A 72,089-nucleotide genomic window follows, 5' to 3' on the forward strand; every position below is an offset into this window, starting at 1 on the left:
TGTCAGTTCCATGCAAAGCAGATACACACCCCAGCTCAGGTGCTGCAGATGATTCCTCCCTCTTGGCCTTTTGCTGTATGGGGGTTGGATATCTTGGGACCTTTCCCTAGAGCCGTCGGCGGGTACCGGTACCTCTATGTCGCCATCGACAAATTCACCAAGTGGCCGGAGGCAACCCCAGTGGTCAACATCACCAAGGCATCGGCAACCGCTTTCCTCAGGTCAATTGTGTGCCGGTTCAGGGTCCCGAACCGGGTCATCACCGACAATGGGACTCAGTTCACGAGCCAATACTTCCAGGAGTACTGCGAGGACATTGGCATTCAGCTCTGTTTTGCCTCAGTGGCGCACCCCAGGAGCAATGGCCAAGTCGAGCAGGCTAATGCTGAGATCCTCAGAGGACGCAAGATCCGGACCTACTGCGATCTTGAGAAACATGGCGCAAGGTGGATTGATGAGCTTCTGAGTGTGCTGTGGGGAAACCTGACCACACCCAGCCGGGCAACAGGGGAAACCCCTTTCTTCTTGGTCTACGGGGCCGAAGCGTGCCTACCCCCGGAGATCACCATGGGCTCTCTACGAGTCCGGTCTTTTGATGAAGATTTGCAGGAACAGCAGCGTCGCCAAGACGTGGACCTTGTCGACGAGCGAAGATGGCGAGCTGCAGTCCGAAACGCACGGTACAACCAAGCGCTCCGGTGCTACCACCAGCGGTTCGTGCATAGTAGGGAGCTCCGGGTCGAGGACCTAGTCTTAAGGAGAATCCTAAACCGAGAGGGCCTGCACAAGCTCTCCCCCAGCTGGGAGGGGCCCTTCAAGGTGACAAAGGTGTGCCGATCCGGATCTGTTCGTTTGGCTATGGAGGAAGGCATGCAGCTACCCAATCCATGGAACATTGAGCACCTCCGTAAGTTCTATCCCTAGGACCTAGTTGAGAGGAAATTTTTCCTTTGTAATTGGTAGCTCCAACGTGCGGACCAGGGCGGTGGAGGTCCGCCCTCGTAAACCCGGCCCCTGGCGTACATCGCACAACTCTTCTGTACCAATTCGTCAAGGAAAAATTTGTTTCTCAAATGTGTCCTTGAAGTCTATGAAATTCTATTTTTCCTTGCTTCTCGGTTACGCTAACCCCCACGTGGTTTCTCACGTCTGTGTCATGTCAAAGGTCCTACTTAAGTTGCTACACTACGTCTCTGCCCGAGACCCCTGTCTCGCGGAAGAAAAGGAACCGGACACCTGGGGACTGGCTTCAGGGAGACGTGCTCGTTCTTTGCCAGGGCCCAGGGCCGCGTAGCCACTTAGTCTGGTTCCGTACCCTAAGCCTACATGCCCTGCCCCCCTAGGATGAGTACCGTTGTACCTCAAACCATGGACCCGAGGGCCGGGACCCCTTAGATTCCCAAACTGTGGCCTCGGTGCTCTGACTCGTTACGCAACTCAGTAGGCCTTCGCTGGCCGGTCCGGGACCTCGTGGGGACGTCTACTAAGCGTCGATCTAAGTCACGTGCAGGACCTCGGTTTTATGGCAGCTAGTCCCGACCTATCGCGACTACCTCCCAGGGGGCCACGGGACCTCGGTGTACTCAAGAACACTTTGCAGATCGACAACCAGGAAAACAGCTAAGTTTTTTGCAAAAAAGTAGACGCACGAAATACTTAATGCATTACTGATAATATGCACAACATTACAAAGTTATTTTACAATAACAAAGGTTATATTACATAAGAAACAACAAAAAGATTCTAGAACTATTGTCCTGGCGTCCCGGAGGCACCCCTGCTCTGTGCAGGTTCCGGGCGACGTCGGGCGCGTGCCGCGACCATGTCCGCTGCCTCCTGGACTCCTTCCCGCGCAGTGGCTGCCGTTGCCCGGAGAGGTCCGACCAGGACTAGAGTCAGCTGGATGGCGGGGTCGTGGCTTCGGAAGCTGGTGAGGATGTACTCCGTCATCCCCCGGGCAACTACACGCCCTTCGGTCTCCAGGAGGTCCTGGATGCTGGCCTCCACGTCCCGCAGCCGCTCGACGGTGGAGTCCGGGAACTGGAGGGCGGCGCCAAGTGGTGAAGGGGCCCCCGACACCCGGATGGGGTTGGCTCCGAGTGCTTCTAGCAGAGGGTTCGCCGCGCCGACCCATCTTGTGATCCGGTCGATGCTGGCGCTCCGCTCCGCCAGGAGCTCCTCCACCTTGGCCTCCCTCTCCCGGAGGGCTGCTTCCCGCTCCTGGAGCCTCCGTGTCCCGGCTGCCAGCTCCTCCTCCATGGCCTCTTCCCGCTTCTGGAGTTCTTGGAGCCGGGCCACCACCTCCGCTTCGCGGGTTGCCACCAGCTCCGCGAGGGAGGCCTCTTGCGCCTCGACCGTTGCCGCCGCCTTCTTGTCCTGGTTGGCCAGCTCCAGGGCGGCCTGCTCCTTCTCGGTCGCCGCCAGCATCTTCTCCTCCGCCACGATCTGCCGCTCAAGGGCTACCGCCTCCCGCCGCGTCGCCGCCTTCTCCCGTTGGAACGCTGCCGCCTCCCGGTCGTGAGCCTCCTGCAGCTGCTCTTGCAGGAGCTCGCGCTCCAGCATGAGCTTGGCGCGCTCTTCAGCGTGGCGGGCGGTGGCGGACTTGATGCGGTCCCCCAAGCGGCGCTCCCAGTCGGAGAGCCGGAAGTGCTCTGCATCCAGCTTCTCCCACTCTCGGCAAATGCTAGCCTCCAGCTCCTCCTGAGCCTGCTGGCATTTGGCAAGGAGCCGGGGGAGGGGGACCTCCGCTGTGCTCGTGAGGAGGGGCCTTCCCAGCACCACCTCCGGTTCCTCCTCCTCCGCTGGAGGGACGGTGGCGCTGGTAACCTCAACGGCCTCCGGTGCCACTGTCTCCACCGCCTCCGCTGCCTCCGGCGCTGCAGCCTCTACCGTGGCAGTGGCCCCCTCTGCTGCTGGCTCAGTTGGAGAGGGCCCGGCCTCGGCGCCCGGCGCGGCTGCAGGCGCCTCGGTTGCCGTTGCGGGCCTGGCGTCCTCCTCCTGGGGGGCGGCTTCGGGTCGTGGCGGTGTGGTGGCCTCTGGCTTCGGACCCCTAGGTCCGGTGGCTTCTGGTCTATCTCGGACGGGAGCCCTGCTGGAGCCGACGCTGAAGATTCCGGTGCTGGCTGGGGGTCGGATCCCCCGAGTGGTGCCTCTGCAGATTGGGGCCTGCCGTATCACCGATGTGGTTAAGGCCCAGAAGTTAAGAGGGATAACGAAGAACTCCAAGAAGACTACTTACGTGAAGTTGTACCACTCCCATCTGCCCCGGGCGGCTGGGGGGACCTTCCTCCCTGCCGAGGACCCCCTAGACCTTTGGCGGGTGTCCCCGGCCGCCGGTGCTTCTGGCGGCGGCGGTGGGGTCTGCGGCCTGGGCTCGGTTGGTGGTGGTGGCATCACCGGACACCATGTCGGCGGTGGTGGTGGAGGAGCCTGCTGCCTCGGAGGAGGCTGTCGCGCCTTCTCCAGTCTCCTCTCCGGCTGTTGGCGTTGTGGCGGAGGTGGTGGAGCTCCGCTTCGCTCCTCCGCCCCCACTGTCTTCTGTCGCTTGGGCGCTGGCTCCCCGACCAAGGAGCCATCGCCACGCTGGAGCCTCCGGGACTTGCTCCCTTCGGCTCGACTGCTCTGTGCGGGCGCCGCCCCCTGGGCCTCGTCGCCCCTTTAGGCCGGGGTAGCACCAGCATTGCCCTCGTGCCGGTGCTCCGGCACCGGCGCCTTCTCTTTTCCTTTCCCGGCGGGAGCTGGACCTCCGGGTCCGGGCTCCCCGGGACCTCCGCTGGCATGCTGCTGGCGGTCCGATGTGGCACCAGGGATATGGAGCCCGCGGTTGGGGTCGCCTCCCAGCTGCCGGACTGCCAGGCCGCCCTCGTCCAGGGTCGGCATCGCCGCCAGGATTGATGACCGGAGTGCCTGGTCCTCGCACAGGGCCTTGACCCTGCTCGGGAGGACCAGGGACTCTGGGCTAAATGTCTCGCCGGTCATCGCCCGGACCGCTGATTCCAGCTCCGCCCTGGTGAAGTCGGCGCCGGGCCCGCACGCGATCCTGCAGCAGTCATTTAGCCTGTGTACATGTAGGCCATCCGGGACCGCTGCTGCAGGGGGGCGATGAGCCGCTTCAAGAAGTCGCCCAGCACCATCATGGATATTAGGCCGCTCCGTTGGAGATTCTTGACCCGATCAAGCACCGGGCCAAGCTCCTTCGGGATCGTTGGCTTGGCCTTCCAGGTGCTCCGGTCGCTCTCGGGGGCGTCCGTTGGCAGCTCCAGGCAGTCGTGGGGGTCAGCAGTCGCAATGACCCAGCCTTCGCGCCAGTCCTCCCACTTGGAGCTGGAGAAGGCGGCGATGTAGGAGTTCGCCATCCCGTGCAGGAGTTGGAAGTAGTAAGCGCCGATCTCGCGCTTTCTCTTCCCTGTCCCAACCAAGGCATAAAAATGCCAGAAGATGGTGGTGCAAGGGCGCACCCCCATAAACATCTCCATAAAGTGGGCGAAGACCGCCACAAGGAGGACGGAGTGGGGGGTGAGATGTTAAAGTTGGAGGCCGAACTCCTCCAGGAGCAGGAGAAAGAAGGAGGAGATCGGAGGGACCAACCCGCACATAATGTATGAGTTGAAGAGAACAAACTCCCCCGCGGCAAGGTCGCGGAGGGGGATCTTGCCGGCCCTGATCTTCCCGGCTAGCGCCGGCGCGGTCCATCCAAGAAGGCGGCGCACAGAGTTCAACTGTGCCTCACTCTGGAAGCGGCGCGGGAGAGGAAGCGAAGACATCGCAATGGTTGTTGAGGTCGCTAAGGATGGATCGCAAGGGAGCAGGAAGGATAAGGAAGCCGAGCGCAAGCAAGCTGTTCGCAAGGTAGCCGCTCTCTTCGGCGCTTGCTTTTTATGCAAAAGGCTGTTGCCCTCTTGCGCTCTGCGGCGCCCAAGGAGAAGTCGAACGGTTGCCTGCACCAGGCCCCCTCATCTCGCACCGAATGACCGGTGGGCCCGGGCCCACTGGACAGAGGCGTGACCGCGGGATGGAAGGGGGAAAGGTGGAATCTGAACCGCCCGAGCCGCGGAACGGGCTCGAATAAGACAAGAATCTGAACCGCCTGACGCGCACGGCGCGGGCGGGGGACGAGCCCCTCGGGGATCCCGCTTTGGGGAAAGGTCCTCCATGCCCTCCCCCAGCGGAACGAGCTGTCCACCCGGCACAATGCTGGGGAAATGGCCCCACCTGCGGGTTCATTCTATACCCGAGGTGGGCCCAGGGGCCTCTGTTGGTACATACAGACAGGGGTACCTCCTGCTAGGGTGTCCAGGCCCTTAGCGTATCACCATACGTGATCTCCCCTCGCCTCCTGGGTGACGTGGCATACGGCCCAGGCCTGACAGCTGGGACCATGGTCTCCGGACCCTCCCCGAGCTCTCTAAGGTCCAGGACCTCCGCATGCCACGGAAGGCAAGGGAGCTCTCAAGCAGCCCCCGCGGACCCGGACTCCCCAGGGAGGTCCGGGGCCGCCACGTGTGATGGCCGGACCATCACGGGCCTGACCGCTCCAACCGGCCTCGGGGGCCCGGACCCCCCTCCCCCCGGGGAGGGGTCCGGTGCCGCCACGTGCCGCCCCTGCGGGGGGAGCGCGGCTGGCCCTACCACGTGCGTGTGGCAGTTGGCCCCTCGCGGGTCTCCAGCCCACCTACCAGCATTTAATGCGGTAGCTGGGCCGGGCGCGCCCAAGTCAAAAAGTGTGGCCTGCCTCTGACACGCGAGGCAGGTAGGCTGACACCATGGTAAGCCCACCTGTTTCCAAGGCGGCGCGTCATGTCATCATGAACAGTGCACCAATGGCGTGCAGTCCCGTCACGGCGCCGCGCGCGGCGTAATGATGGGCTGTGACAAGAGAGCCGAGGCGTGCGCTGCTACAGTGCGCTCGGAGGCAACGGCGGAGCGGGTCAGCGCTGCCCCCTCGCCTGTCAGAATCTCACCCAACAGTGGCAGCGCAGCACCACTGTTGGGTAACACTGACAGCAGTCACTGTGCCTGCAGGACGGCACATGACCGTATCCGGGTAGTGGATACGTTATCTTCCCGACCGAGAAGGCTGCGACAAGGGACTGGAGAAGGAGATCTCCATATCACATAAGAGTAGGTCTCTGTTGGCCGGGCCCACCTGTCGGGGTTTCGCACAGTGTAAGCACCTCCCTTGAACTATAAAAGGGAGAGTGTACTCGTTAGAAGACAAGGTTCACAAAGTTCCAGGTTGCTCACACACAAGCTTAGGCTGCTTTCCATTCAGGCTTACACAGCCAATACAACACCAAAGTGGACGTAGGGTATTACGCTCCGGCGGCCCGAACCACTCTAAATACTTGAGTCCTTCCTGCGTTCATCGGCTCATCGATCGAGCACTCCTAAGTCTCCTCCAAACCCATCCTTAACTAGGATTAGGCGGGTGCTTTCCGCCACCCGGCTGGAGATTTCCTCCGACAGTACCCCTGGCGCACAAACAACGGTATATCGTGCGCGTACAAATTCTCCACACTAGATTTACGTGAATCTAGTGTGTTAAAAATGTGGAGAATTTGCTGCATAATATCGTGCTATACATCTCCAATATCTGTTCTCCATGAGATCTCAATATCTGTTGTTTGTGCGCCAGGGGTACTATTGTCTTTTCACAGTCACTTAACTGGGAGTTAACTGCAGATGTAACGGCAGGGCCATGGAAGGGAAGGAAAATGAAATCAGGATCAAATAAGGAAGTTGCAATTTTGCAGGGCCATAGAAGGAAGCGTGATTTGTTTGAGGGACTTGCAGGGAATTTCCCCATGAGGCTAGGGGCATAAGTGTCCTTTCATGTGGCCCGGTGAATAAAAAGAAAAGGAAAAAGAGGGAAATCTCAATTATATATCTCTACTGCTAAAAAGGGGCTAAGGGTGACAAAATTTCCTGTCGTCTTACCTCCCTTGAGACTCCCGTGCGATACGTCGCCCGTCCCTTTGTCTCATGCGTCATCTACGGTGGAATCCATCGTCAATTTCAAATATTTTTGTATCTACGGCAGCAACAGATGGATCCGTCGCCACGCCCAGAACGCCCGCTGCTGCTAAATTGTTTTCAAGTTGCGATAATTGCGGCTCCCTTCCATCCAGAGTTGCATCGTCGCCTTCCATAGGGTGAGCTAAACCCTACCGTCGTGTCGTCGCCACGCCGTCGCCCGCCGGGAACACTCCATCGTCGCGCCGCGCTTTCGCCACACCGCGTCTTGTCATTCCGTCCCCGTGGCATCGCCACGCCACGCCGCGACATCCCATCAGCTCACATCACGCTGCAGCTCAGGTGCCCATCTCCAGCCTCTTCGTCCTCTGTTGCCTCCATTATGCCCGTCACTGGCGTTCTATGGCAAAACTCCGATAATTGTGGCTCCCTTCCTTTCAGTGTTCGCAATAATAGGGTGAGCTAAACCCTACCGTCGCGCATGGGACAAGCCGCGCCACGAACACGCTGTCGCCACACCGGAACACGCCATCACCGCGCCGCGCCTTCGCCACGCCACTCCGCGGCATCCCATCGGCTCACAGTGCACTGCAGCTTAGGTGCATGTCTCCAGCCTCTTCGTCCTCTGTTGCCCCTGTCGTTGCCGTCGCTGGTGTTCTAGGGCATCCGTAGCACATGGCGCACAACTGTATTGCGTTTGCAAGAACATGTGCAAACAGATGGATCCTCCCCATCAAAATACTGGTAAGATCTATTCTTTTGATTCAATTGCGAATGCTCATGATTTGCTTCATGGTATTATCTTCTCACCACAAGAACTTGAAATAGATTCATGTATTGCTCATGATGCGCGTCATCTTAGACGAGAACGGGATAGATTTCGTGCTGCCTCAATGACAGATGAGCAAAGGGAGGAGAAGAACAGGAAGCGGCGTGAGGAGTATAAGAGGAAAAAGTGTCATCCAAACAACAAGAAAAATGATCCACGTATAGTCTTATCATGTGCACACTTTTCTTTGTTATCATTTGCCATCTGATTCCCTTTTAATATGTAGCGCAATTAAATTCAAGTAATCCTAATACTAATGCATCCGACGCCTGCATTATTTCTCTCATGGATGAGCATACTGCGGATAACCTTTGAAACTATAATTTTTCAAGTTCATCTGCAATTTGCCATGGCACACAACTTTTGAAGCTATATTTTGGTTCCGCTGTGCTCATAGGAGGAAGTGATAGAATTATGAGCACATTGAAATCTGATGAGAAAAGGATTGAAAGAAACAAAAAGCGGCGTGAAGCTTATCGGATGAAGAAAGATGAATCACAAAGCAAAGCAGTTCCTGCAGGTCAGTGTTTAAATGGGACCATTATTTCTACTATCATTTTGAAAACTACACTTTACTCAGTTGTTGCCGTAGATGAACACCATGATGTTGGCACCCCTACAATCACTGAGCGTACCCTCAGTATGTGCAGCTACCGTGGCTCAAAACATGTTAGGTTATTAATTAAGCTTATTTTTATACTCTTCAATCTTTACGTATGTCCAGAAGTCGAACACCATGATGCACCCAGTACTTGCACTCCTATAGTTGAGGGGGCACCCATCACCATCACGTGTACTCTTACAAGCATTGAGCATCCTACAGGTGTGTCTTGTCCCACCCAGATAATTATTTTTATTACTGTTTCAAAGTTGATGTACGCAATGGATCCAGACATCACGATGCACCCACCATCTTCCCTGTAACTTTTAACGAGCGTAGGTATGAGCGACCTCTATGTAAAAATCACCCGTGCCTTAGGTATTGATACTTGTCCGTTCGCTCTTTAATGCTAACTTAGATCTATTAGTATGTATCATAATTGCCATAGTTTGATTATGTAATCGTAAAATTTTAATTACAGTTCTTATTTTTAGTAGAGATATGTTATGATGCAGTACACGAATGGCCTGTTTTTCACAGCGGAATAATATTGAGCTTCATCGCACTTTAATGCTAATTTAGATATATTAGTATGTATCATAATTGTCGTCATTGGTTACAGTTTTGTACTAATGACCATACTTGTTCAGATGCAACCCCGGTCAGCACGGTGAAGCTTAAGAGCTCCGACGCTTGCACAGATTTCCCACCAGGTATGGGTTTCTTTATTTTTGTACCAAAATTTGTTGATGTATGATGTGCAGATAATTTGCTTGGCTCCTTATTATTGTACCAATTACATTGTATGTATGATGTGCAGTCTCATTTTTTCAAAAGTTGTCATGATGCTGTAATCAAATGGCCTGTTTTCCACAGTGAGTTAATATTGATATTTGTCGCTCTTTAATGCTAACTTAGATCTATTAGTATGTATCATGATTGCCACAGATTGATTATGTGATCATAAAATTTTAATTATAGTACTCATTCTTTGCATTATATGTTATGATGTTGTAATCAAATGGTCTGTTTTTCACAGCGAAATAATATTGATATTTGTCGCTCTTTAATGCTAACTTAGATCTATTAGTATGTGTCTATGTTGCCATTGTTTGATGATGTGATCTTAAATCTTTATCTACAGTACTTGGCTATGAAAACTTGACTGCATGTGCGGATACCTTGAGTGTGAGTGTTAAATCATGTAAGACAAAATCATTGATGGACGAATAACGGTAACGTATAAATAAACGTCGTCATGAATTATATCACGAGAAAAAACAGTCATCGCAACCATGTGACGTTGATCGAAGGGAAAGCAGGAATCAACGGAGCCGAGAAGCATATCATGCGAATAAGGAGGCCGGCCAAATGTCAAGTGGAAAGTCTAAGCCTAAGAGCACTTTTGCGGCTCATAATCGAGACTATAAGAGAAGAGTTAGAGAGTTTCGGGAGAATAATCTACACTCCGAGTCCATCGCGATGGAAAATCCACAATTTATCCCTAAGATCATATTCCCCCCTAAAGGTGAATCCACCGTAATAGCTGAAGACTGGGAAATGCCTTTCATAAATGGAACTCCGATCTACGTTTAGACCTCATCAGATCAAGGTTTAGAAAACCCAACGATTGATGAAAATATTGAGTTGCCTTCCACAAACCATATTCGGCGACAACGTGTTTGTCCAGGGAAGAGACAAAACCATTTAGCCCGGCGCAATCTTCTATTTGAAGTAACAATAGGTGGAAGCACCATGGGTTCTTCAAATAAAATTCCAGATGTGGAAGATGCTCCAACCCAATCTACCGTCATTAATACCGGTGAATGCGTATCTGGTCTTAGCCTACTGAATTTAACATCCCTAATATTTATTAATAAAGTAATATTAGTTGTACAGGATTATCGATCCCAAAACAAGCATACCACATGACCCCACAGTCACAAGAATCTGTTGTTAAATCAGGTAAATTCATAAAGTTCCTTAAGCCTTTCTTAACACAATAATTGTTGGTGTTTAACTCTACAATGCATTCATCAACTAACCATGAATTTATATGTGGAAATTTCATCATCTAGGTGATCTGTATTCGATAAACTATGCACAAGACATCAACGCACATACGCATGCATCAATCATTGAGGATGGTAATGTATTTTTTGGTATAATTAACTCAAACTCAAGAATCTATTCACGTAAACTATTACTAATTACACACATGTTTCGTAAATCTCTCAAATACCCGGATGGCGATGAGGATGTTGTATTTGAGGAGGATGAAGAAGAGGAGGAGGGTTACCTTTTTGCCGAACAAGGTATTGGTCCTAGATATCTAATAAGATTAATGAGAAATTTTGATCATTTAATAATATATATTTAAATTTATTAATATTCAATGTAGATGAAGAAGATGAAGTTGATGTGGAAATCAACCTTGATAATGAAGTTAACAGTATTCCGGATGTGTTGGATCCTTATGATAAGGTCTATGCTAATATGCCATCCAAAGAAGTTTGAGTTCGAAACACCGGGTTTTTGTTGTCGCAGTGGGAAGATACATTTATCCACACCTGAAACACCGCCTGAACTTATGAGGCTATGGACGGTTTCAGATGCTGATGCAAGGCACTTTCGTTCCAACATCAGATTCTTCAATGGCCATTTTTCATTTACTTCATTGTGTTGTCACCTTGATCGCATGACCATGAACATGCGTAGAGGAGGTATGTATACGTTCCGTGCCCATGGTCAAATTTACCACAACAAACGTTCATTTGGTAAAGAGGAGAGTATTGAACCAAGACATCTTGAGTTGTATTTCTATGATGATGACCCTTCGCTCAAGCTTCGTTATCGAAGATGTCGAGAGGAATGCCTAAAGAAAGACAAGGAAGTCATCGATAGGTTGGTTGCGATCATGCAGGGCAACCCATACTCTGAGCATCTTAGGACTATGGGTGCAATTGATGATCTGGAGGATTACCACATGACATTGAATCTTGACCAAAGGTTGGACCAGCGAAACTAAAATGTACCTACCACATCAAAGGTTGCTGCTGTCTGGATAGAGGGTAGCGAGTGTCAGGGGCAGTACGAGCATAGTGTTGTACTCCAAGGAAAGGATAGATCTATTCACGACATTCGATCATACCATGGTTGTTATGATGCTCTATCATACCCTCTATTCTTCCCCAAGGGTGAGCTTGGGTGGCACAATTGCATCCCAAATGTGGGAGTCACCGCGGCGCAAGTAAATGCTGCTCGTGAAGTCCAAAAGGCACGTGCAGGCGGAGAGGATCTAGGTAATTGTCAAGCGCATATATTTACATATTTAATTTTAATATTTTTTTGTGTGGTTTAGTAATGACAAAGACATTCTCTATTCATGTAGGGAGTGCTCGAAATTTATGTGTATCATTGCATGACTACTACTGCTATAAATTTCAAATGTGTCCTGGCATTTTCAACCCAATATTCTTCGGCAAGCGACTTTTCCAGCAGTTTGCCGTTGATACTTATATTAAGATTGAAACTTCTCGATTAGATTACATCCGAAACAATTAGGATTGTCTTAGGGCCGACCTGTATCAGTTTGTCGTTGATATTTATATTAAGATTGAAAGCTCTCGATTAGATTACATCCGAAACAATTAGGATTGTCTCGGGGCCGACCTGTATCAGGGTCTTGTCGATAGCTTGCATGCTGGTGAGTGCCGAGCCGATGCTATTGGAAGATGTACTGTTCTTTCTACATCATTCATCGGAGGCCCTCGTCACATGAGACGTCGGTACATGGATGCAATGGCCCTAGTACGCAAGTATGGTAAACCAGATATCTTCTTAACAATGACCTGCAATCCTAACTGGGATGAGATCAAGAATGAATTGTTCCCAGGCCAGTCAGCACAAGATCGACTAGATCTTGTAACCTATGTGTTCAGGACGAAACTTGAGGTGATGAAAAAGATGTTGTTGAAGAAAGATATACTTGGAAAGGTTCGGGCATACGTGTATGTTGTGGAGTTTCAGAAGAGGAGTTTACCACACGCTCACTTCTTGCTAATAACAAAAAGGAAGTGGAAGCTCACATGTCCTGAGCAGTATGACCAACTTATATGTGCTGAGCTGCCAAACAAGAAGAAATATCGAGAGCTGTACAAATGGTGACTAAGCATATGATGCATGGGCTGTGCGGTGTGCTAAACCTAAATTGCCCGTGTACTAAGGGACGTTCTTCATGCAAGAATCATTATCCGCATCCCTTCGCCAAGTCCACCTCACAGGGCAAAGATTCTTACCCTATATATCACCGCCGTGACAGCGGGTGTAAAGAGAAGGTTTGAGGTTATGAGTTTGACAATCGGTGGGTTGTCCCTTATAACCCATGCCTACTGCGAGCGTTAAATTATCGCATAAATATCGAGGCATGTACCAGCATTAAATCAATACAATATTTATTCAAGTACGTATACAAAGGTTTGATTGGGCTTCAGTAGCCGTTAGGGAGTCTGGCCAGACGGATGATAAAGGGAATGTAGATGAGATCAAGGCATATAGAGATGCTCGATGGGTGACCCCTCCGGAGGCAATGTGGAGGATATATGGTTTTGACCTTAGTAAGAATTATCCCTCCGTACAACAACTTCAGCTCCATCTTCCCGACATGCACATGGTGTCATTTCACAATCGTCAAAAGATTCAACACATTGTTAATAAATCAGGCGCCGATGAATCAATGTTGACAACATATTTTAAAGCAAACAGGCTGCACGAGTTTGCTCGCAGCATATTATATCGTGATTTCCTAGAATTTTTCACATGGCAATCTGATGGTAAATTTTGGCGTCCAAGGGAACAAGCTAACGCTGGGCAAGTTGGGAGAATCGTATCAGCTCATCCAGCTGAAGGTGAACCTACTATCTTCGGATTCTCCTAAATCACATGGCTGGTGCAACTTCATATGAAGATTTGAAAACTGTTGATGGCGTCATACAACCTTCTTTCCGTAAAGCTGCCGAGAAAAGAGGGCTGATTGAGGAGGACAGCTCACTTGATGAGTGTCTTTCTGAAGCTGCCATGTATCAGATGGCATTGTCGCTATGAAGGCTTTTTGCAACAATATTGGTATTTTGTGAACCGAGCAATGTATTCGCACTCTGGCAAAAACAATTGGACGCAATGTCTGAGGATTATTGTTGCAACAATCCATCAGATGCTATCATTGAGCAAATGGCCCTGGTTGATATTAGAAACATGCTGCAATCATTGGGGAAGGATATAAAATCATTCCCTCTACCTAAGATTGATAACACTTATGATGACGCTTGTGGTGTTCCACGGGAGATATTCGAGGAGTCAAATATAGAGAGCACCGAGGATGATGTGGCTTTGTCGGAGTCCCTTAATGATGAGCAGAAGGCTGTTTATGATGAGATCTTGTCAGCTATTGATACCAATGATGGTGGGTTGTTTTTTGTGGATGGCCCCGGTGGCACTGGGAAAACATTCTTGTATAGGTCTTTGCTTGCCAAAATCCGCAGTCAGAACAAGATTGATGTTGCGACAGCTACATCTAGGGTTGTTGCATCCATAATGCCCGGTGGGAGAATAGCACATTCATGTTTCAAGCTTCCACTTACCATTGACAGTGGTGGATGTTGTAGTTTCACTAAACAAAGTGGTACAGTGACTCTACTACGTACAACTTCTTTGATTATTTGGGATGAGGCTTCTATGATCAAGAAACAAGCAGTGGAGGCGTTGGACAATAGCACGCGTGATATAATGGATAGGCCGGATTTGCCTTTTGGTGGGAAGACTGTTGTGTTTGGCGGAGATTTTACGTAGGTCCTACCAGTTGTCAGGAGGGGTTCAAGAGCTCAGATAGTAGATGCTTCGCTATGCAGGTCATACCTTTGGGATTACATGCGTCACCTAAAGCTTGTGCGCAACATGACAGCGCAAAGTGACCCATGGTTTGCTGAATATCTGTTGCGCATTGGCAATGGAATAGAGGAGGCCAATGCTGATGGTGAGGTTCGTCTCCCAGATGAAATTTGCGTGCCATATACTGGAGATGGCAATGATCTTGATAGATTAATCCAATGCATCTTTCCTAACCTTAATGAGAACATGGCAGACAAGGACTACATCACTTCTAGAGCTATTTTGTCTGCACGCAATGATTGGGTTGATAGGATTAGTATGGACATGATCGGTTCTTTCCAAGGTGGGGAGGTGGAGTATCATAGTTTTGATTCTACTGTAGATGATCCACACAACTACTATTCATCGAAGTTTTTTAACACCCTTACACCCAATGGATTGCCTCCTCATGTGTTAAAGCTAAAGGTAGGCTGTCCAATTATATTGCTTCGGAATATTGATCCTACGAATGGTTTATGTAATGGTACGAGGCTGGTTGTCCGTAGTTTCCAAAGAAATACTATCAATGCTGAGATCGTGTTGGGCCAACATGCAGGAAAACGGGTTTTCCTCTCTCGGATACCCCTATGCCCATCCGATGACGAGATGTTCCACTTTTAATTCAAAAGAAAACAGTTTCCCATCCGGCTCACTTTTGCCATGATGGTCAACAAGTCACAAGGTCAGACTATTCCTAATGTCGGTGTTTACCTCCCTGACCCTATGTTCTCGCATGGGCAATTGTATGTTGCAATGTCGAGGGCTACTGCTAGAACAAACATCAGGATTCTAGCACTTCCACCTAATGCCACTGAGTTGGAGGAAGAGGCTAAAAAGGAGAAGAAAAATGCCAAAAAAAAGGTAAGTAGACAGTTAATAATGAGAAAGAAAAGAAAAAGATCCCAATGTATAATGGTACATTTACGAAGAATATTGTATACAAGAAGGTCCTAATGGCATAGTACAAAGGTAATATATAGTACTAATTTATTGCATAGTACATTTGTGTTGCATGCTTCATGTTTATTTACATTGCTAATATTATCAGTACATCTAATATTTTTCTCTCTGAACTGACAGACTCAATGCGTGTTTTTAAGGTGAAGGGATCTGGCCATGTGCACGCGTGCACACTCATCCTCAAAATACATGGTTTCTGCGTATATATTTGTTGTAAAGTGTACCTGGCTATTGATGATGGCTTCAAGCCTATAATATTTGCTATGATTCAGTTTAGTTGAATGCCACTACAATGCATCAGCGTGGTTACCATATGAGCTTTTCAAACGTTCCTGGAACATGTAGCATGTTTGACTTGAGTAGAGATGAAGAAATATGACTACATTTGTATCGGAGGTTACCCGATATATCTTGGAAAGCAGAGGTGTGCATATTTTGGTTGGCTGGCGATAGATACTCTCAGCATGGTGATGAGAGATTGAAGTTGTTTATTTGTAAGATGATTTGAGTGAGTCTAGGTGAATTGGGTCTTCTTAGTGGTTCTTACTGTTAATGAGTATTGTGTAAAGCTCTTCTGTATTGAATTTGGACTGTAGGTTCTATCAGTTTTCGAGCATGGCATATTGAATTAGTTTTCGAGGATGGCATTTTAATCTATTGTATTGAATTGGATCTTCGTGAAACTAAAGGAGCACGATCACTCATATGCTCCAACAGCTTTTAACGACATGTTAAAAAAAGCTTGGTTTCTTCAAAAAAAAAAAAGCTTTTAACGACATGTTACATGGCTGCTGAACTCTTCATACGTGTACTCAGTTAATGTGCGGACAATCATCCGCCATAAATAATTCAAAGAAACTTAGGCTATGATCAGTATGATTAATTAATTGAAAAAATATCCTAAATAAGCACTGCTGACTACTAATAATTCACGAGATGTATTCAGATGGTAAATCATAAAGCAGGAGGATGCACTACTAATTAAACTCATTTATCAAGAGAAGGGGTGCATCGATGGGCCTTGATGTAGAGCGATGGGCCTTGATGGCTTGTCGGCCCAGTTCTGACCTCCGGTGAACGAGGCGCACTCCAACATCGTTTCAGGGGTCAACTCGAGCAGCCAAGGAGCGCATAGCCAACTTAAAATCCTCATTCCCCCCCCCCCCCCCCCCCCCCCATTAGCACTAAGTTTCCTTGAACACAGATATCTAGTAGCTTACCGAGAATACATACGTATACGCATGTTGATGCGTTGGGCTGGAATGGTCAAGTCGATGCGCTCGGGCCCGGGTACCCCCGGGTTGTTGACTTCGTTATTTTTTTAGGTAGGTGGAATCGGACAGGGCGCTCCTTGGGCCTTTCCGGACCCAATTTTTTTTTTGTCTTGAGTTTTTTTACCATAATTTTACTCTGCGCATATATGTACCAAAAAAATTCTCTTGTGTGGGAGAAACATGTAATCTATAAATACGACCCAATATATTATCTAAACATTGTAAATAAATTCCAAATAATTGGTTTAACACATAAGGCCTATTTATTACAAATTGGGAATAAACGTCGTTTGTTTGCACAATTGGTAATGCAAATAAAAGTCGCTTGACCAAAACTATGCTGGGCAGTGAGAATGAGGCTTATTAACACACGTTTATTTATTACATATCAGTTTGAAATGAGAACGAGCAACAATAAATAAACCAGAAAAAGAATAATAGATAAATCTTTAAGCTTTAACTCTCTGATGGGGAATAAAAGGTTATTACAAAATGATTGTTTGTGACGTGCTTTCATCTAAGAGCCTATCAATATATGAACTTAACCTTTTATTCCATCGTTGATGCCAATAATGTAGGTTTTACAAAAAGTTATTCGCATGATTTATAGGGAATTTCAGACGACGGATCAGATCGTCCCAAAGTTATTTTCTTGCTATGTTTTCCGTATCTCCTATGGGACCCGACGTACAGCCTGGCATGCTGGCCCGAAATCTACATCAACTGAACATGCCTGAGAACAGCTGATTTTGTTGCGCCGGCCGCCATAATAATTGTGAGAGAATCGCATGCGCTGTAATCGGCCTGAGCGCCGTCTCTGCCCCATGCAGCTCACGGATCTAAAAAAAAACATATTTTTGGAAACAATATATTCCATATATAATTAGCTGTAAATGAAAACAACATATTCCATATATAATCATGTCTCTTAAGCCCTGGTTTGTTAGCTTTTTTCTCGAGCCGTATATATGGTTACTGGGAGGCTTCACCGCGTTGGAATAATAATGGAGCCAAATCCTTAAAATTAGCAGCGTAGAAATTGGCGCGATAGTGTCATTTATTTCATTATTTGCGCAATTTTTTATTTGCCGTCAAGTTTTCACTAATTGCCGGTCAGTTCTTTTCGCTTGACTCCTATATAACCACTGTTCAACAGCATGGCACTCGAGGCCGTATACCCCCACCGTGGAAGAAGGTTGTGGCAAGCACATCGTTGGATGCAGATCCGTTGTCGCCAACCTCACGAGCCTTCTTCCTTCCCTTATCACCGTGAAAACAATCTCTGCAACCACCATACGATTTCGCCGGCCGGTCTCCCGCGATCTCCGTTCACGAGATCAGTTTATTCCCGTTTGACAGTGTCGCTGCGTGCTATGGTGTTTGTTTGATTTAATACATGCCTTTTCAATTTCCAGTGGTCGATATGGACAGCAAGTCAATTATTTCGATCGGAAGAAAGAGGGTCTACGCAGAAAAACCCCGCAACCGTGCATCGAGCCAACAGATTATAGGTCAGTGATTAATGGATCAGATGATCTATATGAGTACGTACAAATGTTTCTTCTTTATCACGACGCTTTGATGAACACCAAATTATAGATGCACTACCGGAAACCAGGGCTTTGCCGAGTGTCAAAAACACTCGGCAAAGACCCAAAAACACTCCGGCAAAGCCTTTGCCGAGTGTTGCACTCGGCAAAGGACACACGGAAAAGAAACTATTGGCAAAGGGGAGTTTGCCGAGTGCATTTCGTCGGACGCTTTGCCGAGTGTTTACACTCGGCAAAGAAATTATCTTTGCCGAGTGTTACACTTCTTCGCATTTTACCTGCCAGGTCTTGATCCGGACGCCGGTCATCGTCTGCTTGAGCGTGACGTCCTGCACGGTGATGTCGGAGACGGCCGCCGATGCGCCGCCCTTCCCGAGCCCGCCAATGCTGATGCCGTGGCCCGGCCCGCAGTGCACGCTGCGGATGAACACGTCGGAGCAGCCGTCCTGTATGGAGATGCAGTCGTCACCTGCAAATCCCAAGATTGAAGCTCCTTTGTTTCACCTGCAAATCGTCATGGGAGGTGTTCGCAGAACCAGACTTACTGCAGGCGATGGTGGAGTGGTGGATGGAGACGCCGATGGAGCCGGCGAGGTGGATGCCGTCGGTGTTGGGGCTGTCGCCGGGCGACGACACGGTGACGTCGTGCACCTCGACGGCACGGCAGGTGTCGAAGGTGAGGTGGAACCTGGGGCTGTTCCTGATCGTTATCCCCGCCACGGTGACGCTGGCGCCCTGGAACACCCTCACAGCCTACCAGCAGCACGCCATTAGTCTCCAACGCGTCACAATTACCTTTTTTTGAAAGGAACACGTCACAGTTACTAACAAGAAATCATCTTAACCAACTGATTTTAACTAACAAGAAATTATTTTAACCAACTTACCATGACGGCGCTGCAGGGGCGCGGCGGGGGGCGTGGCGGGGGCATGGCGGGGGGCGCGCGCGGGGCGGGGGCGCGCGGGGCTGGGGGCGCGCGGGGGCGCGGGGCGGGGCCGGCGGCGGAGGCGGGGCGGGGGCGCGGCCGGCGGCGGGGCCGGGGGCAGCGACGGGGGTGGGGCCGGGGCTGGGGGCGGCGGCGGGGCGGGGGAGCGGAGCAGGCGGGAGCAAAATTTGTGCAAGTGTGTAGGCGGATAAGGTGGGAGTAGAGGGCGCGCGCGGTGTATATTCAATAACTTTGCCGAGTGCCGGATCATCGGCACTCGGCAAAGTCCCCTCTTTGCCGAGTGCTAGATCAGAGGCACTCGGCAAAAAGGTCACCTTTTTCAGAACCATTTTTTGAATTCCTTGTATTTATTGAAATTTGAGCGACAAGTCACTCGAAAAATAGAAAATAATGAATGAAAAAATGATATTCACGTTATTGAAGGATGCGTTGAGACCTTATCGACAAAAAAATTAAAAAAATCAGAAATTTCAAACTTGTTGTCCACGAAATATGATGGCGAAGTTATTATCCAGTTGTTTTTAAAATTTATAAAAAGCAAATATGGTCCGAAAATTATGAAACTTGTCGAGATGTAATGATATCACATGGGGACGCTGTGATAAAAATCTGACGAGGTTTCGTCAAAATTTAAACATACGATGCATATAAATTGAAAGTTCTCCAACGAGATGTATAATTTTATACGAAACCCGATTAGATGTTAAGCATCGTAGATGTCAAATTTTTATGAAATCTTATACAAATTTTATCACAGTGTCCTCACATGATAACATGACATTTCGACAAGTTTCATAATTTTCCGACCAAATTTGCCTTTTATGCAATTTAAACACGACTTGAACACAATTTAGTCGCTATGTTTCGTGAATAGTAGGTTTGAAATTTCTGGTCCTTTCTTCGATAAGACCTCAAAGCATGCTCAATAACATGAATAACAACTTTTCATTCGTTTTTTCCACTATTCGAATGACCACGCAGTTCAAATTTGAATTATTCAAGAAATTCAATAAAATGAAATAAATTATTAAAATATAGCAAACACTTCGATAAATGAACCTAAACTACATATCTTCTTAAGGAGAATGTAGGATGGTAGTAGAAAAAATTTTAGACAAAATAAAGAAAAAAATTATGTTTATTTTGCCGAGTGTCTTTCCTTGGCGCTCGGCAAAATTAATCTTTGCCGAGTGTCCTGGAGTAGACACTCCAAAGACTGACGCCGTTAACAACCGTTAGATCCTGTCGCGCGTTTGCCAAGTGTCATTCTTTGCCGAGTGTTCGAGACTCGGCAAAACTGTCTTTGCCGAGTGTTTTATTTTGCCGAGTGCCAGACACTCGGCAAAGTGTGCATTTACCGTGTGTTTTACTTTGCTGAGTGCTGCACTCGGCAAAGTTGCTCTTTGCCGAGTGCCCGATTTTTTGCACTCGGCAAAGAGTTTGACACTCGGCAAAGCCCTGGTTTCCGGTAGTGATGGGTTGAGTTTCATAATGAGGAGATGGAACATATTTCGAGGACATGGGACGTGAGTGCCATGGTCTTCTGGAAGGGAGATGTACGAGAGCGTAGAGGATATGTATACATGCGGCTTAATTATATTGATGGATGAAGAGGTGCGCTAATTTTGTTTAAATTGACTAAAGATCATGTCGATTCCTCTTGTAAACATTTTGTGAGATTTGTTTTAATTTATTACATGTTGAGTCGTTGTGCGTTAACAGGGAACCAAAATGGAGGCATTAGTGTGCGGCCAGCATACCATGATGTTAAATAGTTCGGTTGTAGAAGGAGAATCATATGACTTTCTGAGAGTTGGTTTCGCGCCGACTTACAATCACCCATTGCGTCATATTTTTCATCTATGCCTGAACTATTACGTCTTCATTTCTCCTTATACTCTAATAAGTAATCCACAAAGAACTATTTGGATCCCAAGCTTTCCTCGAACCTTACATGATTTTGAGGAAGTATATCGACAGGCAATGGACATATTTGCAGGTATTTAATTTATATTATATATAATACAATATTTAAAAGTACGGCCAGAGTTAGGCGACTCACATATTGCATCTATATTATTGTAAACCAATGTTACAAATAGCGGGCTATAAAATTTAGCAGCAAATTTCTCTAAAAACTATAGAAAGCTATAGCGGGCTATAGTGAAAGCTAAATTATTTAGCAGAATAATAAAATAATCAATAATCATATATAAAATTATAAGCATTATTGGTCTAACACCAAAAAATAAACTCTAAAATAATCAAACGGTGCCCATGCTGCGTCTTTGAGCGAACGACACCACTAAAATCTACTAGAAACTTGACATTTAGCGCTGCTAAATCTTGCAAAAGCCACTTTAGAGAATATTTAGCACTGCTAAATCTCGTAAAACCCCTTTAGCGGACGTAGCGGATAAATGTTGCATAGCGTAGCGGTAGATCTCTAAAAAACTAATAGCGGGCTATAGTGGACTATTTCCAACATTGTTGTAAACTAAGATGTCACATGTCTCATCGTTTATGTGAGTAAAATTCAAGATAGGGAGGACATCAGGAGGCGGCCATCTAGGCATGTGGTGTTAATGAATGAAAGGTACATGCATTATTGTACAACTTTTAGTTCCTCATATTGTCGGTCAAAAATACGTTTTCAGTTCATAGGAAAAAGTTCATCTTCATCCACATTTTGGACCGTCATCTCCTTCAAAACATCTGGGAATGGCGTCTAGCGGCATCTCATACTGTAGCTGCTCTCCATGTTAAAGTCAATTGGATAACAGGTACAAACATTATCATTCCACATTTTAATTTTCAAACATCATGGAATATACCTGCTTTAAATTATATTACTCTCCTTACATTGTAGATGGAGTTACTACCACTGACTATAGCCAGATAGTATTCTCTCCATATTACTCTGAAATGTATGAGTTCAAAGGTAAACAAATATTTTTTGTTAAATCAATATAGTTGGGCTACTTTATTCAGAACTCACATCCATTTTGTTAACTGTAGGTTTACGGAACCAGTTGCATAATCAACGTCATGAAATACGGAAACTTGCGCGCGAGGGGTTGAAGGAGAGAATGGACACATCATAATCACGCACACGATTTATCTGGCTCGATCTTATCACCCATTTGTTTGGATTGTTAGGTCTATTTGGTTTGTAATAATAAGTTGATGCATAAACATTTTCTTTATCACTACCTTACATCTTTAATGAAAATTGCTTATACGTTAGCTTACTCGCGCTACTCCCGCTGCCGCACAAGCTACTAATTCCCAAACGTGGGCCTCCCGATCTAATACGGCCCAATGTCATGCTGTACCTCGCCCGCTTTGCCTTGCGCCTGCACGCCCCAGCAGGTGCGTTTAGTCCCACCTCGCATACTCAAGGGCGCAAGAGTTTTCTTAAATAGCAGGGCGCTGTACCAGTTTGGAATTACGAAAAACCCCAGTGCCCGGCCTCTGTTACTCCTAGATGCGGGTTCGGGCCTGTTGGGCTCGCTCTCGGTCGAGTCCGGTCACCCTACGGGTTGTGCCCGACTGGCCCTTATACCCCTGCCATAAGCTAAATTTTATTTTCCTTATATAGCTAAACTATTTCAATCAGAAAATATTATATATTATGATAGTTGATTTCACGATAAATTTGCAAACATAATTTTTCATTAGTCTCTATAATTATTTTTCTATATATAGTTAAGGTTAAAAACGTTTAATTTTAAAAGGCTAAACGTAGCTATATTTTTTTCCTTGTTAATTTTAAAAAGGCTAAACGTAGCTATGGAGGAAGTGCTAATATAAATCTTCGGCAGTTTAACTGATATATACGAATTCCTTGGTGCATAAAAAGTTGTCGCATGGAATATTAAGATGACCTTCCTTTCTTTATAGCGCACCTTTCCACACTCACCACTATTAATTTCTATTATTTATTTTTATTAATATATAATATTGTTAATATATTATCATTTGTGTGTACATCATTCCGTTGTGATCATTGCATTTCGTTGCTTCCTTCCATTCGCCCGCATACGTGGCCCAATTTCGCTCGGCCAATTCTGAAACGAGCCCAAGACGGCAGCGCTGCTAGGCTGCCTTGCTAAATAGGAAACCAACTTGAAGCAATCAGGTGAGGAAAATTAGCCTACTAATTAAAGAGGTAAAAAACTGACCATGCACATCGCGTATGGATTTATCCCTCCAATCATCATATCCCGTCCTCCTCGGCAGCGTTGTTTTAGCACGGGCTCACGCCATCGTCTCTCCCCTTCCGCAGTTCGCATGAGCCCTCTCCGATGCTGTTGCCTCTTACGCGGTATACGGCTCTCCCACTCCGGCAGCCGCTGCTCTCCCGTCGTCAAGGCCTCCGCTCCAAAATTTTACAGGCGTCCTCTTATATCGTCGGCACGCTCGCCCATGAATCCATCACAGGTACGTTAGTTCCGATCCAGCGTTCATCTCCGTTCTTATACAGACGTAGTTTCTCTTCCAGCCTTCATCTCGCACCGCTGCCGTAGCCGTGGCCTGCGTTCGATCTGGCCTGACGTCGCCAGTGTTCGCCACCGGATGCGATCCCCCTGTCGCCTCTTCATGGAGTAGGGTCCTAAGCATATCGCTATTGCTCGCGCGCCTACTGTATCCTACGTGCGACATCGGCTTCTCGCCCCCATTGTCGCGTGCGCGCCTGTCATGTCGCCTGCGTCCGCCGTCAGCTACGCGCGCCACTATTAGTCCTTGCATAATAAACATGCGCCGGTTATTAGCCATGTAACACGCACTACCGGATTCAGGATCTTTGCCGAGTGTTGTACGTAAAGCCCTGAAAGCACTCGGTAAAGGCTTTGCCGCGTGTAACACCCGGCAAAGGGCACTCGGCAGTGAATATTCCGGCAAAGACGTCTTTGCCGAGTGCCTGCCTTTTATCGGGTACTCGGCAAAGGCTTTGCCGAGTGTCAGGTTAGTCACTCGGCAAAGAAAAGTAGCCGTGACGGCGTTTGGGACCGTGACGATTCTTCGCCGAGCGCCCTCGGTTTGGCGCTCGGCAAAGGGCCTAGTCTTTGCCGAGCGCCCTCAGTCTGGCGCTCGGCAAAGGCTGGCTCTTTGCCGAGTGCCTGTGACGTGGCACTCGGCAAAGGGCAGACTTTGCCGAGCGCCAAACAGAGAGCGCTCGGCAAAGTTTAGGTCACTTTGCCGAGTGCCTGTTACGTGGCACTCGGCAAAGTTCAGATCACATTGCCGAGTGCTTTTTTTTTTACACTCGGCAAAGAGTTTTTTTTAAGATTTTAATTTGTTTTTTTCGTGGCATTTTACACAAGCACATATTTACACAGGCATATTATATATTCACACAGGCATATTATTTGAAATTTCACATACACAACCAAATTCACGCAAGTCTTATCGTCACAACCAAATTTAATAAAGTCTCGTCAACACACAAGTAATATCACATACACAAGTTCACCACATAAGTGTTAACAACGATAAAGGTTCATTTAAAGTTCACCACACAAGTTCACCACACATATTCACCACACAAGCTCACCACACAAGCTCCAATATCACAAATGAAGATTTCGAGATGGCTGATTTGGAGTTGCCTGATTTGGAGATGGCGGTGCATGCGGATCATTTGACGCCGCCGATTGTCTCTACACAGAGAAGAAGAGATTGCATGTGAGACAAGATAAATAACGATCGTACATAAATATAGCCAGACTATTAGAAACCTAATAAAGAAATAAATCAGTACAAGTGAATTCCTCTAATCATCATCTAATGTACAAAAGCATCTAATACTGAATTAAGCTAACAAACAGCATACAAAACAAAAAAATCTCTACTATCAACAGCAACGAAGAACTAACACTTGGGCATACAAATGCAAGAAAGACTGAATGGCATTCAACAAGACCTATGTAACTCTTCCATGGAATCCTCCCACTCTGCATATATACCTATTATTAGCTTGTTGCATAAGTCAACATACAACCCCGCTGCACAGAGGTACATATCACTCTGGATAAAGTGCAGCTAAACCTTTCATGGATTGAGTACTAACATATATGAACATGCATTGACCAAGTGATGAATATATTTCATTTCTGTATCACAAAAGTTATCATTTAATAGAGTGATCGTTCCTGAAAGGCTTGTCCTAACTAAATGAAATAAGCCTTGTAATTTCAAATGTTGGGAGTATTGAGGAGATGTGTGATTCTGGATTAATTTCATGAGGGGAGTATCATCTATTATCACATCAACTGCAGTTTACTTTTTACTTAAAGATCAGAGGCATAAATTCCTAGGTCAAAAAATAATGTTGTTATGTTGCCATGTTGGATGCACTTCGGAACTGCTAGCCTACTAGCACAGTTCCATCTTTTGCTCTATCATTGTAATTCAACTTCATTCCACCTTACTCGTCATGTTCACCTAGTATTTTCTACTATGTTCTTTTTATTAACGCGCGCATAAAAAATAAACTTTAAAATGCTAGCTCGCTGAATTAAAACATAAATGGACAAAAAGGTGCCCTCTAATCTTTTAAAAAGGAGCCCTACCATTACATAAAAGGACAATCACAAGCCTTTTAAAAGAAAAGAAGCTAAAGTTTGTCTGCAACTGACTAAGGAAAAGCTATTTTTATATACTAACAATGTTTATCTAGATGTATAGCAAAGACTATATATTTAAATTTGCTAAAACAATCTATATTTTATATTTTATATACTTACAGGAGTAGAGTACGGATCAGGTGGTGGAGGTTGCGCGAACAGAGAAGCTGGCGGAGGTACACCCGTTGCAGCGCTAAGACTCTGCATGTAAGTAAGTACATCACTCATCCTTTGCTCCAACTCCTGTCATTTCCTCGTCTCTTCTTCCAGCCGGCCCTGCACAGTTTTCACGCCAATGTTACAATAATGCAAACAAAACGTATGTAATAATCAACGAGCAACGGACAAAGAAGGAATAACCTGGAGTGCCTGTTCTGATGGCGTGAAGTGTCCTACCGAGGTCGTATGGCTGGGCTCGCACTCGTGCTCCTTGCTCGGATCTGAGAAAGTGTAGGAGTAGAGGACGAGTCGATTGCGCCATCGGCAATCCAGTACCGTCCTTTCTTCTTACCTCCTCCGACCCTCATGACGATCTCTGTGTCAAGATCCTCTGTGGTGGGATCATATTCTGGGCCATGGACCTCTCTTGCCATTGATGTGTAGTCACTGAGGCGGGAGTGGATGCTCGCATTGCTGTATGCCTCGGGCCCGTCCTCCGGGTTGTAGCTAACGTCGGAGGTCGCCTTTCCCTTGTGGGACAGAGCAAATGCCGTGAAGAGATTGCAAGGCTGGCCACCATGTGACGATGACTGCGAGAAAAGCAACAAGATGATTAGAAAGCATGCATAATTGAGTGTTAGATGAAATAAATGTATTCGTGTACCCATGCTTCAGCGTATCCGCTGAGGTTGCGGCTGCCTTGATGGTGTGCTACACCTGGCATCATCAAACGTCGCTCCCGGCAAGCAACGTGATTCTCCTCCCACTCCTCGGAGCACCACTTCTGCACTATGTGTCGCCAGCAATCGGGATACGAGATGCACCAATTAGGAGTCACCTAGAAGACACCAAGTACATGCATGATGTATTAGAAGATGAAATTAAGCCGTCCTTACGTAGAAAAAGAATCAAGCCACAGTGTTTTGTTCTTTACCTATATATACTGCTCCGGAGTCAAATAAATTGTTCTTGCTTCTTCTTTGGTGACCCTCTGTCCAAGGACGGTGGCGTGGTAATTTCTAACGGCTTGGATACGCGCCTCGTAGTGCATCTCCTAGACCAGTTTCTTGCAGCAATTGGTGATCACCACATCTGCCTCGCCCTCTTTACCAGCCTCGCATCAGAAGAAATCCTACATATACAAACACAATGGATCTCATTCATTTATGGTATAAAATTGTGCAATTAATATGCGATTTATCGAGCACTTACCCACAGCTCCCCCTTCACCCGCTCCGCCTTGTTGCTGAATACCCGGCCCTCCTGATCTTCAGCATCCGGGGCCGCGGCGTAGTGCTCAAACGTATAGGCCGGCTCCCACACTCCGCCGTACAAAACCATGCCAGGAAAGTGTTGCCTGCATAGAATACCGATGATGCCATTGACAGTGCGCTTGTGAGAAGCTCCAGGCTGCACAATCTTCCAACCCCTGCACAAGTGATTAAGAAAAATCATTACTTTCTATTCCAGATTTGAACATATTACATGTACAAGCGGTGAAAACATTTAAAGTTACCTATTCTTATCGGGAGTAATCAGCGGGCGCCTGTCACGAGGTATCAGTCGGTGAGGGAGACTCGAGGGACCTCGCAAGTAGACTCTCGACGCACCAGAGGCTGCGGAACCAGAGCCCGTGGAACCAGAGGCGGTGTGCTGCAAATCCTCGTCCTCCTCCTGCGAGTCCTCGTCCCTCTCCTGCACCTCCTCGTCCCTCTCCTGCACCTCCTCATCCCTCTCCAACCCCTCATCCTGCGTAGGCAACTGTGCCACCTCCTCCGTGTCGTCCTGCGAGGGCCCCTGTGAGCTCCCCCTCCCCCTCCGTGACGACCCCTCTGCTACATCGGACGGTGCAAGGGCACTCCTCGCCCTGGAGTAAAGGGACCGTACGTTCCTCAAGTAACCACCGCCCACCATCTTTGTTCAATCACCTAAAATTAAGAAGAGTAAATCAATAAGTACAGATAAACTTGCCATACTTAGAAAGAGTGCAAAATAAATAAAATATAATTATGTAATAATATAGTATTACATTGATTAAAAGTAATCTTCATCATCAGGATTAGCTGGATCATAAGTCTCGTCATCACTATCAACCATGTCATAGTCCGCATTATCCGAAGCGTAACTATCGTCATTGACATTGCCTAAATGTAATGCTTCTAGCATTTGTAAGTCTTTTGCATTTTGCACCTCATCCTCCTCCTCATCATCATCAATAACCATTTCAACTTCCGTTCCGATCGCTTCGGTTAAGTCTATCTCAAATCACGCTTTTAGCCCCTCTTCTTGAAAGAACTCTCCGTCATATGTGTTTGGGTCTATGTTGTAATCCTCATCGATTGGGATAGGTACTTTGCCATGCGGTGATACCTTGTGCACAACATACCAACCCTTAAGATGCTCCTTGGTTTGGCATGCATATGGGAGATAATAAACTTGTATGGCTTGTTGGGCCACAATATAGACATCGTCTCCTGGTAAGATGGAATCCTGTCGGACCTCCACTAGCCCAAGATTAGAATATGTCCGTCTCGTTACCTCTGGATCAAACCAATGGCATTTGAATATGAGGGGATTGAGAGGTTTGGAACCACGAAAACTGAGTTCGTATATTTCTTCAATTCTTCCATAATACTCGACATTATCAAGGCCGAGAGTAAAAACTCCAGAATTTGTGGTCTTTCGATTGGGTCGACTTGCCTCATGGCTACTCATCCAAAAACGATATCCATTAACGTCATAACCAGAATATGACCTGACCCTATAGTCAAAGCCATCTGCAACCTGTCTCAACTCAGCACTCATCCTATGACCCTGCAAGTTCAAGCACGATAGATCGTTATATTATTTGCATGTAACAACTACGATTGACAAACTAAGTACGAGCTACATTGGATGGTACCTGCTGTTTTGAAGCGTCCCCTCATCAGAGGTGACTAAATGTGATACAAATATCAGTCCCAGGAGACTGATAACACATTTATTACATCAGATGGTTCATTACCGTACAAACCATCGAGGTAGCGGGCACTGAAGTGCCACTATCAAGAGGGACAACATAATGACTACAAACCAAACCAAAGTGCCAACAAAATCTAAGATAACATCAGAGTCTTGCGCCATGGTAGCTTCCTGTGGAGATCCTGAACCACAGGCAAGGTTGGGTGCAGGACGGCGACCTACTCGATGTCTTCAGGAACGAAGTTCGGATCCTCCTCTGTAGAAACTAGGCAAAAGTGAGTACATACGTACTCAACAAGTCCAACCACACCCACGGAGGGGAATAATAAAGATCATGCATGGATATATCAAGGATGAGGCTAGGGTTCATTTGCGATAAAGCGAGGTTTTACACATGCAAGGGTTCATTTAATAAAAGAGTTTTCTTAAGATATTTCTATAGTAATCGAATAATAAGTGGGGTTGATCCTACACAAAGGATCCCAGTTTTAATACTACCGGACTCCTCATGCACAGTAGCTCACTGCACAACTACCGGACACTTTCAAAACAACTCACGCCCCAAAACCAATCATCCCAAAATGTCTATTGAAGTGACCATGCCGTAACTCGTCCAATACCGTGGACACGGCTATTCGAATAGATTTTACACTCTGCAGAGGTTGTACACTTTACCCACAAGTAGGATACCGCACTACGAACACCTTAATGTCGCGGCGGATCCTAACAAAGCCATTACCCACCTTAGCTGAATCTAACTAGCTAACACGGAAGCAACCATGGGGTTAATGACCTATCAACAAAGTCATAACCGGGACATAACTCACACAGATCGTATTCCTTCTCCATGATCTCCCGTTGCTCACCCGCTCTCCTTTTGGCTAGCAGGACAACTAGTGGGGTTTATGCTAAGCCGTTGCCCACACAACGGTCGAGTGGTTGTACGATAAGTGGGTTAGGCAAGATGACACCTCAGTTCATCCTTACATTGACAAGACGGATATCTCCCAACCATGCTCAACCACAAAGGTACAAGCACACCAGTGGCATTTCACACAGAAAACACCGTCCATCTCATCAGGTTATATCTTTCTTTGATTTTCCCAAAATCCCGTGTTTATCTTTTAAAACACTCACACCCTTATTTTCAGTAAAGCGCTTTGTGGTCATGATTAAAATATAATAAAGGGAATAAAAGGTAATAAGCATCTCTAGCAGTAGTTAACGTCCAACAGAGCAAATCCTATATAGACATTAACCTAGGTCATCAAGGAATAGTCATAGCAATCAAGGGGTGGCTATCCAACCATGTCTTGCAATAAAACAATGCATTTTATAAAACAGGCCAATAGGTTGCGTTTACAAAACTGGGATAAATATGCATCAAAGGATGGGATTGGACTTGCCATCCTCAAAGCCTTCCGGAAGCTCCTCCTCGAGGTATGGGTCTTCGGGCTCCGGCTCGCGGTCCTGCTCCTTCTCGGTCACACCGTCGGCTACAACACACAAACAATCACACAATAAAACATAGTTCACCGACGAGCTAAAAAGGGAAATAGAGGGCTTCGACTAAAAATAGAGGAGGCTATTATATTTGTTGGATGTGGATCTTGGGGCTTGGAGAGAGTATTTGATGCGTGGTGGAGTTTGGAATCGATTCAGAACATAATGTCGCATGAAATGGGGGCTGCGGATGCATAAGGAGGAAAAGTGGAGGGGGTTATGCACAAGTCTGCCTTTCTTCTTCCTCGAGACAGAACAGGAGGGGGAGGGGAATAGTAGGAGGGGGGGGGGCGGCCAGGCCATGGGAGCCGGTCCCCTGGCGCATGGCAATACCCGGGAAGGGGAAAAAATAGAGAGGAGGCCGAGGGGGTCTGATTCCGGCCCTCACCTCATGCGGTGACGGTCTACGGAGGGCTGTCCATGGTGATGGGTGGTGGGCGGCAATGGTGAGCAGCGGCGGCGAGCTGCAGCGTGAGGTAGAGGGGGAGAGGTGTTGGGGGCGGTGTGGGCGGAGTGAGGGGCGGCTTGGGGTCTGATTTATAGGCCGAGAGGAAGAGGGGGGGGGGGTCACGGGCAGTATAGGAGCCTCGCCATTAATGGCGGCCGGGATGCTCGGGGACAAAGCGCGAGCTGCGAGGGTGAGGGGACGGGACGGGACAGGCCGGCGCAGCAGCGGGCCGCACGCTGGCTTGGCGTGTACGGGCAGCAGCGGGTCGTGCGCTGGCCCGCGCGTGCGCGCAATGAGTGGGCTACAGTTCGAGCAGGCAGCAGGCAGCACAGGGGAGAAAAGAAAGAGGAAGCCAGCGCAAAAAAAAAGAGTCTGGGAAAAAAATTAGAAGAGAGAAATAAAATGGATTTAAACAAAATATTAGAAAAGAAAAGATAGAACACGCGCGCGACGCTAATGGTCGCGGCCGGGCAGGCGCACGTGGCCGACCGCGACACGACGGTGATGTAACAGGACGACAGGGTTGGTGGAAAAGGAAAAGGGTCGGGCGGCTCCGCGGAAAAAGAGGAAGAGACTGCGCGATGTCGGAACGGTGGAAAATTGGGAGGTGGGCTTCAGGAGCTCAAGCGGCGGAAAAGGTTTAGAAGATTTTTAAGCGAGTGATTGGTAATGTAATTTAAATAAGATAAAAATATGGGCGTTACAAACCTACCCCACTTAAAATGAATCTCGTCCTCAAGATTCGGCTGGCTCCTAAATAGATGGGGAAACTCTTTCTTCAGGGCATCTTCACGTTCCCATGTAGCTTCTTCCACTCCATGTCTGCTCCACTGAACTCTGCACATCCGTACTTCAGAGTTTCTTATCCTTTTTGTGACACTGTCCAAAATCTTGACAGGTACTTCCTGGTACCGAAGATCTGTCTGTAAAGCTATTTCTTCTTCCGGCACACGCTCTCTCTCGGGTACCCTCAGACATCTTCTTAGTTGGGATACATGGAATACTGGGTGTATGTCAGCCATTCCTTTTGGTAGCTCTAGACGGTATGCCATAGCTCCAATTTTCTTCAGTACTTGGTACGGTCCAATGTACCGAGGGGCTACTGTCCCATGTACCTGAAATCTTCGAGTCCCTCGAATAGGTGAAACCTTGAGATAGACGAAGTCTCTTGGATTGAAGCTTACTTCTCATCTCTTCTTGTCTGAGTAACTCTTCTATCGAGATTGGGCGGCCTTCAGTTTTTCTCTAATTTCGGCCACTCTTTCTTCCGCTTCCTTTATGAGTGCGGGTCCAACTAGGGCACGCTCTCCAACTTCTGACCACATCAGGGGGGTTCTGCACTTTCTCCCATAGAGAGCTTCAAATGGTGACATGCCCAAGCTTGCTTGATAACCGTTGTTGTACGAAAACTCAGCATACGGTAAACTTTGTTCCCAATCCTTGCCATAAGTAAGGGCACATGCTCTTAGCATATCTTCCATAATCTGGTTCACCCTTTCTGTTTGACCATCGGTCTGCGGATGATAAGCCGAACTGAAATCCAACTTGGTGCCCATGGCCTTATGCAAACTTTTCCAAAACCTAGAGGTGAATTGGGTTCCTCTATCTGAAACAATTCTGCTAGGCACACCATGCAGCTTCACTATGTTGTCCACATAGAGCCGGGCTAGCTTTTCTCCACCATAATTGGTCCGTACAGGTAGAAAGTGAGCGACTTTTGTGAGCCGGTCCACTATCACCCATATGGAGTCATGTCCTTTCTGTGTCTTGGGTAAACCCACTACAAAATCCATTCCTATCTCATCCTATTTCCAAACCGGGATGGGTAAGGGTTGCAGCAATCCTGCTGGCTTCTGATATTCGGCCTTGATTCTTTGACAAGTATCACAATGGGCGACGAACCTTGCAATGTCCGCCTTCATTCCACTCCACCAATAGTTTTGTCTTATATCCACATACATCTTGGTGGATCCTGGGTGGATGGAATATGCTGAGTTGTGGGCCTCATCCATAATAGTTTGTCGGAAGTCTCCTTCCTTAGGTACGCAAATTCTACCTTTGTACCATAAGGTTCCTTTGTCATCCACTCTAAAATCCGGTGCCTTATTTTCTCCAGTATGCATGCGGATTTTCATCAAGTCCTTATCTGAACCTTGGGCCTTTCTGATCTTATCCTCCAAAGTGGGTTGAACACTCAACTTGCGACTGGAACCATGGGGGGCGATGTGCACATTTAATCGTGCCATTTCTTCTTGTAGGTGGGCATCCTTAGGTCCATAAGATTTCCAGCTTAAGGCATCTGCTACCACGTTTGCTTTACCAGGATGGTAATGAATTACCACATTATAATCCTTAACTAGTTCTAACCACCTTCTTTGCCTTAAGTTCAAATCTGGCTGGGTGAAGATGTACTTCAAGATCTTATGGTCTGTGTAGATCTCACACCTATTCCCAATCAGATAGTGTCTCCAAATCTTGAGGGCATGTACTACGGCTGCAAACTCCAAATCATGGGTTGGGTAATTCTGCTCATGAGGCTTGAGTTGTCGGGAAGCATATGCCACTACTTTCCCATCTTGCATAAGGACACATCCTAATCCTTAACGGGATGCATCACAATAAATGACAAAGTCCCGTTGAATATCCGGCAAGGTTAGTACCGGGGCGGTTGACAGTCTTCTCTTTAACTCCTGGAAGCTTCTCTCACATGACTCGGTCCAGGTGAACTTCTTCTCTTTCTTGAGTAGCTCTGTCATGGGTCGGGCTATCTTGGAGAATCCTTCAATAAATCTCCGGTAATATCCGGCTAAACCGAGAAAGCTCCTGATTTCACTAACATTGGTTGGTTGCTGCCAATTGGAGACTGCTTTGACTTTTTCGGGGTCCACTGCTACTCCTTCCGCGGTCAAGATATGACCAAGAAATGCTACTTTCTCAAGCCAAAATTCACACTTGCTGAACTTGGCGTAGAGCTTGTGCATTCTCAACTTTTCCAAAACCACTCGTAGGTGCTGCTCATGTTCTTCGACACTCTTAGAGTAAATAAGTATGTCGTCAATGAAAACTACGACAAACTTATCTAACTCTTCCATAAACACCTTATTCATGAGGTTCATGAAATAAGCAGGTGCATTGGTGAGTCCAAAGGACATCACCGTAAACTCATATTGCCCATAGTGGGTGACGAAGGCCGTCTTCGGAATATCACTTTCCTTAATCTTGAGCTGATGATATCCTGACCTTAAGTCTATCTTGGAGAAATACTTGGCTCCCTTCAGCTGATCAAAGAGGTCATCAATTCTGGGAAGGGGGTATTTGTTCTTGATGGTGACTTCATTTAGTGCACGGTAATCCACGCACATCCTCATGCTTCCGTCCTTTTTCTTGACGAACAAGACCGGAGCTCCCCATGGTGATGAGCTTGGTCTAATGAAACCACTTTGTTGTAACTCTTCCAGTTGTCTATTTAGTTCTGCCAATTCAGAGGCTGCCATCGTATACGGTCTCTTAGCTATAGGGGAGGTTCCAGGGACAAGGTCAATGACAAACTCTATATCCCTATCTGGCGGCATTCCCGGGAGTTCTTCCGGGAAAACATCTAGGTATTCATTTACTACTGGAACTTCTTCCAAGAATTTAGCTTCCATACTAAAAACCATTGGGTCCGGTCCACTTCCCCGAGTATGGCAGGTTACTTGTACTCCTTCTGGGTTGGTTAGGTGTACCACCTTGTCAGCACAACTTATAAGGCCATTGTGCAGGCTTAGCCAATCCATTCCAAGGATCACATCTATACCTTTAGAGTTAAGTACTACTAGGTCTGCTAGGAACTCTACCCCACTTAAAATGATCCTTACCCGAGAACAACCCAGTTGGCACTTAATGTCACCTCCAGGCGTTCGGGTTAATAGGGGTGTTTTTAGTAGTACTGTAGGTATATTGTGCTTTTCCACAAAACTTGAGGATATGAATGAATGTGATGCTCCAGAATCAAATAATATTGTTGCCAAAACTGAGCTAACTAGAAACTCACCGAGCACTACGCCCTGAGCGTCCTGAGCCTCTTGCGCGTTGATGTGGTTGATGCGGGCTCGTCCGAAGGACTGCTGGGGCAGCCCCATCTGCTGGTTGTTGTTGCCGGTATTGTTACTGCGGATAGGTACACGATTGGCTCCTGATAGAGCTGGCCTTGGTCCATTCACCGAGTTAGAGAGAGCTGATGCTGCCGGCTTGTTATTGGCATATGGGCAATTGGCAATGAAGTGCCCTATCTCACGACAGTTGAAGCATGCTCGGGCATTGTTGCTGGCAGTAACTTGGCTTGCATTGCTCTGTGGGGCCTTCATGGTGTTCTGGCTCTTGAACTGTCTAAACTGGGTGCTGGGGGCTTGAGAGCCAGTAGCTTGTGACTGGGTCCTATACTGCATAGGGGCTTGGGACCTAGTCACTGGAGGACCAAAGTGCCACGGCTTCTGGAAATGGTCCTGCTGGCGAGCCTTGGTTTTTAGGAACTTACGCTTATTGTCTCTCTTTTCCTCTGCCATGGTTCTCTCGGTGATGATAGCCATGTTCATCAGTGTGTTGAAGTCTGGTTAGATACATGGGGAAAGCAGCTTCTTAAGTTTTGCATTTAAACCCTTTCTGAACATATCCTGCTTCTTTTCATCCTTGTCTACTTCCTCCGGTGCATAGCGAGCTAGTTCTATGAACTGGTATGTGTACTCCTCAATGGACTTGTTGCCTTGTTGCAGCTCACGGAACTCATCTGCCTTGCACTTCATGGTGGCTGCTGGGATGTGATAGCGACGGAACTCATCCACAAATTCCTTCCAAGTGATAGTGGAGGCATCCTGAGCAGCTGCACAGTAGTTCTCCCACCAAGCCAAAGCAGTTCTAGTGAGCTGGTGAGTAGCCAAACGGACCTTGTCACGGTCTCCATGCTCAAATGGTTCGAGTTTTCTCTTGATAACATGCAGCCAGTCATCTGCATCCAAGAGGTTGTAGGATCCTGCAAAGGTGGGTGGCTTGGTCCTCAGAAAAGCTATCAATTTGTCATTGGTACTTTGCTCACGGGGCCTTGGGTTGGTGATGACATTGGTCAAAGCTTCCAGTAGGAGGTTCTGGTTGTTCAACACTTGCACCAGGTCAATGGCCGGTGGGGGTGGGGCCTGACGTGCTCCTACTTGGCTTTCTCCTCCCTGCTGGCTTACTTCCTGATCTTCCTGATCTTCATGGCCGGGGGCTTATCCTTGCACACCCTGTTGCCTCTCTGCACTTGGAGTGGTATGTGCCTGACTTTGGAGGGTCCTGGTGTTACGCCTGGGGGCCATCTGTGGATTGGGTAAAACCTTTATGAGACTTAGATTTGGAATTAAGTGATGTTTTATTTTCGTATTTTTGAAAAGGTAGACTCCACCTACTGCCGACAATCACATAGACTAACAAGCATCAAGCACAAATAGTTTTATTTATTAAGCTGGAGGTACGACACTTGGGAGGGTACAGCCAAAACACGCACTACACGGTCGGGTACAAAGGGCACAACAGATGGGAGGGGCACAACTCTAAGCTTGGGGCCGGGACGGCTTCATCCCTGGGGGCATCTCTAAGGCATGCTACTCACGGGGCGAGTCGTCTTCCGGGGCGGAGTGCACTTCCAGTGGAATGAGTTGCTCTTCCTCGTCGTCCTCGAGGATCCCATTTTCTCGGGGCTGTTCGACAGCTCCTTCTTCTACGGCTACAGCTGACCTTTCGGCACCTTCGGGTGGAGCTTGCAGGGTCCCAAAAAGTCCTCCCCATCCTACGACGGGTGTTCCAATTAGGACTTGAGTCTCCCCGACTGCTGGGACGGGCGTTCCACTGCTGGTCCATTCTTGCATGCGCCGATCCTGGATCTGCCTGAGGTTTTCATGAGCGACAGCTTCGCTGCTTATAGCGGCCGCGGTCCTTGCTTTGGCTTGAGCCACTCGGATTTGGTGCATCCTCACTGCAAGCTCATCTTGCTCGGCCCGGTGGGTTTGCTCCCTTAGGAATCGGGCTTGCTCGTCGAAGAGCTTATCCAAGGAGATGAGGTAGGCGACCACATGGTACAAAAGGTCTTCTTGATGGCGGCGCCGTTCCAAGTTCCTCATGCAGGCCTGCCAGACTTACATCCTGATGGCCGGAGGAAAAAGCCTCATCGGTGTGGGAATGAGGTGTTCCTCGAAGATCCGGCACAGGTAGCGGAGAGCCTTTCTGATGGCCAAGGGATAGGCATCCCGATGTTGAAATCCTGTGGCAGTCACTCGCCACGGCTCGATGTCGGGGTGGCGGGTGCTTCTGGCGATGGAAAGAACCACCCTACAGCAAAGAGTGCCGAGGTGTTCGTACTCTCTGCTGTAGTACCTTGGGCGCTCAGTAACACCGAGGCGCTCCAGGGAGTTGATCAAAAGGCGGGGGAAACCAGGCTCTTCTTGGCAAACGCCCTGGGTCCAACCATTCTCGGCCATCTGAAAACAAAGGTAGAGTGAACAAGCCTTGCACACATGGTAGGGTACAAGAAGGATAGATGGTCTTTATTTTTCATTAGGGTCGGGTACATCTCCCAAGGATACATTATTACTAGGGTGATAGCTCTAGCTTAGGTACTCTACCCTTCCCAAGGGGATTCTTCCCCGATCCGGTTAGGTCGCTTCTTTGGTGGAAGACATTGCTCCAATACCTCATCTTTGGTCTGAGTGCCCTTATCCCAATGGGTTTCCTCGGGTTCTCCTTCCAGTAATCCAGCTTCTCTTCTGTGCGCCTTGATCGTTCCCTTTCTTGAGTGTTGCTTCGCCATATGTCTTGGAGAGAGGCTAGGGAACTCTCAGCTTGAGCCTCAGCTTCTATTGCTCTCCTCCATTGTATTTCCAACTCTTGTTCTGCCTTTTCTGCCCTGCGGATTTGGTGCTTCAGTTGTTTTGTCTGTTCGCTATAAAGTCGGTCTAGGCCGGTGAGGTAAATGGACAGGTGGGAAACCGTATCTTCTAGTTCTTCTTCTTCCCTTCCCAATCCTCTCATCCGGGCAATCCATGAGCATCCTCTCCCTCCAGCAGGTGGGAAAAATCCCATAGGGGTTTGCTGAAGATGATGCCTATAGACCACGCGTAAGCGTCGCAGGGCTTTTCGGGCAGCCTTTCGATAGGTGTCTGGGAACCCAAAGCCAGTGGTGGAGATGAACCAGGGATCCACATCGGGGTAAAGTGTGCTTTTTCCCATGAAGATCATCAGGTCACACCGAAGGGTCCCTCTGAAGTTGTACTCCCGGTAGGTGTACTCCGGTGGGTCCACAACTCCGACGCGTTCTAGGCTGAGTAGCAATATCTTCGGGAGGCCAGGCTCTGCGGGGCAGATTCCATCACTCCATCCATTGTCAGCCATTTGGAATCAGACAAGGGCCAAAGGTAAGTGCCGTGTGGAAAGGTGAGTTAAGTGGGGAAAGATCTAGTGGGAAATGGCTTAGAAAATGTCCTCAGTCCTAAGGGTCGCGTCCTACGGCCAACCTACGGCTCTGATACCACCTGAAGCGTCCCCTCATCAGAGGTGACTAAATGTGATACAAATATCAGTCCTAGGAGGCTGATAACACATTTATTACATCAGATGGTTCATTACCGTACAAACCATCGAGGTAGCGGGCACTGAAGCGCCACTATCAAGAGGGACAACATAATGACTACAAACCAAACCAAAGTGCCAACGAAATCTAAGATAACATCAGAGTCTTGCACCATGGTAAGCTTCTTGTGGAGACCCTGAACCACAGGCAAGGTTGGGTGCAGGACGGCGACCTACTCGACGTCTTTAGGAACGAAGTTCGGATCCTCCTCTGTAGAAACTAGGCAAAAGTGAGTACATACGTACTCAACAAGTCCAACCACACCCGCGGAGGGGAATAATAAAGATCATGCATGGATATATCAAGGATGAGGCTAGGGTTCATTTGCGATAAAGCGAGGTTTTACACATGCAAGGGTTCATTAAATAAAAGAGTTTTCTTAAGATATTTCTATAGTAATCGAATAATAAGTGGGGTTGATCCTACACAAAGGATCCCAATTTTAATACTACCGGACTCCTCATCCACAGTAGCTCACTGCACAACTGCCGGGCACTTTCAAAACAACTCATGCCCCAAAACCAATCATCCCAAAATGTCTATTGAAGTGACCATGCCGTAACTCGTCCAATACCGTGGACACGGCTATTCGAATAGATTTTACACTCTGCAGAGGTTGTACACTTTACCCACAAGTAGGGTACCGCACTACGAACACCTTAATGTCGCGGCGGATCCTAACAAAGCCATTACCCACCTTAGCTGAATCTAACTAGCCAACACGGAAGCAATCATGGGGTTAATGACCTATCAACAAAGTCATAACCGGGACATAACTCATACAGATCGTATTCCTTCTCCATGATCTCCCGTTGCTCACCCGCTCTCCTTTTGGCTAGCAGAACAACTAGTGGGGTTTATGCTAAGCCGTTGCCCACACAACGGTCGAGTGGTTGTACGATAAGTGGGTTAGGCAAGATGGCACCTCAGTTCATTCTTACATTGACAAGACGGACATCTCCCAACCATGCTCAACCACAAAGGTACAAGCACACCAGTGGCATTTCACACAGAAAACACCGTCCATCTCATCAGGTTATATCTTTCTTTGATTTTCCCAAAATCCCGTGTTTATCTTTTAAAACACTCACACCCTTATTTTCAGTAAAGCGCTTTGTGGTCATGATTAAAATATAATAAAGGGAATAAAAGGTAATAAGCATCTCTAGCAGTAGTTAACGTCCAACAGAGCAAATCCTATATAGACATTAACCTAGGTCATCAAGGAATAGTCATAGCAATCAAGGGGTGGCTATCCAACCATATCTTGCAATAAAACAATGCATTTTATAAAACAGGCCAATAGGTTGCGTTTACAAAACTGGGATAAATATGCATCAAAGGATGGGATTGGACTTGCCATCCTCAAAGCCTTCCGAAAGCTCCTCCTCGAGGTATGGGTCTTCGGGTTCCGGCTCGCGGTCCTGCTCCTCCTCGGTCACACCGTCGGCTACAACACACAAACAATCACACAATAAAACATAGTTCGCCGATGAGCTAAAAAGGGAAATAGAGGGCTTCGACTAAAAATAGAGGAGGCTATTATATTTGTTGGATGTGGATCTTGGGGCTTGGAGAGAGTATTTGATGCGTGGTGGAGTTTGGAATCGATTTAGAACATAATGTCGCATGAAATGGGGGCTGCGGACTGCATAAGGAGGAAAAGTGGAGGGGGTTATGCACAAGTCTGCCTTTCTTCTTCCTCGAGACAGAACAGGAGGGGGAGGGGAATAGTAGGGGGGGGGGAGGCGGCCAGGCCATGGGAGCCGGTCCCCTGGCGCATGGCAATACCCAGGAAGGGGGAAAAATAGAGAGGAGGCCGAGGGGGTCTGATTCCAGCCCTCACCTCGTGCGGAGACGGTCTACGGAGGGCTGTCCACCGTGATGGGTGGTGGGCGGCAATGGTGAGCAGCGGCGGCGAGCTGCAGCGTGAGGTAGAGGGGGAGAGGTGTTGGGGCGGTGTGGGCGGAGTGAGGGGCGGCTTGGGGTCTGATTTATAGGCCGAGAGGAAGAGGGGAGGGGGATGGCCGGCGTGGGGGGGGGGAGGGTGAGGGGACGGGACGGGACAGGCCGGCGCAGCAGCGGGCCGCACGCTGGCTTGGCGTGTATGGGCAGCAGCGGGTCGTGCGCTGGCCCGCGCGTGCGCGCAAGGAGCGGGCTACAGTTCGAGCAGGCAGCAGGCAGCACAGGGGAGAAAAGAAAGAGGAAGCCAGCGCAAAAAAAAAGAGTCTGGGAAAAAAAATTAGAAGAGAGAAATAAAATGGATTTAAACAAAATATGAGAAAAGAAAAGATAGAACACGCGCGTGGCGCTAATGGTCGCGGCCGGGCAGGCGCACGCGGCCGACCGCGACACGACGGTGATGTAACGGGATGGCAGGGTTGGTGGAAAAGGAAAAAGGGCGGTCGGCTCTGCGGAAAAAGAGGAAGAGACTGCGCGATGTCGGAACGGCGGAAAATTGGGAGGTGGGCTTCAGGAGCTCAAGCGGCGGAAAAGGTTTAGAAGATTTTTAAGCGAGTGATTGGTAATGTAATTTAAATAAGATAAAAATGCGGGCGTTACATGTTTGAACCAAGCAATGAAAGTGGGCGATCCATTCCCCACGCCCTGTCTAAGAAGGGTGTCATATTCCTGCTCGGTAGGATCCCTTGATTGACGCCAGAACTCACGAAGAAATCGCTTCATGTACGGCACCACCTCTTCAAGGTTGGTCAACACATATAGCATGATCTGACGCCATTCTTGAGGGCTCAATGTCTTATTGCTCGAACCACTTGCACTTCCGAGTTGCCCTTGCAACAGGCTGAGGTTCGATTCATTTTCGCTAGCATTGTAACGAGGGGGAGGATTATGCACGCTAGGGAGGTTGTCACCTACAGGACAGCAAGTACATGCATGACATATTAGAAGATGTAATTAAGCCATCCTAATGTACAAAATGACTAAAGCCACGATGTTCTATTCTTACCATAGTATGTTGTTGTGAAGTTGGACACCTCTTCATGAATGTATGCCTCTGCAATGGAAGCCTCAATTTTGCTTTTATTTCCATATTTCTTTTGAAGCACCTTTAGACATCTCTCGATTGGATAGCACCAATGACCCTGCACGCCCCCCCATTCGTGCCTCATACGGGAGGTGCAAAATCATATGCTCCATCGGATTGAAAAAGCCGGGGGGAAGGATCTTCTCCAACTTACAAAGCAACACCGGTGCCATTCTTTCTAAGTCTGCAACCATGGTCCGAGATAACTCCTTGGCACAAAGCTGGTAGAAGAAATAGCTCAACTCTGCAAATACTAGCCAGACATGCTCAGGGAAATAGCCTCGAACCATCGCTGGAAGAAGCCGCTCAATCCATATGTGGTAGTCATGACTCTTCATCCCTAAGACTCGCATAGATGAAAAGTTGACCCCCCTACTCAGATTAGCTGCATACCCATCAGGGAACATCAACTTCTTAATCCACTCTAGTACTTCCCTCCTCTGGGGCTTGGTCAAGACGAAATCGGCCTTAGGCCTTCTCCATGTCTTTCCGCAACAAGGAGGCTTCATCTCTAGGTTCGGTCTATCACATAATATTGCCAGATCAACTCTAGCCTTAACGTTGTCCTTTGTCTTGCCGGGAATATCCATGATTGTTGACCAAAGTGCCTCAGCGATATTCTTTTCGGTGTGCATGACATCAATGTTGTGTGGAAGGATCAGGTCATCATAGTAGGGGAGCCGAGTCAAGCCTGACTTATGAGTCCACATATGTTGTTCGCTATATCCCACAAAGCCACTTGCTGGATTGACCACGAGACCATCTATTTCCTGACGAATTGCGGCACTAGTCTTCATTGGAGGTGCAAGGCTTGTCACTGCGACACCTTTCGTAAAGTTCTTGATGTCTCGTCTGAATGGATGGTCAAGAGGGAGGAATTGCCGATGTTTATCAAAAGCAACATATTTGCCACCCTTCTGCAACCAAATGAACCTAAGACCTTCCTTGCATACAGGACATGGGAACTTCCTGTGAACACACCATGCGCATAATACCCCATATGCCAGCAAGTCATGCATGGAGTATTGGTACCAAACATGCATTATGAAGTTTTGCTTTGTAGCCCGATCGTATGTCCATACCCCGTCCTCCCAAGCATGGATCAAATCATCAATGAGAGGCTCCATGAACACACCCATATTATTCCCGGGTGTCCAGGAATAATCAACGACAAGATTATGTTCTGCCGTTGAAAGCATACGCCCGGGGGAAGATTGATGGGGATAACGAATACAGGCCAGCATGTGTATGTGGCAGCCGACATTCCATAAGGATTGAACCCATCTATTGCCAGCGCAACACGTACATTACGAGCATCTCTGGCTTTCTCATGATGAATGCTATCAAAGTGTTTCCATGCTTCACCATCGGATGCATGTACCATCTTGTGAGGATTGTATCGTTTGCCATTTTTGTGCCAAGTCATTTGTTTCGCATAGTCCTCAGTCATGTATAGCCTCTGGATCCTCGGTATGAACGGAAGGTATCGTAGGACTGTCACAGGAATGTTAAGCTGCCTCTTTGGGCCATCACCATCACAGTCTACCTCCATGAACCTTGAGAATTTACACTTTGGATAGTACTTCGCTTCCGTGTATTCTTTCCTAAACAGGACGCACCCATTCCTACAAGCATGTATCTGCTCATACGGCATCTTGAGTGCACGAAGGAGTTTTCGTGCCTCATACATGCTCTTTGGCAGAATGTGACCCTTCGGAAGCAGGCTGCCAATAACTGTCAATAAAGCATCAAAGACGCCTCGACTCAGACTGTACTATGACTTTAACGCCATTATGCGTCCAATGGCATCAAGCTGAGAAACCGTCGTATGTCCATGAAGGGGTTTATGTGACGCGGCAAGCATGTCGTAGAACGCCTTTGCGGTCGACTCTGGCTCCTCCTCCGTTTGTCCCTCGACGAACCGTGCCTCCCCATAGTCATCCAACATGTCCGCTACACCGGCATTAGCATCATAATCCTCGACACGTGGTCTCACCACATCCTCTCTCATACGATTGGCTTCACCGTGGTAGATCCACTGGGTATAGTCTGCCGTAAATCCATTCTTGCAAAGATGTTCCCCCATGTTCTTCTTATTTTGTCTTTTCCTGTTTGCACACTTGCTGCATGGGCAAAGAATCATATTCGCTCCTTTAGCAGCTTCGCCAAACGCCATTTCCAAGAAAGCATCGGTCTTCCTGATCCACTCACTAGTCATCCCAACCTGACTTGGGCGGCCAGTGTACATCCACGCACGGTCTTCCATCCTCTAACATATACACCGGAGACAGAGTAATATCAATTGCCCTACATATATGCACGGGAGCGAGGAATATGGCATGTTATATCAACACAGCAGAATGATCTATAACAACTCCTAAAGACACATGGTGTATTTTTTTTAAAGAAACGTGCATCAGCTGGTGGAACATGAACGGATGCAGTACCTGCGGCGGCCGGGCGGCGGCAGGGGCACGGCCGAGGGCGCGGGCCGGGGGCAGTACCTGCAATGGAAGCCTCAATTTCAAATTCAGAATTTCACCAAACAACACTGGTTTCATAACATGGATTCGTAAAACAGCACTGCACATACTAAAACAAGGGGGAAATAAGGATTGGTGGTGTTTGGTGAATTGCTTGGGTGCATGCCGTGCTATTTTGTGGATATGCAGGATACAGATGTTGTTTCGTGAATACCATAAGAAACAAGTGCTGATAAGAGTGATCTCTTCACCCTAGGCATGACAGAAGAAGACAGTAATAATCTTGCAAGGTTGCTTTCCTGCAACATTGGGTATTTTGCTTTCCATACTCGACTTCAGTTATATGCTGATCTATTGGCCTTTGCTAGCCCCCGGATAGGAAATCCCCCCCCCCCCCACTACCAGAATTTTCATCGTTATCGAGCATTCAATATCTACTAAGTACCATGTGTGGCATTATCTTGTGGGTGTAACTTAGGTTCTTTGTATCACCGTGCATATTCCTATTGTTTCCGACGGTTCTCTAACTCTTGCAGAGTTGCAGATTTTCGAATATTTGAGGGAACAAAGAAATAATATGGCCTCTAAGAAATCAGTAACCTGCAGTGTGATATCTATTACCATTATATGTTTTCTTTATTTGCTCTAGGCCTTAATTATAGCTAAGCTTAGCTCATTTGGTTCAAGATGTGGACGTACGTCCAGATCACCCAAGTTCTAGTCCTCACCAAGGTGGATGTACATGACTGGCACCCATGCCCAATCTGAACGCTATCATATAATAAAATTGATTTTTCCTGAGAACTGATGATGTTCAATTCCTATCTTCAAGTCTCAGTTGCCCTTGCAGAAGTTGCAAGTTGCAACAGGGGTAAAGGTAATGACCGCAGGGTGTGTTAGACAATGAGTTATTTTAAAGGAAAATTAAATCACTTACTCACAGCATGGTCTACAAAGGCAAAATCAGAAATTAGCAATTCTAAGTTTCCTGTAAGTGCATGTTCTTTACAAAAATGATGGTTGGACAAAACCTACTAAACCTCGGGCCGGGGGCGCGGGCCGGGGGCGCGGCGGCGGCGGGGGCGCAGGCCAGGGACGCGGCCGGGGCCACGGGGCGGGGGAGCGGCGGCGGCGCGGCGGGGGCGGGGGCGCGGGCGCGGGCGGGGGCGAAATTGAAGAGCGCGCGTGTGGGTAACGGGCGGGGGCGCGGTGCACTGGTATATATTCCCTCTTTGCCGAGTGCCCCAGATCTGGAGGCACTCGGCAAAGAGCAGGCTTTGCCGAGCGCCCCGAGCAGGCACTCGGCAAAGAGGCGGCTTTGCCGAGCGCCCTAAACAGGCACTCGGCAAATAATTTTAATTTTTTACACCTATTTGCCACCAAACTTTTTTGCTGTGATACTTACATTACATGCAACAGTATGTGCAATTTGTGCCCATTAATCGAAGTGTTTGCTATATTTCATCAATTTATTTCATGTTATTGAATTTCTTGTAATTATTAAAATTTGAACTACAAGTCACACGAATAATGGAAAATAATGAATCAAAAAATGATATTGACGTTATTGAAGCATGCGTTGAGACATTATCGAGAAAAAAATCAGAAATTTCAAATTTGTTGTCCACGAAACATGACAACGAACTTATTGTTTAGTTATTTTTAAAATGTATAAAATGCAAATATGGTCCGAAAATTATGAAACTTGTCGAGATGTAATGATATCACATGGGGAACCTATGATAAAAATCTGACGAGGTTTTGTTAAAGTAAAAACATACGATGCTTACAACTTAAAAGTTTTTCAAAGAGGTGTATGATTTTATATACAGACCGATTAGGTGTTAAGCATTGTAGATTGTAAACTTTCACGAAATCTTATAAAAATTTTATCACAATATCCTCACATGATAACATGACATCTCGACAAGTTTCATAATTTTCCAACCAAATTTGCCTTTTATACAATTTAAATACGACCCGAACACAATTTAGTCGCCATATTTCATGAATAGTAGTTCAAAAATTTCTGATCCTTTTTTCGATAAGGCATCAAAGCATGCTCATTAACATAAATAACAATTTTTCATTCATTTTTTCCACTATTCGAATGACCACGCAGTTCAAATTTGAATTATTCAAGAAATTCAATAAAATAAAATAAATTGATGAAATATAGCAGACACTTTGAGAAATGAACCTAAATTACATATGTTGTTAAGGAGAATGTAGGATAACAATAGAAAAAATTAGGATAAAATGGAGAAAAAAATATGTACATTTTGCCGAGTGTCTTGGCTAGGCACTCGGCAAAACGTCTCTTTGCCGAGTGCCTGTGACGTGGCACTCGGCAAAGAATGACGCCGTTAATTGCGTGGCGCTTGTTTGCCGAGTGTCCTCCTTTGCCGAGCGTCCGACACTCGGCAAAGTATTCTTTGCCGAGTGTTTTTCTTTGCCGAGTGCCTGGCGCTCGGCAAAGGATGCGTTCACCGTGTGTTTTTCTTTGCCGAGTGTAGCACTCGGCAAAGAGTCTCTTTGCCGAGTGCCCGATATTTAGCACTCGGCAAAGCCTCGGATACTCGGCAAAGACCGCGTTTCCGGTAGTGACGAAACGTATTCTTCTATGTGTATGAAGTTGGAAACGAGGGATAGCTTTGCCTTGGATACAAATATTGTATCGCTTACCGGTTTGCCCTAACTGTTTATTATTAGGAGCACGCCTGGATGGTGTAGAATTAACTCAAATTAACCCTTCAGAGTTAACAGTTTAGTTAAATATCTGTGCAGGAGCATGTTCCACAAGTTTTTGCTATCATTTGCATGTAAGGTGTATTTTCTAGCTTAATTAAGGTATGTGCCTTTATGAATCGGTAATAACATACTAATTGTAGAAAGACAAATGATTCTCTCGATAATTAATAGTTTCATTATTTAGTTTTGGCATGTATTAGAATGATTCCTGGCAGCTCCGACCACACATGTGTTCCTGGGACGCTCTGTCATCGTTGTCTACGTGCCGCCGTCTTATCGCACTTTTTTTTCTGCAGGACCCCATGGATAAGGGAAGTTCTTCCAAACCAGCAAAACAGACAGCTAGGAAGAAGGTCGTGATCCACGATGACAGTGATAACTATGATGTAGAAATGTTGATGAAACTCGAGGAGATGGAACAGTACATGTTTTTTCGCGCCATTGTGCTTTGTTGCGTGTAATATTTTATATTCATTCAATCTACCAATAATATGATATCTTTCCATTAACACAAATGATGTGATATCTGTGACGTGTAGGGAAGACACGTCCGGTCTCGAATGGGACAACGATCAGTTACAAAGGGATGACATTCATAGTGAAAAGGCTGGTAATGAAAAGTCGATGGAGAGGGGTAGCGATGAAGACAAGGGCAATGAAGAGTCGGTGCTGGATAGGTAAAAAGTTTATTGCTCAATACGCTGTAGTTGTGATCATGTGTTACGTTAAGCATCATGTCACATTAAAGGCTTTTTTAATATAAGTTCTTTTTTTGAAGTAATATGACCAGCGACGTTGCGGACGAACGAGATGTCATGGTTGACACTCGTAAGGACAACACCAGTGTGGAGAAAGGTTATGACATGCCCACAGCAGGAACATACAATCATGATACAGAAGATGGAACTGCAAGTGATTTGGAAGGAGGCAATAATAGGTAATTAATGTGATTCACCGTTTGATATGGGTTACCATTAAAGTTACACTAAAGTCCGACGACCTGAGTTCTTGCCCCAACCATCATAACTGTGAAGTTATGGTCGGTCGGGGTATCAGTATTAATTCTAATATCAAAGTCATTTTAATTGGATATTTTTCGTAATATCATGATGGCCGATACCAAAGCCATGATTGATTCAGATAAGGTTGACACCAACAAGGAGAATCATGTTGGCACGATCGGAACGGAAAAGAAACTCGCCGCGGTTAGGTATTTATGAGATGCACAATTATTGAGGATCTTTGTGAATTAAAGTTCGTGAAAGACATTTAAATATGAGTTATTTTTTAAATTATCATGAACAATGTAGTGTCGGCCGACCCGGATGTCACGACCAAGTTTGGTAATGAGCCAATAGGTAAAGAGCGTGGATTACATGAGATCTGGCGATCCATGGTTCATAACAAAACAAAAAGATCATGGTCGGCGTGGATTGTACCAAAAGGTATTGCATTTATTCATTGGTACTTAGCTCATATAGAATATTTGTGCCATAATTTCAAATGTGTTGCTGCCCTCACGATTGCGGCATTTGCAGATTATGCTTGCAGTAAAGATGACCTTTTCATTATTGAGCATATCAAAGAAATTCCATCTTCACCGGGTCAGGAAGTGGTAGTGGAGATTGATGGTATTCCTATAAATCGATATCATACAGAATATCTTTTTCAACCAGACAGTCACGTGTATGACGAGGTAATCACTTCACAACAAATTGTCCTGTTTAGTTAATTGTGTTTATATCTAAGTATTATCATTACAGAATCTATGCAGTTCATAAATGCATACTTTGCTTTATTAAGTTGGCAAGAACACATGATTGAGAGGCCCGGTGGTACAGCCTACATAGAAAATACTTTTATAACGGGATTTATGAAGAGGGATGGGATTGATGATGCGGGCCTAGAGAATTTATATCCAACGGCTGAAATTTCTAAAATTTCTCATGACGGTCATCGGGTGTTAGATTATTTGGCACATGATATGGTAACGCAAATTAACTCTATATTGCCTTAATTATCACGGCATGGTTTCTAAAATTTGGCTCAACTGCATCTGATATTTTCCTATATATTGTACTTGATGATTAAATAGGTTTTCTACAAATAAATATTAAGAATACGCATTAGTATCTTGCTGTTGTCAATGCTCCAAATCGTGAGGTGCAAGTACTCTATTCGTTGTGTACACTCTTGGGACGCAAGGACGTCGATGCTACAGTGAGTATTACTTAGCCACGTAATTCAAGGGTTACTGCTCAACCTAGCGATAGTTTTATATAATCCTTTTTCATAAACAACTGAAAGGTTTGGAAAAAAAAAGTAAACTTCATATCCTAGCGATAGTTTTATATAATCCTTTTTTCATAAACAACTGAAAGGTTCGGAAAAAAAGTAAACTTCATATCCCAGCGTGTTGAGGTAACAAAAAATAGATGGCCAGACCTGAAAGTTACTTCTTAGCCAGTTAGAGAGATTTTACCGGACCAGCTGCAAACAGATGAGTATGAGCATAATATTATTTAAGTATAAATCAAATGTTTCTGAATCTCATCCTTTGTTTTATGTATGCGTTGTAGTTTTTCATGCGGGTTATTTTTAATCAATTTTGTGGAGTACTGGACAGGTGATGTGCTCTCCGACTCCATAACACAGGTTGTTTAGATAGCTTACCGGAAAAATTATCATTATTGGTTAACAAATTTATTAATCATATCCATTTTATATCTATTATGTATGGAAGGATTTAGGTTGAAACTTGCTGCTATTTTGATATCTTCTTTTCTCAACATCCGAAGAGGATATCCATTATTTCCGCGCAATGATGATGGACCTGGAAGTCCAAAGGATGTAGTGGAAATAGATGATCCTAAACAGGAGAACACAACTCCAAGCAATGGAAAGCGTGATAGAGATGGTAACAGTACAATGGGCCAGCAGGGGACACGTGACATCATACTAACGCAGCAAAACTCTACACCGATTCATCGTGACCAATCCAAAGATGATTTTTTAGACTCCATTTTAAAGCAGAACATGAATCTGCGCAAAGAAGATATGATAGGGATATTCTGCGACTACATCGCATCAATTGACGATGCCGTTGTCTTGGAGTAAGCTTCTCACTTCCTATCATTCTTTGAGCACTGTTGTAAAGTATACTATATACTACTAAATCACAATTATACCCATCAGCCTACATTATTATGATTAATTTGATATCTTTCCTACTCATTTGTTTAAACAGGAAGCGTTGGGTGTGAAGCTTTGAACCTTACAATATTGCATTAACTATAAGAGATCTACAAAAGATATTAATAATAAATCAAGCTATATCCGCGGAATGTTTTAATCTAGGTGTTCGTTGCTATGCATATCGTGAGTACCAAAGGTTGAAATATTATAATGCTGCGATCTCAAAGCATTTCATGGATCTACAATTCTGTATAAGTGGGTAGTTATATATTTTTTCATGATGTAGTATATCACTAATATTATTCTTCGAAAAAATAAATTGGCCATATGGGCTACTGATCATGCCAATTAATATTCCTATATTGCAGAAGATGTGTGATTTAACAAGATATCCGAAATTTTGCAAAAGCTATAGTAATAAAGAGCTAGGTGCAGCAATTGGGAGAGGGTCAATTCTAAACTACGACCACTTATGTTGCAAATACGTAAGTCTATCTAATCCTTAATTTTAAATATTATTATTGTCCATCTTACTACAGATTATTTTTGTTAGTTCCTCCTTCCATGGTTCACGGGGAAAAACTTCATGCTATATGTCTTGGATCATGTGGAGAAAAAACTTATTATGATTGATCTGTCACGTGTTTCGGAGTGGTGTGAAGATGTTCCATATAGAAAATATGGAGAGACTATTACACATTTCTATAAGAAGTATACAACTGCAATGAATGTGAATAGTCCCAGGTGGGATCAGAATATCTACAAGTGGTCGTTCACACATGAAAAGGGAATTGTTGACGATGAGGAGGAAGGGTAACTTAATATAGATGACTCATCATTAATAGCTTTTATTTAAATTATGATTGATAGAAAAGCTACCGCAGGTATTCTACGGGCTACCTAGTTCTGCAGTACATGTCTTGGTGGAAAAGTACCTAGAGCATGGAGATTTGTACGGTGAGTATACTTCTTTGTGAAAAATATTTCTTGTGATCTTTAATAATTGTTGCTATCGATGCATATGAGATGTTTACTTATGTCTCCGAATTGTTCATAGGATCGCGTTACTATGCGGCAGAACTTCATCATCGATGTGTTGTCATCAGGAGTGAATGCTTATCGACAACTGCTTCCTGCTGAAATAAAAAATTATCTTAGCTGCATCGATAGATGGAATATAAAATATAATTTACTGTACATTTGTTTGTATATCAGTTGGCTTCGTGACAATGACGCACCTATGAATTTGATTTATCTCAGATTTGTCGAACATATTATTTGTTTGTAGTTTTACATAATATTTATATTTAGTAGCAGTTGTTCGGATTTTTACCCTTAACTTTTACTTCTGATGCAACTCAAATGTACTATCTTCACCGTCCTCGCTCTCACCATGGACCACATTGCTGTAACATTAGGGTGTGTGTGGCATCGAAATGGATCATGGGCGAAGGGAGAGTGTGTGTGGCATGGCGTCGCCCAACGAAATGTTTGTTTTGTGGATTTTAATAAGCTTGAAATGTCATATGTTGCCCGCACTACATGTATTGCGCTTTAAATTTTTTTTACCTGTAGCAACGCACATGCACGAACCTAATATATATATATACTACTAAGTACGACTTTTGGTTCGTCTACACCCCTCCTTCGACTGACGTCGCCCCCGCTTCGTCCCGCCTCGGACGGTCGCAGATCGCCCGTTCGACCAGCGTTACCGTCCAATCTACCCTACCGCACGCCGCGCCCCCGCACGCACGCAGTCTCCTCCGCGCCCCTCCTCCCACCCTCCCCTCGCGCGGACGCCGCCATCCTCGCCGCTGTCCCCGTATCCCCGTGTCTCGTCCCGACTCCCTCAAATCTCTCCCCCAAATCAGTCCCTCCCCGGCCTGTGTGCGCCGCCGCCGCCGCCGCTGCCGCTCCAGAACGCTGCCTCCCCGACGACTCCCGCGCCCGTTCCAAAACCCTACGCTCGGTCCCCGGAGCTGCGTCCGTGTCCGCCGCCGCCATTCCGCCAACCGCCGACTCGTCGCTCGTCGGTTCGCCGCCCACCCACGCGATCGCCGGAGGATCGGGGACCGGATCCTAGGGCGCGCCCTCCCTCCCTTCCCATGCCCTCCGCACCGTCGCTGCCATGAGCCTCTCCTCTCTCTCCCGCGCCCTCGCCCGGTCCGCACGCTCCACCCGGCCGCTGCGGTAGGTAGGTCACGGTTCGAGCTCGCCCCTGCCCCCGCCAACTCAGCTCGGTTTTATTCAGGCGTGTGGTCTCTAATTTATTCCCTAGGGTTCTCTGCTCGAGGGGTATGCCGGGCTCCGCGCGGCGCCGACGCCGCGGCCGTCGATGCCTGGCGGTGATGTCAGTGGATTGCGGTTTGTGTGTAGCTACTTGACGTCGGCGCTGGGGAGCCGTGCGGCGGCGCCCACCGGGCAAGGGAAGGTCGGGGATTGGAGGTTCGTGCTCGCCAACTAGCAATTCCGGCGGATGTTCTCCGATCGGTCCAATAAGAGTGAGCTTTCTTTGCGGGTTCGGATAATCCCTTTCCGCTTTAGACTACGAGAAGTACCATCCAAAGGAGAAGCAGGAGGAGCTGAAGGGCGATGGGAGTGACAAGTCTGACCCCAAAAGTAAATAGTGGTAATTTAGTTCGTTCAATGCACATTATTGTAGAGGAAGAGAAACATGTTCTGTTTTTCTGTTAAACAATTTGGATTATTGAAAGCTTCCACCTTTCTATATGTCAGTAGATATCTATTGACCTTACTGAATTCCAAACCTACAAGGAGGATTTCTGGACACATGACGTGTTCTGGCGTATTGTTTACATTGAAACAGAGCAAATAGACAAGAAACTTGATAATCATGGAATTCTACAATGTTGTTCTACCATATCTCATTGAAATTGGATAGATGTATTGCAATTACAAGGCAGTAGAACAGATAGGTATTTTGGTTTCCTTGGGAGGTTATGCTATGTTGCTTCCCTTTAGTCTAGGAGATGTTTGCAGTTTGTAGACTTCTTCGTATAATCAATCCATTTGCACCTTGTATATGAGCAGTGCAAGCTATGCGCATAACACTGAAGCATTTTTTTTTAATGCTCAGAGGATTCCAATTCAAAATTTCAGTGGAATTTCAAGGAGGATGTCATAAAAAAAATTTCCAGGACCCCTTGCTCCTCTTCTTTTTCTTGGGCTAATGCTGGCAACCTTACCCCAAGGTTCATCTGCCGTGGAGGTATGCTGCTTACTGGCAGATCTACTATTAAACACACTTATAAGTTGCAATTGTCTATACGTTGTTTGTTTCCTATAACACTGCAGTCTTGTGTATTAATTTATCTGGTCATGGCTGATTACAAAATAACACACTGCAGTCCGCAGTTGCTTTCTTGTAAGTTCTAACCATTATTCCCAAAAATTTTAGACAAAAGCATCTCTTAATTCTGGTGTATAATTTCTGTGATGATGATATGACGATATTTCATTTGAATTCGATTTGAGCAGTGACAGGCAGGTGCCACTTCCACCCCAAAGTTCAAATGTTGAAACTGTATCACCTCAGATTTTGTAGGTCATTCACATGAACTGGATGTTGATTAATTCACAGTTCCTAAATATCATAGATGACTGAAAATGGTAATTGCGCAGTTAAGCTTGTGGAGATGGTACCATCACATGCATAATAGCATTATAATTAGAAATCACCAACAGATGATATTGCCATGTTTAAGATTATTATGACTCAGGGAGTGTATGCTGGTTCTTTATGTAGTCCCGTGTCGATGTGGACACAGTATGATGCCAAGTCACTTTTTTATATTCCTTGTTAGTCAGTTTATCTATTGCCTCTTGCTTTCATGTGCTTTGTCAACTTATTATTCAACAGCACAAGCAGCAGCACAGCTGCATTATTCTCTGCACAATTTTGCAGCCTCTGTGTTAACTTATTATTCAACAGCACAAGTAGTAGCACAGCTGCATTATTCTCTGCACAATTTTGCACCGAAGTAACCTGGACACGGTTTCACATTCATTGACTGTGTACATGCTTCATACACACACACACACACATATACACACGCGCGCACATATAAATTACTTCAAAATTAATGGTTTTTGTATATTTGGTTTTTTGAATATTATATATCTTATTATTTATCAGTGCAAGAGCTTGCGTGCACGAGCTCGGGAGCGGTGGCGCGGTGCTTGAGCTTGAGGGCGGCGGCGAGGGTGCCGTAGCTCGGGACCGGCAGCGAGCGTGTCGTAGCTCGGTAGTGGCGACGCGATTGCTCAAGCTCAATGGTGGCGGTGAGGGTGCCGCAACTCGGGGGCGGCAGCACGGCGTGGGTGCCGTATCTCGGGACCAGGGGTGGGGTGCCGTAGCTCCGAAGGGAGACAAACATTAGAAATGAAAAGTAGAGGTCTCCCTAACCACCCGTGGGAGAAGGGCCGGAGGAGTGGATTTGAGGTTCTCCCTACTCTAGAAATTTTGTTGGAGTAGATTTTTTTATCTCAGTCCCTATTTTATTTTTTAAATAGAGCCTCAAGTAGAGGCCTTGCTGTTGGTCTGCGAACCCTCCGCAGCAACGCGTAACGCCGCGCGTATTGCTTCCAGCTTCCGCGCCGCGCCGCTGGTAAGACGAGCGGCGATGGATGCTCCCCATGCTACGAAGCTCCCGATTAACTCGTGCGCTTGCACGCTTGGCCGTCAACGCTCGTATAGTCGCGTCTCGCGCGCCTAATCGAGTCCGACGACAGCCCTATCTGCTCATGGTTGAGCTGCACTCTATCCAGACCATCCATGGCTAAATCGAAATCAAGCTCCTCCGCCCAAAATTAGGGTTACGATAGCCAAAATCTACTTTGGTGTTGCTCAAAGTGATCCTAGAACAAGCAAATGATTGAGCTCTGTGATGGTCAAAGTCAGTTTGTCGGCCCATGGTCGAGCATGGTGACGGTCAAATCGAGTTCCTCTTCTCGCGGCCAAGCTCAACAACAGCCAAAACAAGTTATTTTTCAACCATGGTTATCGAGCCAGGCATGTCCAAATCGAGCTCTTCTGCCCATGGTCGAGCTTGCTCCCTCCCAAAAAGACCTCGCGAGGTCCTGCAACCTCTTCTTCTTCCTTGTTGCCTCGTCGTGCTTGGAGGAATCAGTGGTGGTATATGCTGTTCAGGCGGGAATGAGATGAAGGAAAAAAAACTTTCTTCCTTCATAATCGTCCGGTGCCGACCTCCGCCGGCGCTTCCGACCATCATGGCCTCCGTGTCTTCCTTTCCCGTTACCTCTATTCAACCAAACAAAATAGGCAATTATCTATTCCCTTACCATCACAGCTCTGAAACCATTCCCTTTACGTTTGCGTTACCATTTTGCGGAACCAAACACCAAGTTGCTTTCACTACTACATAAAATATTTTTAAGAGCAGATAAAACAGTATTTACAGGGGCGGGTGCGATACCCATCCCTACTTCTCGCAGCTAAAAATAGCTGTTTGCAGGGGCGGATACGTTACCCGCCCCTGAAAAACCATTTCTAACCATTTCTAGGGGTGGGTCATCCCTAACCCGCTCCTAAAAATCGATTCCCAGGGGTGAGTTTGGGGTGACCCGTCCCTGAAAAATCTATTTACAGCGGCAACGGCGGGTTAGGGGTGACCCGCCCCTGAAAATTTATTTCCAAGGGCGGGTTAGCCGGTCATCCATCCCTAGAAATATCCTTCCCGCCTAAAATTTTATTGATTTAAATTTAAATTTTCCAAAACTATTTGCTGCTACCTTTTAAATTTTTTTACTCACCAATTTTAGTCTATCAAGCTAGTGCGCGATCAAATGTCACAGTGATTAACATAGAGTATGTTTCATAAATATAAATAATTGCACATATAAAATTAAATCATATAGAAATAAAGCATACATATCCATATATCATTACAGTATATCATTAAAAGTGCTGCTTGAATACATATTTTTTCTTAGTTTCCAATGCTACTTGAGGCGGCAAGGTGCTGCGGGTTTGTCCACTCACAAAGACTAATATATTTAGGATCTGTTGCTAATTCGTGGTCTTTACAAAAAAATATGCCCATTGGGTGGATCACTTCATGCATAATAAAATGGCATAAACCGGCTACTATTTCTAGGAGTTGCTTCTCATGGAGTGGCTCCATGTTCCTTCTTGGATGAATATGCAATTAATGAATCCACGAAAATATTAAGCAATGTTAGATAGTCCCTTACACATATAATCTCCCTAATAAAGAGCAGTCCCTTACATGTTCAGGATTTGTGTATCTCCCTTGCACCCGCATATGCTCGCACATGTAATAAAGAGTAGTCCCTTACACGTTCGAGATCAGTTGTATATCTCCCTTGTAGTTGCATATGCTCGCACATGTAATACCCGTAGTACTCAGAATTTGCAGGTTGCTTGTGGCACGGAAAGTTTGTGTGTAGAGTCATGTTTGTCTGTTTATCGATGGGATGAGCACCTTCTTTTGTAATGTAGTGCTCGTAAGCCCTATTTTAAAAAGAAAGAAATGAGAAGTTAGTTTATAAATATTTATTTTTATGAAAAATTAGCACGATGTATGAATGGAAGATAAGAAATTCGCTAACATTTTGAGGATAAATAAGAATTCTGAGTATCTCTTCTTTGGCCAATCTAAGGTATCCAATACGAGCACTCTTCCTTGCTTTAGCTGTATCACAAAAGCAATCCGGTGACTTTTGAAAAATATGATATACGATTTTTAGCCATGGATTGGAGCAAGTGTATATAGTAACAAAAGATTGAGATTAGATTTACCCAATATGGTATGGTGCATAATTTACCCAATATGGTATGGTGCATATATGGTGTTGAGACCGCAACCTTCTTCATGGCATCTTTGTGATATGACATTCGTTTCTCTTTGTTCTCATCGGGCGTTTCACAGTCAGCTAGCATATCATCGTTGTCCTTCCACTTACTTGGTGCGTCGTGCCTTATCTCGCAAATAGATGTAGGAGCAACTAGCATATCATTGTTGTCCTTACACTTACTTCGTGCGGCGTGCCTTATCTCGCAAATAGCTGTAGGATCAAGATACCTCATCTTCTGATGTAAAATAATGGCATCATTTGTTTGCATCTTGTAGAATTGAATGTATATCAATTAATTAGATATGCATATATTGTAATTAAGGCCATAGCATACAAGATATTAGTATTGATGTTGTCGGTTGAAACCCACCGGCGAGCAGCAACAGGCAACACGAGGAGCCGGGAGGCTCCCGGGACTGCTGGCGGGCCCCGGTCCCTCGGTCAACGGCCTAAGATCCGGCACACGCCCTGGCGTCTGGGTTTGCTAGGCGTGCCACCTTACCTATACCTGATCAGGAAGGTGTAGATGTGATTTCAGTTAGTCTCCTGCATGCACAGACACATTCAAACATTAGACCGAGCCGTAATCGGCTCATCGGGTGATCCCCGATAGCGGCTGTAAAGAGCCGATTGTTTCCCAGTATCAGATCAGGTCTGTGTATCTAAATGAAATGCGTATATCTGATACTAATATGAACTTGCTCCGTAACCAATAAGCTGATTCAATCTACGACGGTTAAAGCTCTCACCACATAATTGAAACATCCTTCGCGTAGGTAAGCCTAACAAATACGGAAAATGACAGAATAGTAACCCAAATAGAGGCCTAAAAACTAATAGAAGAGCCGATTCCCGGAACAATCCCTCTTTACATTAATATAAAGCATTAAGCGTATTGTCGGATCATTTAACTCATTTGAAGGGCCTAACCATGCGGATATTAAGCTAAATCTTTGATGAGCAAAGACTAACCATAACATATTGGATCTACTAATCGAAAAACAGAGCAAGGTGCTGCTCTCATACCCGAGATCAGGTACGCGGAGAGCTAAACATTTACAGGTGATGAACAATGCATGAATACAATATAAAAAGCCGATGCATCCCTATAAACGTTAAAATAACTAGTGTTACTCATCATCAACAACGCTTTAGCATGAGAAACATGAAGATAACTAGGTAGGGGCGATACGCATGATCGGGGCTGCGTGGCACTTACCTGAGAGAAACCCTAAAACAGGGGTGGCGATGCGCCGAGGGTTGTTTGTGAATGGATGTTTATTATTCTCTTCATTCGTAACCTGGGGTACATATTTATTTCCGAAGACTTGCCTTTCCTAACCAATCCTAACTGACTACGACACGAATCCTGGCTATCTCTATCTCAACTAAATTAAACGCACATATCTATCTAGATACATGGCCAATCTGGCCTTAAACCGCCCGCGTAGGAGCCGATTCGTAAGCCCATTACAATTACCTTTTAAGCCCATCTTGCTCGCGGCCCACCTTCTGGCCCAGCAAAATAATAATTCTGAAACCATTTTTCTTTTCTTTCCATCGCCTCGCCTCTTCGACTTCCACAATCCATACACGTGTGCCTCTTCCACTTCCACGAGGTATGACCACTCTGCATCCTACTTCTTGGAAATCGTCACGGTGCCGATTCGTATTCCATTCCTGCCTTTATAAACTTGACCTGGCAACCTGTTCATTTGCCTTCTTCCTTGAGCCGATAACAACCACACTAACTCGCTCCCCCTTCTCCCGCAATGGCTTCTTCATCCTCTGCCTCCTCCGTCATCTCCATTGAATCTGAGTCAACTCGAGAGGCGACCCCGGAGTTTGATCCTATGGCCGCGTATGAGGCCTGTGCTCCTCTACATTGGGATGCAGAGGAGTGGGATTTCCAGGTTTGGTTAGAGGATGATGAGCTCCTGACCGATGGCGAAGACCTTCAGTTCCTCTTCAACGGGGAGCTGGACGATGAAGATGACGATGACGATATGTCCTGGGAGGGGGACTTCTCCACCTCGGAGGAAGAAGTCGATGGCGCATCAACCGAGAATGACTCGACTGCAGGAGGCTTCAGCGGTGACAGCGGCGGAGAAGATAGCAGCAGCGACGATGACAGCAGCGGCGATGACAGCGACATTGGTGCAGCCCCTCCGATCAAGCGCCGCAAGGTCTTAGGCACTTAGTTCATAGGATTAGCAACGATTGCCATGTACAGAGACGATAGATCGGCATCAGGAGCAATCGGCTCCCCTTTTGTAATGACCTTCCCTTATGAAGGAAATCTTATATTTAGTCAACAATTGTCAAGAAGCCGATCCACCGGGAGCCGATGGCAACACATCAGTTCCTTTCCTTAAAGTGCCGATCCGGATCTGAGTTGATTCTCAAATCAATTCCATTTTCTGCTTAAATCCGGGACTTTTCCGAAACAAATCTACACGGGTTCCCTGAATCCAAGTTGCGCTCCAAAAACCCTTGCTCATAAACCCAATCGCAAAACCCCAGGTCGAAAACTCAAAGCACGAGCTCGAAACTCGCGAAGCAAAGCCTAGATCCAATCTCGAGCCTTCGATCTCCATTGGAGTTCTAGATGGTGGAACCCTCGAGTGCCGATGCGGGCATCCTTGGTCCGAAGGTAAAACTCCAACCTTTATCTAATTTAATAAAGTAATTATTCAAACTTTTGTAGCATTAAATGATTCTTTCCTGCTATTTGGCTCTTTATTGTTTCTTCAGGTTTCAGACATTCTTTTGCCTCATCCTTCTTTCCCCAATTCCTTCTGTCTCGGGCCTCGTTCTTATGAGCATCCGGTAGATCTGATTTCTTGTGAGGCCAATTGAATCCCCTTCGTGAGCCAAAACATAGACTTAGATTCCTGGGCCAATAGCCTGCGTGCCTGGCCAAATCCCCCTGAGGGTTGGGTATCGTGGTACAACAGAGTGGCGAAAGCCTACCAATCCACATGGGAAACCGTAGGAATAGCCGATGCTCTGTCTCTGTCATTATCTCCCCTTGAAAAGAATGAGAACCTTCTGAAGACCATCGGCTATTTTTGGTCTGATGCCCTGAACTGCTTCTTATTTGGCCATGGGCCGATGACTCCAACCCTCTTAGATGTGGTGATGATCACCGGCTTAGACATTACATCACCCAGCCCTTCTGCTTATAGACTGTCCGAGGTCCCCTACAAGCTTTCTTCCAAAACAGAGTGCACAAACTGGGGTGCCTACCTGAACCAGCACGTCAAGACCAAAGGCCTTGTAACTGAGAAGGAACATACGGCCTTTCTGAATCTTTGGTTGGAACATTTCATATTCTGCGGTCCTTCCCTTGCCCCAACCAAGAACTATCTCTCTCTAGCATATGAACTGGCCAAAGATCACACTATTGGCCTTGGCAAATTATTCTTGTGGGAAGTCTATAGATATCTTCACCTGATGTCCTCGAGTTTGCTCACCCAAAAGAAACTCAGAACCGGGGGGTCCCTGGTGGTTCATCCAGTTATGGGCTCACCTATATTTTAAGAACCACATACCACACTTCCCTGTTCTGGCAAATAACTACTTTCCAGATCAGAATGGGAGACGAATCAGGTGTACCAGCTTCGGCCAGGCTCTGTACAGTCTTCCTGGTAGCAAGTTGAACCCCACAGATGCCTCAAGCTGGTTTAGGATATTCTATAGAGATCTGGACAACTCCATCTTCCTTCGTTACGCAGATTCTGAAATCTTCAAAAACCCAATCACCTTCAGATTGGCTGATTTCGCCGGTGATGATAGCACCTGGCATTTATACTCTATCATGATTCCCCCTTGCCTCCTTCCAGTCGGCATGAGCACTTCTAACAGAATCATCAAGCCCGGTTATGAATTTTACCAGCCGGTTGTAGCAGCCCGGCAGTTTGGTCTTGGGCAAGTTTCTCCCTATTTCTTCCTTCACCATCTGACCATAAGTAGAACTGATCTGCCCGATGCTCTCACCAGCCGAAGATGCTATGACCTATCCACTGACCTTCACCTCCCAATCCCCATCAACTTATCATTCACTTCTTCAGCCATTGGCTTCAAGGATTGGTGGTCAATGTGGAAGACTCATGTCTTCCGGAAAGCCTTGGGGCCAATGTTGCAGCAGATTAACACTGAATATCAAGCCCCTGAGGAAGAGGTATTACCATCAATTTAGTATTTCCTCATGATTCCGCTTATCCCCTTCTTCAATTTCGTTTGTTTTCTCTATAGCAGGAGGATGGTCCGGAGCTCAAGAACGATGATGGCTCCACTTTCAAGTTCTCACCGGTTGCTCCCATGGCCCTCTTTGGCAAGAACGCACCTCCCCCGTCAAAGGCCATAATGCAGATCCAGCCTAGTTCTGCAAAATTGGCTTTCAAGCGGAAATGAGTCTCCGACGTTGCTGCCCCCCGAGCCCAGATGAAGGCGAAGAAGATGACTGTCAGGAAGATTTGGAAGGAGGCCGGACCATCTTCTGTGGAACAAGAAGCTCCGAACATCAACTAGGTTTGTATGGTCCCTTTTAGAATTGGTCCTCTGAACAGGTATATTTCAACTCAATTGCTCTCTCCTTGCTTGCAGGCTGATATCGTGGATATTTCCAACGGGGAAGAGCCAGCATGCCAAGAAGTCCCCACTCTAGAAGCTCCAGAGAACCCTATGGCAGTAGTCAACCAATTGGTCAACCTCCAGGATCCGATCCTGGAAGCTCCAGAGAGTCTTGCAACAACAGTTGACACTCTGGTCAACCTTCAGGAGCTGCAGGAGCCGATTGTCACCTCATCGGCTATCAACCCTTCTCCAGAAAGGGTGTGTCTGCAGGAGCCGATCGTCACCTCATCGGCTATCACTCCTTCTCCATAATAGGTGTGTTTTTATCACCGAGCCATTTGCATCTTCCTTTCCCTGTGCCGTACTAATTTTCTGTCTTCTTTCAGGGTCTAAACCTCTTGGAGTTGCTCTCATTCGACCCTGCATCCGTCGGCTCGTCCATACTTGAAGTGGATGATCATCAGCCACAACCGATCGGTGTTGCTAGCCAGCTCCTTCACATAAAGGGCCTGCTATCGGCTCCAATTGATGCTTTGGTCCAGGATTCCAATGGAGTGAGGCAAATTCTTGAGGAGATTAGGCCCTAACTCCCGGAAGACCTTCAGATCAAGCTCTGGCCAACCGGACATCTCCCTTTCTTTCGGGCAAAGGTAGAAAAGGCTCGGCACAGGATTGAAGCCCATCGCTCGCAAGCCCCTTTGAAAGCTGACATTGCAGAGAGGTGTCGACTGCTTAACGAAAAGAAGGCGGCTTTGGACACCAAGACTGACACTTCCGCATATTCTTGAAGGCTTCAACTTCTGGAGAAAGAGTTAGAAGACCTTAAGGCAAAGGTCCGGCCAACCGAGCAGCACATCCAGGAAGAGAAGAACCTCATTGCTAGCTCCAAACGAGAAGCAGAGGACCTGACTGCCCAGCTGAAGACGGAACTCGCAGAGCTGAGCGTTTTGAGTCGGCAAGTAGTGTCAGGTGAGGACAAGGAGGATGAAGCAGTGATTGCTGAAGCTGATCGCGTCCGCCTTGAGGCTATCGCAGCCATTGACGAGTTCCTTCAGTAGACTACTTTGTAATCACTTCTTGTAGCCCGTTGTCTTTCAAAACCTGCATGTATTCAAATTAAAATTCTAAAGTTGATGGTTATACATCGGCTATTTGACCAACTCAGTGCGTCTGGTACAAATATATTTTTTTCTTTTTTTATATGCGAGCCGACTACACGTGTCGGCCCCCTTTCCTCATGTCTAGCCTAATGCGTAACATCGGCTCTCACTTGCACGGGCCATCTCAATGCATCGGCTCATAGCTTGATGCGTACCATCGGCTTTCGCTTGTACGGGCCAACTGAATGCATCGGCTTACAGCCTGATGCGTAGCATCGGCTCTCGCTTGCACGGGCCATGTGAATGCATCGGCTCACAGCTTGATGCGTAGCATCGGCTTTCACTTGTACGGGCCAACTGAATGCATCGGCTTATAGCCTGATGCGTAGCATCGGCTTTCGCTTGTACGGGCCAACTGAATGCATCGGCTTCATTCCCAGGTAGGACTTGGTCAACTCTATGAGGCCCATGCCAATTTGAAGACCATTTGCCATACACTGCATCTTTAATCCCCAATGGTAGCACCGCTTCCCAAACCAGATCTCCAACTTGGAATTCTTTTGACTTGACTTTCTTGTTGTACGCGCGGGCTACCTTGGCCTTATTTTCTTTGATTTTTCAAGTGAACAAAGTCTGAGCTCCGTAAGGTTCTCAACATTGTCATTCATCAGAGCAACATATTCTTCAGCTGTTAGGTCATTTTGGAACTCTATGCATCTCGAGCCGGCCGTAATCTCCCATGGTAATACAGCCTCCTGTCCATACACCAGGTGATAAGGAGAAGTCTTTGTTGCTCCGTGGTACGAAATACGGTATGCCCATAATGCCTCTGATAAAACTTCATACCAACGCCTAGGATGCTCATCAATTTTTGTCTTGATCAACTTGATAAGGCTCTGATTGGATGCTTCAGCTTGTCCATTCGCTTGAGCATAATATGGAGATGACCTGATCAGCTTGATGCCCATGTTAGTAGCGAACTTTTTGAACTCCTTTGATATGAAGACCGACCCTCCATCTTTTGTGATGGTCTGAGGAATCCCGAACCTATGAATGACGTGCTCTTTAACAAAATTAATGACATCCTTAGATGCTACTGACTTCATAGGGACTGCCTCCACCCACTTTGTAAAATAATCTGTGATGGCCAAAATAAACCGGTGGCCTTTGCTTGATGGAGGATTAATTTTGCCGATCATGTCCATGCCCTAGCCTCTGAACGGCCATGGTTTGACGATAGGGTTCATTACTGACGCTGGTACCATCTGTATCTTCCCGAACCTCTGACATGCCTGACATCCTTTATAATATTTGAAGCAATCTTCAAGCATGGTGGGCCAGTAATACCCCGATCGCCTAATCAGCCACTTCATCTTATGAGCCGATTGGTGAGTCCCACAAGTGCCTTCGTGGACCTCGTGTAAGAGCCGATTGGATTCAATCGGCCCCAAGCATTTGAGCAACAATCCATCTAAAGTCCTGTAGAACATGTCGTCCCCTATCAGGACCTACTTCATGGCCTTGTAGCGTATCCTCTTAGGTGCCCCCCCGAGCCGAATCCTTCAAGTAATTGAAGATATCGACTCTCCAGTCTCCTTGGTCCAGCAGGTGTACCTGAAGACTGGCTCTGTCTGCCATAGCCTTGTACCCTGAAGCCATCTGTGCAAGATCATTGGCCTCTAAATTTTGTATCCTAGGTATCCAATAGAAATTTATGTATCTAAATTGGGCCATCAGCTCCTGACATTGTACCCATAACGGGAAGAGCAACTCGCTCTCACACATGTATTCCTCTGTGAGCTAAGAAATCACTAACTTTGAATCCCCAAAAATTTCCACTGCTTCAGCTCCAGCCTCAAGAAGCAACTCCATACCCTTACGTACCGCTTCATATTCTGCCAGATTATTTGTGCAAGCGGTAGGTAATCTAATTGAGAAAGAATATGTTTCCCCCCGAGGCGACACAAGCAGGATACCTATGCCACATCCATATACACAAGCCGATCCGTCGAAGTACATGGCCCATGCACGCACGAAGTGTGCTGCTATGTCAGTATTGATCCTTTCTGCAATGAGGTCCGCCAGCGCTTGCCCTTTGACCGCCTTCGCAGGTTGGTATCGGATATTGAACTCTGACAATGCAAACATCCACTTTCTGAGTAGGCCTTTCAACACAGGAGCCGATAGTATGTGCTGATAACATCCAATTTGCAAATGACAATCGTCTCGGCTGATAGCAAGATATGGCGAAGCTTTGTGCTGGTGAAGAACAAACAAAGGCATAACTTTTCAATGTCAGGGTATCTGGTCTCTGATCTAGCATCCTTCTGCTGAGGTAGAACACAACCTTCTCCCTGCCGTCATGCACTTGTATCACCACTGAAGCGATTGAAGTGTCGCCTACTGACAAGTAAACATAGAATGGCTTATCCTGTTGGGGTGGAACCAACACAGACGGTTTTGACAAATATTCCTTGATCTCTTCAAATGCCCGTTGTTGCTCTGCTCCCCAGCGAAACTCATCATTGGTTTTAATCTTCACCAACTCCATAAAAGGCTCAATCTGCCCAGAGAGATTGGAAATAAACCTTCTGACAAAGTTGATTTTGCCAATGAGCTGCTGAAGCTCCTTCTTTGTAGTAGGTGGCACCATAGTTTTTACAGCTTCTTGACTCTTTAGGATGATCTCGATTCCTCTTTCATGAACCAAGAAACCCAGAAACTGACCGGCCGATACGCTGAAAGCGCACTTCTTGTGACATCCAGGTAATAAGGGATATAGACTCTAAACTCTAATGTGGAGTAGGCATGTTTGTTATGGGTAGTACAAAGGGGTAAGGATGTATTTGTAATTTCTATGAAAATATAGGCCTTTAAGTGTAAGATGGGTGGATTGCAAGGTAGTCTTGAAACTTAGAAGAAATATAATTTTAGGTGTTAAATTTATGTTATCCTAAGGAAAATAAGCCCTTAAGTAAGCATAGGGGCCTATTTGTAAATAAACATAAGCCATAGGGTCTTTTATGCAAATAACTAGAGGATAAAAGTAACTTTCATGTTTACCTGAGGGCCTATTTGTAAAAGTATTCGTCATCGTGACATTTCGTGGATATTTGCAAATGTATCAAAAATTTGATTAAAATCTCGTTTGGTAAGGACAAGGGTGATTTAAATTTTACCTTGTTCAAAATTCAACGAGTAATACTGCCAACTTTGAGTTTTTGGATTTGAGCCTTAAAGCTAAAATGTAGAGCTTGAAAAACTCTACAACTTTCATTTTGGGCTTTTTCTCAGAAAACCCCTAGGTCAGTGGGAAAAATTAGATTACCAAAGAGTCCCTGTATTTTTGAGTTTTGCAAACAGGTCCCTGGACCCCCCCTCCCCTCTCTTCTTCTTCCCCGAGCACCTGCTCTGCTTTGCTTCGCCCCTGCCTTCTCTGCGTCGCCGTCAGTGCCGCTCCCCTGGCCGCCGCTCTTCAGACCGCCGCCCTCATGTTGGGCTCACATCCACGCGTCGTCGTCTTCCCGTCCTAGCCCTGTTCCCCTCCCTCTGCTGCGTCCTTGCGCGCGTGCCACGGCGTCCCGAGCTGCTCGCCAGCCGCCATGTCGTTGCCACCAATTCTGTGCCCGCGCTTATCCTCTCTTCCCTCCTCTTCTGCTTAACCTGACCAGGAGATCCTAGAGGTAGCAATTGCCTCTTTTCTCTCTTCATTGTGCACATCCCGGTCCTTGAACCCATCCACCGCCGCTTCTTCTCTCCGATAAGCCCCGGACCACCGTGGGCAGCCACCTCTGGCCACAATTTGCCTCCATCGACCCCCTAATCTGCTCCCCCAGTCCCCACTCATGCTCCCCAGCTAGTGGCCGCAGCCCAATTTCCACCGAAGCATCGTCGCCGGTGAGCTCCATTCGCCGCCGTTCGACCTCGCTGCGGAACACCCCTCTCTAGCCCTTCTCACCCCTAATTTCTGCAGCGCTAAGCTTGCCCACGCCGCCAGCAAGCTCCCCAACCACCTTTCTCACCGCCCAAGACCACCAGAGCACGGCCCCGCTGTTCCCCTCCGCCGCCGGCCGCAAGCTCCTATCGCGCCGCCACTGCGAGCTACCCCCACCTGATTCCGAGCTAGCACAGGTGCGCAAGGAACCCTTGGTGCTCCCCCACCCCTCTGTCCTCGCCACCAGCAATCGCCGTCGCTGGGGCAAGCCGGTCAACTTCCACGGCCCTATCTTGACCCAGTGAGGACTGCGGGTTAGAAGAGGCAGAAGCCTGAGGGGCTATCTACAAAGTCCTAGACTCATAGGAACAGTACTGTTTAGGGACCTCTGTGTAAACGTGTCTATCATTTCATGTGAGTAGTGTTGCTAGCTTGTAAAATTGATAGAAATTCGTGGGAAATTCCAAAAAATGTCAAACCAATTTTGCTGGAAACTAGATTTCAACCTCTACAACTTTTATTAATAAAGTTTGGTGTGAAACTAAATATTTTTGAATCTATTTTAAACTTAAGATTGAAGAGTAAGGGGTGCATAACTTTCACATGCTTGCTTTGTTTCTAATAATTTTTGGTATGTAGCTTCCATAGGTCATGTGTGAGCTTAGGTAAAAGTTTCAAACCCAGCAATATTTTGTAGTCTAAGTTCTTTTAGACTTGGGCATTTCAAATTTGAAATGCTATGAATTTAATTAAGTGTATTCCTTAGGCTTATTTTAACTAGATCTTTTTGCCATGATCTAATATGTTAATAACCAGTTTATAATTAAATTTTCAAGACTTTATGATTCTTTTTGTCCAAGGTTTGAACTTAAACTTGAAATTGGTATTCAAATTCAAATATTTTAGTTCCTGTTTCAATAAATTCAATACTATAATCATGACTTAAATATGAGTGCTAACCCAAAACTAAACCCCCCCTTCTGTATCATGAGTTCATGATATTTCATGTATGTTAGCTGTTTAGATTGCAACCTCATTATGAAATAAAATAAAAGAATATGCATTCCTTAACTTTATATTATTGCATATCATGTAGACCCGTTTACTCTTGCCGACGGTGATTATGAGCTGATCGCGGACCAAGTCGAGGAAATTCCTGCAAACCCCTGAGACGCCGTCAAAAGTCTAACTGAAGCTCCGAACCAAAGTTCGGAAAACCCTGACACTACTACCCCCAACCCTACACAAGAAGGCAAGCCCCGGACATAATTCGCTATTTTAATTACACTGCAATCTATATCTATTTACGTATTCTATGCATTAAGTTCTTAGGAATTGCTTGAAAACCCAAGTTGCATTTTCCCTAGGAACCAATGTATTGAATAGTAGCACTTGAGTCTGACTAGCTGCTATGCTAATAGGACCGGTAGAAGTCGAGTGATTTCCTGTCACTCGCGCGACATAGGAGTTGTAATGTTTACATTCCTGTTATCACTATAAGGATGACGGACGGGAGTTTTGTGAGGTATCATGGTTGAGATGATACCCTGTCTGTGTTGTTGAAATTGATAAGGTCGCAGTGTGTGGTAGTGCGGGTTAAGCGTTTGAGAGTACTAACCACATGCTGCGAAATATGGTAAGCAGTAAGCCTAGTAACCAATCGGCCCGAGGAGTGGACATACCTCCCACCACTCGTCTTGCTTCTTCTGGTTACTTAAGTTCGACGTGTGGGAATACGTGTTGCAAGGGCAACCAGGAATACGGGTTTTGTAGTCGCGCTACAGACGTATGTCCTGCACTTTGGAAGTGTGTATGGTCCTGCAGTCGCTTGTGGTGGATCTGATCCACGAGTCAGAATGAAAGGCAAACGGTTGCTTCGGAACAACCCTTTGGTGTTCCAAGCGTGTGTGTTAGGTTTACCTTGCAAGGTTAAATTCGATTCAGAATCGTCCGCTTCTCACGATGGTTGAGACTGCTTGATCCCTTTACCACATAGAGTAACAAGAAAAATGTTATGGTTATCAAAGATGATGCTTGATCAAAGATTATACCATGCTTGCATAGATTTAGGTGCTTACCTAGAATGGATAATCAACTAGAACTTGAAAGCTAAAAGTTGAAAATAAGGAATCTACTCTTAGTCGCTTTTCAGCTGAAAACTAAACCCAGATCCATTACAAGCCTTTATGAGTCTAGATACATGGCTATATATACCATGAACGGGTAAGCCTTTCTGAGTATTAGAATACTCAGTCTTGCCTTGTAACTTTTGTTCAGGTAATGCTCCTGATGACTCAGCTCTGCCTGTACCGTGGCCCTATCCTCTGCCTGATGGTTGGTCCGTGGAGTGGGACCCGTCCCCGGCCAACGCAGACTCTTTCGAGTGATGTCGTGCAAGGGCGAGCATGACATCTTCACTAACGACGTGTACAATGCCGTACTTTAAATTCCGCTGCTTAACTTAAAACTTATGTTTGATCTGTAATATTTCCCCGGTTGGGAAGGTTATGTTACATTTCAAACTCTCATGTAATATATTTGCCTATGATGTAAAATGTGATGGCATTTTGTATCTCTGGACTCGCCTTCGTGCGGGGTACCTTGTTTGATCCTGCTTTCGGTGGTTTATCGGGACGTTACCCGACAGACCAAGGTATTATACTGTTTGAAGCACGCCGGAGCCCGCAAAAGTGGACTCGCGTACTTGAGCCGGTGTAATTCGAGTTGGTTCTGCCACACTTCTTTGGATTCATCTTAAGCCTGAACCTTTTAGTTCGTTCTAAAACTTGCCGCACGTCTCCTAAGTGTCCCTCAACTGATGCAGATTTAACCACGACATCGTCAATGTATATCTCCACCAACTTGCCGATCAGATCGTGAAAGATGTAGTTCATGGCATGTTGATACGTGGCGCCGGCATTCTTCAACCCAAAGGTCATAACCACATACTCGAACAATCCTACCGTCCCAGTAATGAGGACATGCCTAGCATTCACTCATCTTCAAATGAAACTCCACTTGATATAGCTGGTCCAATTACAAGGAGTAGAGCTAAACAATTGCAGAAGGAAATTCATTCTAAGGTGAATGCTAACCTTATGTTTAATAATAAGTCTATGTTGAATGAGCCTATGCTTTTGAGTTCTTGTTTCAATGTCCTTAAGAATGATGGAGTGTATGAACCAGCATGGGATCAAGATGGATTCAAGCCTCTGGACATCTGAACCAAGAAGCCTATGGTGTGCATGAATAAAATGGTGGTTCATCACCTTAGCATAGGAATGCAACCAGAAGCTAGATGACTGACACATGGTACAAATTCCAAGCATCACTGCGGACAGAATACAAGGAGTTAGATGGTGTTCTATAAGTGGATGGAAGCGTCTTCAAGTCTACTTTCCAGCCCATCAAACAGTTCATTATTTGGATGTCCTAATAAGGAGTTATGCTCATTTTAGTAACTGCTGCCAGAAGCTGAAAAGACGCGCGAACCAGCCACGAAATCCACTAGAGCATGCGCATGCAGCCATTTACTCAAAGCTAAACGCCCCAATCTCTATATATATCTTATACTAGACAATGAAAAGACAGATCGTATTTTATTGAATTCAGAATACACAAACTCGTAGAGTTTTGTTTATGCGTGAGTCTTGAGAGGCTTGCAACATTTGTTCTTTCGATTCCTGAGGGAATTGTAGAACGCCGAACTGCGGTTCACCCAGTTCGTGCCTTCACGTCTATAGGACGTGATTGCGTGGGCTGTTTCATCGGTACATGGAAGGGTGATTGTCTCGGTAGTTTGTCGTGTGGACAGCCTCGCGGTGCGCTGCCTCTTCAGCAAGATCGGGCCACAACAATTTGCTACACGTGCTGCCTAGGCGTGTGCATATCATCTGGTATCAGAGCCTCCATTTCCTCAGTAGGATTGTTCTTATTTTTGGCAGGATAGATTTTATATACCTACTGTCCACTAATAGCCAAAAAGAAAACCTACAGCCCAAATTCATACGTGCTACTGATTTTGTAGTTTGCTTTATCAAGTTTTAATCCTTTAAGATTTGTCTAGTTGCTGAATTTTTTCCCCTCATCGTTCTAGCTGTTATGTTTGTTCCATCCCATCCTTGATCTGATCGTCATTGCTTGTTGCATATATATAACCAAAAAAAAAATACCCACCAGTCCCACCCTTGTTTTCTACTCGCCACACATTCCCCTCCCGAGTTTCTTGTTTTTGTGCTGCACCATTCAGCTTGGTTGATCCTTGTGCGCCCCCTCAGTTGAAAGTTGTGCTGTGTTGTCACAAATGTTAAAAGAAAAGATGTATATTGGTCAAAAGAAGGACTGAAAACAACGAGTTCTTGTTCAAAAAAAAGGAAAGAAAAGAAATAAAAGAGAATTGTGTTCAGCACACCAAAAAGGGGTTTGGGCAGCAACAAGTTTCGTTTGGTGCAATTGGTGTTCGTCTATCTACTTCCTACATCTTGTTCCTTTCTTTGTGCATCTTTTCCTTTATATTCAACAACTTAGACTTGTGTTCTTGGATTATTATTCGGTTTTGCATCACTATATTTTAGCGCATTCCACTTACATATTATCCCACCAAGCTCCACTTACAAGCACCGTGAGTTGTTGCACCGTCGTCGCTGTTACAATCACTCTTCCACTACAGATTGCAGCCACGGTTCTTCCTCTTTTCAGGGAGAGAAAGAACTTGTTTTGTAAGTGGTGAGAGAGTGATTCCACATATATTTTATCCTATTACTTTCTCTCTTTGTTACTAACATGGCTGGAAATGAAGATTCCCCTTCTTACGCTATTTCTACACAAGAAATTCAGGAAGTGCGTGCACAAATGCAACAATTAATGCAAGGGATGCAAGCGCTTCAACGATCACTACAGCAGCAACATGGGGAGCATCCACCTCATGATGATGAACACATTGAGGATGATGATCAACATACCGGTGGCGGTGGTGGTGGTCGTGGCCGAGGATTCGCTGTTGGTTTTGATAACTTTGCAGGTGGCCGTGGCCGGGGATTTGCTGCTAGTTTTGGTCGTGCACGACGTGTTCCTGTTGGGCATCCTCCTGATTTTGATGCTGAAACATTTTCAAATTATAGTGCTGAACATGGAGGTGATCCTTATGGTCGCCGTGGTGCATATGATGATCATGGTGGTGATAACTTTGGCCGTTTTGGAGCCCGTGGTCATTATGGTGATCACCGTCAACGTCATCATGAATGACGTCACAATGATGATGGTTTGGGCAAGGTTAAAGTGTCCATTCCTCCATTCAGTGGCAAGGAGAATGCTGATGATTACTTTGAATGGGAAACCAAAGTGGAGCAACTATTTGATTTGTATGAATACCCTGCTGAAAAGAAGGCAAAGCTTGCAGCCATTGAGTTTAAAGGCTATGCCATAACTTGGTGGAATCAGGTCCGTACTGAATATCAAAGAGTTGGGCATGTTCGTATAACTTGGGAAGATATGAAGATGGAAATGCGACGTCGTTTTGTTCCTGCATATTATTCTCATGACCACATTTAAAGCTGAAACGTCTTGTGCAAGGTACTCATACTGTTGATGAATATTTTCAAGAATTGGAAATGTGTTTACTTCGTACAGGGATAACTGAAGATGAGGAATCCACAATGGCCCGGTTTATGGTTGGCCTCAATAAATCCATTGCTGATAAAGTGGATATGACAAATTACACTTGTCTCACTGAGTTGGTTCATTTTGCA

The 72,089-nt window shown here is 46.2% G+C and overlaps 2 protein-coding genes and 2 long non-coding RNA genes across 4 annotated transcripts; 3 read left to right on the forward strand and 1 right to left on the reverse strand.

The window, feature by feature from the left end:
- The first annotated feature begins 13,580 nt into the window (after nucleotides 1-13,580).
- On the forward strand, nucleotides 13,581-14,249 carry LOC112900537 (ATP-dependent DNA helicase PIF2-like). Its single transcript, XM_025969391.1, has one exon. The coding sequence runs from the start codon at nucleotides 13,581-13,583 to the stop codon at nucleotides 14,247-14,249; it is 669 nt and encodes a 222-aa protein (XP_025825176.1).
- A 2,761-nt stretch (nucleotides 14,250-17,010) lies between these two features.
- LOC112900538 (polygalacturonase At1g48100-like) lies at nucleotides 17,011-19,043 on the reverse strand. Its single transcript, XM_025969392.1, has 4 exons — nucleotides 18,999-19,043; nucleotides 18,657-18,864; nucleotides 18,390-18,580; nucleotides 17,011-17,025 (listed from the first exon to the last, which is right to left on the reverse strand). The coding sequence occupies exons 1-4, from the start codon at nucleotides 19,041-19,043 to the stop codon at nucleotides 17,011-17,013; spliced, it is 459 nt and encodes a 152-aa protein (XP_025825177.1).
- Nucleotides 19,044-23,353: 4,310 nt separating this feature from the next.
- LOC112900440 lies at nucleotides 23,354-51,086 on the forward strand. The gene is made up of 13 exons (XR_003230198.1): nucleotides 23,354-23,501; nucleotides 25,810-25,898; nucleotides 46,971-47,131; nucleotides 47,214-47,351; nucleotides 47,453-47,611; nucleotides 47,800-47,884; nucleotides 47,985-48,119; nucleotides 48,213-48,370; nucleotides 49,254-49,787; nucleotides 50,238-50,354; nucleotides 50,423-50,682; nucleotides 50,754-50,826; nucleotides 50,927-51,086. It is a non-coding gene; the product is annotated as an uncharacterized LOC112900440 (long non-coding RNA).
- A 640-nt stretch (nucleotides 51,087-51,726) lies between these two features.
- On the forward strand, nucleotides 51,727-53,339 carry LOC112901666. Its single transcript, XR_003230334.1, has 3 exons — nucleotides 51,727-52,066; nucleotides 52,151-52,501; nucleotides 52,970-53,339. It is a non-coding gene; the product is annotated as an uncharacterized LOC112901666 (long non-coding RNA).
- Nucleotides 53,340-72,089: the final 18,750 nt, after the last annotated feature.

The sequence above is a fragment of the Panicum hallii genome, chromosome 7 (assembly GCF_002211085.1).
Source record: "Panicum hallii strain FIL2 chromosome 7, PHallii_v3.1, whole genome shotgun sequence".
Classification (NCBI taxonomy): Eukaryota; Viridiplantae; Streptophyta; class Magnoliopsida; order Poales; family Poaceae; genus Panicum; species Panicum hallii.

Bases quoted from the DNA above. Each gene is read 5' to 3' on its own strand.
- LOC112900537 (XM_025969391.1), top strand. From the start codon at position 13,581: ATGTCTGAGGATTATTGTTGCAACAATCCATCAGATGCTATCATTGAG.
- LOC112900538 (XM_025969392.1), bottom strand. From the start codon at position 19,043: ATGCCCCCGCCACGCCCCCCGCCGCGCCCCTGCAGCGCCGTCATG. The intron at 18,865-18,998 runs GTAAGTTGGTTA...TGCTGCTGGTAG, and splicing joins GCCCCTGCAGCGCCGTCATG to GCTGTGAGGGTGTTCCAGGG. The intron at 18,581-18,656 runs GTAAGTCTGGTT...TGGGATTTGCAG, and splicing joins CCACTCCACCATCGCCTGCA to GTGACGACTGCATCTCCATA.